The sequence below is a fragment of the Melanaphis sacchari genome, unplaced genomic scaffold (genome assembly GCF_002803265.2).
Source record: "Melanaphis sacchari strain LSU unplaced genomic scaffold, SCAv2.0 Contig54_pilon_pilon, whole genome shotgun sequence".
In the NCBI taxonomy this organism is placed as follows: Eukaryota; Metazoa; Arthropoda; class Insecta; order Hemiptera; family Aphididae; genus Melanaphis; species Melanaphis sacchari.
The window spans coordinates 2,930,694-3,002,782 of NW_020271380.1; the positions used below are offsets into that span (position 1 = coordinate 2,930,694).

At 24.9% G+C, this 72,089-nt stretch overlaps 3 protein-coding genes across 3 annotated transcripts in view; all 3 read left to right on the top strand.

The window, feature by feature from the left end:
* The first annotated feature begins 17,481 nt into the window (after nt 1–17,481).
* On the top strand, nt 17,482–39,240 carry LOC112599765 (alkaline phosphatase-like). The gene is made up of 7 exons (XM_025346824.1): nt 17,482–17,622; nt 22,139–22,192; nt 25,447–25,667; nt 29,968–30,339; nt 32,783–32,975; nt 33,467–33,916; nt 38,538–39,240. The coding sequence occupies exons 1-7, from the start codon at nt 17,547–17,549 to the stop codon at nt 38,834–38,836; spliced, it is 1,665 nt and encodes a 554-aa protein (XP_025202609.1). The 5' UTR covers nt 17,482–17,546; the 3' UTR covers nt 38,837–39,240.
* A 3,604-nt stretch (nt 39,241–42,844) lies between these two features.
* Nucleotides 42,845–50,939, top strand: LOC112599766 (membrane-bound alkaline phosphatase-like). The gene is made up of 6 exons (XM_025346825.1): nt 42,845–43,028; nt 48,416–48,636; nt 48,732–49,106; nt 49,172–49,367; nt 49,935–50,387; nt 50,613–50,939. The coding sequence occupies exons 1-6, from the start codon at nt 42,956–42,958 to the stop codon at nt 50,882–50,884; spliced, it is 1,590 nt and encodes a 529-aa protein (XP_025202610.1). The 5' UTR covers nt 42,845–42,955; the 3' UTR covers nt 50,885–50,939.
* A 10,346-nt stretch (nt 50,940–61,285) lies between these two features.
* The window catches only part of LOC112599767 (membrane-bound alkaline phosphatase-like), a 12,936-nt gene continuing 2,132 nt past the window's right edge, over nt 61,286–72,089 (top strand). The window contains exons 1-6 of the mRNA XM_025346826.1: nt 61,286–61,419; nt 62,460–62,537; nt 63,525–63,745; nt 64,233–64,610; nt 65,118–65,310; nt 71,772–72,089. The exon at nt 71,772–72,089 is cut by the window's right edge and continues 114 nt beyond it. Of these exons, the coding sequence (XP_025202611.1) occupies nt 61,332–61,419; nt 62,460–62,537; nt 63,525–63,745; nt 64,233–64,610; nt 65,118–65,310; nt 71,772–72,089 (1,276 nt within the window). The 5' untranslated portion in view covers nt 61,286–61,331. The remainder of the gene's footprint in view (nt 61,420–62,459; nt 62,538–63,524; nt 63,746–64,232; nt 64,611–65,117; nt 65,311–71,771) is intronic.

A 72,089-nucleotide genomic window follows, 5' to 3' on the forward strand; every position in this document is an offset into this window, starting at 1 on the left:
TAATATTTTGTTATTAGTTTTAACGTGGTTTCAAAAAAAAAAAAAGTTTAATAACGTAATAACCCTAAAAACAGCTAAAATGTCATTCTCATTTACACATTTTAAGAAATTAAATTTATTTTTGTATATGCTCATATATACACATCGTAAGTGGGTAGGTACTAAATTAATTTAGTATTTTCTGTATTTTATATTATACTGTACTTATGATATAGATCATAAAAGTTAATTTATAGTTTACTTAAATAATAATTTTGAAAATATATTTAAAAACGCAATTTATAAAATTGTCAGAGATTCCATTGATGCATACTTAATTGTTGTTCATAGCGTACTAGAAAACAACAATTATATCATATTTGTGATAGGTAAATAAACAAAATAATGCAAGTATGCTTTCCCCATCAATTATTGTTACGCTCTATTCATATAAAAATAATTGTAGGTTATACGAATTTCGTAAATAAATTATAATTAATGCATTCAATGTTATTTTTGAAACTTTAGAGGTCAATTCTAGTTTATTCATAAGTTTAAAAATACACAATATGTGATTAATTGTCTCGAGCCTGTCAGGTTTTAATTGCATTGGATAATATTTACACGTCAACAACAGACACATATAATTATACGAGAAAATATATGAAACAATAAAATTATGTAGGTACCTATAATAAAAGGCGTTAACAGTTAGTTTAACACGGAAATGACCGGAATACTTTTTTTTTTTTTTTTGATATCATAAGCACATAGCTCTCGTATACACGAGGTACAGAAACGACCACATCTAATTAAATTCAAAAATAGAGGAGACGGGAGGAATGCATGTGGTCTACTGTGTAGAAATTACTTTGTTTATTTATATAATATAATAATAAATAGTAACCTATATACGTATACTACGTGCATAATATAAAGGTTATCGTGCTACAATATAACAAGTGGGCCTTTAGTATTTAGCTTTGATTGAAATTTGTGTATATGTGTACGTAAAACGATTTGCAAGGTTTGTTTCTCGAACGGATGGATGAGTAGCAAAAATAATAACAATAAAATTGTTTGAAATAACAAATCTCTCACGAGGAGACGTATTCCGTGAGAAACTATGGCGCAGTTCGGCCGCCGTACACTCGCACTCAGCCACCGATAACCACATTAATTAATTGCGATAGGGTATACATATACACATTTGGCAAATTAAAGGGTAGGAAAACGAGTATTCTGATTTATGGGAGCTGAGTCACCCCCACTGCCGTCAACCGATGGTCCTGCGGTCTCTACGTTTCCTCGTCCTCCTCTTCTCACCGACCGTAGTAGTGGAGCGATCCCTTTTCGAAAACCAATGTCCACGGGGCTTTTGCACATAAAAACACATGTTTCGAAAACAAACTTTCGTGAATTTAATTGAAAACGTCTGATTTAATTTATAAGCGAGCCCTACGCGCTAATTTTTACTTGTCTCGCGCCAAAAAAAAAAAAAAAAAATAATACTATTTGTCATTACGCCGTATAATTAATTTTTGTTCAACTTGCTTATTGGATTTCAATTCATTTTTACAATTTCAAAACTGTTTTAAATATTTTTTAAGGTGATATAAAGTTTTTTCTCATTACCAAAATTATTACAAGCTATGTACCAATTTTAATCCTTTGAACGTCAATAGAGAAATAATTAAAATAATCAATTTTAAGTTCTGAGTGGAGCGATACTTGTCGTGTTGATTTTAAAATTAAATGTGTGTGTGTTTTTTTTTTTACTGTCAGCACCTTTTGGGTTATTAAAAATACTTTGAATGACAATTTTGAAGGTGGTTTCTGGTAGATAGTTTAATTTAATTAGTAACAATAATTTAGTAATTTATTTTAAACATATATTATTATATTAATATGATAAATGCAATAATTTTGGAAAAAAATAAATGAATCTACTATAATACTAATAGTAAAATATGTTAATTTACTCTAATAGCAATTATTTGAAGTTATCGCATAGAATAGTGTTTTGTATACAGTGATTTATCATTGAATTTAAATTTAACACGTCTACTTTAGTAAACTATTCGATACTTATTGTACACTGTACAGCAGAGCAGTATCCACTGGCCAATTTTTTTTAAATTTCACTACTTAATTGTATTCAAAATTTTGTATGCTACTAATAATTTACAAAACATTAATTTAAAAATGATTTGGTAAATTAACTTAAATATTAATAATAAACATACATTACACACTAATAATAACTAAATTATATGAACGTATATTAAAAATGTAATCAATTCATTTCTTATTTATTAGTTTTATATTTTTAGAAATTAAATTGCTGATTTACGTTTTATTCAACTATAATGTTTCAAATACTTTTTGTTTATTTTTTCTTCATAAATATTATGATGAATTTATTTGGTTTTTGCATTTTATTTTAAAGTTATAGATATCGCGCGATTAATTTTTGATTATTTTCTTGAAGCTCATTTAGCCGAAAATAAAATATAGATGTTTAAAAATATAAAGCTTGCAAATTCTGTTTAAAGTGTAGTCCTTTGGGGCATCATTAAATTGTTAGTTTATGTAAACAAACCATGAACTTAATTGGATCTTAAGCAAGAAATTTAACTAGTTATCAGTGAACTCGATGGGCAAGTCTGTGAAAATGTGATTAGTAATTTCGTTGACAGTTACTACATGTTGAGCGAGAGAGAGGGTTATAAACACGATATTGTGTTTCACACTTAAACTTCAACTCATGAGACAATATGTATCATTTATAATATTGTATTTCTTATAAAATAAAATTGATTTATAGCAAAATTAAAAACTGGGATCTTTAATGAAATACCCTTTATTTACGACGACAAGTCATATATCTCATATCCATGTTGACTTGTCTTCTTCCTAGCACAACGCATATCTCTGATTTATGTATGTATAAGCATACCTCTCCATGATATTCGGTAGAAACTTCATAGGACGGAGAATATCATACCAAGTGGATCTCATGGATTATAAAGTATCTTAAACAAGAAAATATTTCTTAGAAATGGATGGTAAAGTATCTGGAGGGAAAACTTTCATGGAAATGTTCATAAATCAGACTTATATGTACTTCAAAACACACGGTTTAATTAAAAAATATATTTTTGTAATGTCGAAAATCATGTAATTTTATAGTTTTAGGTTTATAAAGATAATTTATTATTAATAGAAATAATTATAATTCTCGTGTTGCACAGTTAATTTTAATCAATAAGGTGTGTATCAAGAGATATAAAATATGAACAATTTCGTATAAAATATAACTGATTCAAAATCAAGTAAAAAATGTAGGAAATGTATTATGGATACGATTGGTTACGTATTTACGTATCATGCTATAGTGAATAATGTGATCAGTAATGGCTATACTATACGTCATTATATTATGTAAGTATTATGCTATTATTTACTAACACAGATATAATAATTCTGTAAATTGATGTTAAAGTTGTTGTTATCCGTTATTTGAAAATCGAAAAATAAAATCCAATTTCATAGTTAAACGATTTTTAACTGTAATAGAGAATTTAAGCAAATTAGTATAATATTATTTTAAAAGCGTGGATAAATTTGAACGACTTTCGAATTGTCTTCTATAGGCGAATCGTCTAATTTTTCGAGTACGATTTCCAATAAAATATATATTTTATAAATATACACACGGGAATTTTAAATTTTAATATATGTGATGCATAGAAAACGAAAGCAAAGATATAGTGATTTATATATTAACAGCATAATAATACTGTGTCACGAAGTAAAAAACACCATTGAAATTTAAAATAACGAGGAAAATAATATTAAAATTGTACTATAAATAAAATAATTAATAATATTTGAGCTTTACAACTACCACAATATATTTACAGGACGACATTAGAGCATCAGACTAACAGTTTTTCATAGTAAATCACTATTTATTGTTTGAGATAATATTGTAGGTAATAAGAATTACTAAAATCGTTACTACAAAAAATCTAATTTTTAATAAGTGTATTAAAACATAGAAATTATGAAAATAAAATAAAGATAAAGATATGTATAATAAATATAGATAAAGAAGTAAAAAAAATATAAGAAATAGGAGTTTTATTTGAGTTAAATTACACAAAATAGTTTAACGATGAGTAGGGTAAATAGAAAATTAATGTTTATGTTTAATCCTGTTGGCTTTAAAATGTATAATATATATTGTAATAATAGTAAATTACTGTTAGAAAGTATCGTGTAAAAAAATGGTGTAATTTTTTATTATTATCATTACTCGGACTCTAAAATGTATTGGGCGCATAACATAATACATATACATATATAGTATATAATATATATATATATATATGTATATTTATATCGGTACATTATGTCTACATATATAGTATGTATAATGTATATACTATTTGTGCGCGTGTGTGTGTAAGAGCTTTCCGGAAAACGTTATTTTTATCGTTTTTTGAATTCCAAGCATCTAGCAACAGTGGCAAAGACAAGTCGTCGTCGTCGTCAGCCTATACCCACCCCCGGATGAGACGTTGTCACGTATAAATAAACGATTACCAAAATAATGGGCCGTTACACGTTTTGTATTTAAATTCGATTCCGTCGATTACTCTTTGTTAGTTTTTTTCTATTATTTCTTTCGGCTGGGTGTACGCGCACATTCCAAGTACGATCTTCACCGCCGCGTCCTCGATGATGGCGCGGTAGTGTCGGTGTAGCAGCGGGAACTATGACAACGACCAAGTCCTTGTAGTGTATTTCTCCTTAACACCATCCACCATCGGATTTCAATAAGCACAAAAACATTTTTTAAATGTGAAAATGCGTACATAGATAAAAAAAAACACAGTTTTCGTAGACGATGACTTGGCGTTGCATCTTGTGCGGGTTGAATAATAATTGTCTAAAACGGGACGGAGAAACCGATGAAATGGTCGACAGCGAGTGATGAAGATGGGAAACAAAATTTCACAGACACCCTTTTATATAGGCAGCATGAAAATGAAAATACCGGAAATTCATACAAATTACGTCTTTCACGTTATCAATTTGGAAAACAATTTTAGGCCTTTAATAATAGTCTTAAATAAATTTGATAATCATATTTAAGTTATATATTTTAAAAAAATAACATAGGTAATTATATTCTACGTAAATGTTAATAGTATACCTATACTTAATTAATTAATGCTTAAACTCACTATCTCGCCAAAACATTTAAACTGATAGACATACTATGATATAGTCTTCAATTAAGTATTATTTAAAAATATTGATATTTTTTTTATACAATTTATATCTTGTAATAATCAAATTAAGCACATTTCAAATTATGGTTATAATACCTACGTAAATAAATTGCTGCATATTCTTAAATATACAACATTCGAAATATAATTTTTATCATCAGTATAAAACTATAAAATAAATAACTTATTTTTCTAAGAGCATACTTTATTTGGCAAATAGAATATATTCACTGTGAATTAATTTTTTAATAAAATGTCCAATTGATATTATTTAAACTCTATAACACTATTCATATAATATTTAACTCTTGAAAATAATTGTAGTTTTCATAATGATTATATAAACCACAATTTCATTTACTTAAAGTTATTTTAAAGTAGTTATCTATAAGATAATTAAGTAAATTTATAAGTTATTTAGATTTTTAATCTAAATTTAAAATAATTTTATGAATAGATGATTACGTGGAGATTTTACAAATAAGTAGTGTAATTTAATAATTTAAAAATATTCATTACTTTTAAAGAATAATTTAGTTGTTATAAACTAATATTATAATTTAATTTTTAATAAAATAACTAATAAAATATAATTTATTTCATGATTGATAAATTTTTTTAGCAGTTATTAGTTGAAGTGTTTTATTATTATTTTTATTTTAAAAACTGGGATTATACAAAAATTATTTCTACGAATCATTAATATTATATTATGTACGTGTATAATACATAAAATCTATTATATTACTCGTATTAAAAATCGTTAATAATTATTTTCAATTCTCTGTGTTACTTCTTTTTCATGGTTATTTGATATTAAAATAATTGTTATTAGAATACAATAAGTAAATGTAATAAATAAGTTATAAAAATTATATCAATAAAAGTATAATATTGTGTGCAAATCCATAAACCACTCATGGAAATTTAATCATAATAAGATATGATAACTATTGAAACATTTCTATTTTTTCAAACTAAAATATAACATTTCATTGTTTTTGTTACATTTTCAGTAGTTATTTATATATAATTTTAGAGTTAACTAATTAGTAATTTTAACGAAAAGCAAAATGCCACGTGAAGATGTTTTCGAGTTAAATTATTTATATTTTATTAATGATTATTATATACAAATATATTATACGTGTTGAGTTTGGCCGTCTCAGCCACTCAAACTACGAGTGCAGTTCTGTTTCACGAGCGAGAGTTTTGATGAATGCTTATGTGTACACAGGAAATTAAGATGAAATGAGTTGTGCATAATTAGTAAAGTGCTTGAAGAATAGACGAAATTGAGAGCGTGGGTGGTGGTTCAATGAGCAGACTCACCTTTTCTTTGGATCTATGTAATAAGCGGTAGAGACGTTTATGAATGGTGTGTATGGTTTCCAACGAACTGCAAAGGAAAATGGTAAAGCCGAATACGGGAAATCGGACGGCAACTACAGTTCGGTTGAATGGTTAGTGGGGGGGGGGATGGGACCATGTAAGTGCTCGTTATATTCCCATGGGAGTTGTATAGAACCTCGATCTTGAGCGGTTTTCTTATATATATATATATATATATGTATACATAAATAAAAAAGGGAGAAAAAAGAACAAGATAAAAAAAAAAAAATAGGATACAAAGTTGATAGACATTGGTTGACTTTTACTTTTCAATACATGATTCTTTTCGCCTCTCATCACCCCACCATCTCTGTGATACAGGAGGTAGTAAAGTGTGTCTATGGATGAGTTCGCAAATGTTTACTCATAAAACAAAAGCATGTGTTTTCCCCCGCGATTGTGTCGATAGTGGTATACAATGGTGGTGGTGGTGAACTCTTTTCTTTTTTTTTTTTTTTTTGAGAAATGATTTCTGAAATCGAGATGGAAAAAATGCTCGGGGGACATTTTGACGGGATCAGAGGCTATCCAGACGATGATCGGGAAAAGTTGTACGTTTCGGTGGGCGAGAGGAAAATTGTTCTCGACAACAAAAACACCCCCTCGACCGCTTTATTTGGGCGGCTCAATGTGACAGTCTCCAGGGACTATTTTTTTTTATGTGTCTTCATGTGGATTGCTCATGCCTTATTCTGAGAATACAAAAATTAATCTTGTTACATTATGATTGCTCTTGTCGTTGAGTTTTATAAGCCAGTCTGAAGTCATTACATAAAGTATGATCATTTACAACTGGCTAAAAGTGTTGAATATTTATAGCCGTAAATTATATAGTTTAAATGTTTAATAGGTTCTATGTTTATAAAATTCAATAGTGAATCTACACACATTAACCATTTTCAACCATCATCACCGAGTTTTATGAGCGTCTATAGTTTTAGATTTAATGTAAATTGATGAATGTATTAATTTTTCATTGATTTCTGTGGGTATGAATTAAAACAATGAAAAGGTAAATAAAACATATGGAAATGAAATATGATATTTTATGTAATATTTATTTTAAATTGTTTGAAAAACAAAGTGATTTTTGTTAACTGGAAACGTTTAGCAATTCAATACTATTTAAAATTTTTATTAGCTATAGAATTTTAAGTTTTACTGATAATTTATTTTAGTTATTATTTTTGTATAGACAATAAAAAATTAAGTGTTTATTGTGACTGTTTGTCGTGCCAAAATATTATAATTCATTTTTAATATTAATATTAATATAATTTTAAATTTCATAATTATATAATAAAATGTTATTTAAAGTATTCTGAACATAGATAAATACTTTATAAATCGTTATAAATTATAAATCTTCAACCACATTTAAGGATTAATTATTATTAATAAATTATTTAAGTGTAAAATACTTTGAATATTCAGTTTTATGAATATTTAGGAATAAAATCCGGATAATATTAGAAAATTGTGTTAAACTTAAGTTACCTACATTATAATAGGATCATTAGAAACGGTTTATTAAGCTTACACATTAGAGATTACTTTAATGGGATAATGTTTATTGTTGAATATGTATAAGTTTATTATATACGTTTCTAAATTATATTATTTTTAATCATAAATTTCAATTTTATTCTAATCACAGAATATACACCACGTGTCAAGAGTATTTATTAGTGTTAGGTAGTTAGATTAGTATACTTAACAGCTAGTATGGCATAAGCAAATAAAGTTATGTGATCAATAACAAAGTTACACTATGTGGTTTAATTGAAGATATTATTGAATATACCGTGTAGTGCGTTCTGTTTTCGAGACACTCTGAGATTGTACATTCAGAGAGCATTACTGTTAATGAGTTGTATCTAGGTAGAAATTTAATTAGTTTTGGATCATTATATGTTATGTCCACGACTATTCTCTGATCTCATCAGCAGTTTTCAAATTCCGTAAAGGATTTCTTCAACAAGTAAAAACAAGAAACTTTCAACAGTATGCACTAACTCTCCCTTCTCTCTGGGTACCAGAACTTCTCTTTACCCACATACTTACTAGTTGTAATTTTCCATAGCAGTATGAAGGAAAACCTATCAACATTCTTTTGATTCTGTAAACTATTGACCTTGTTGCAAGTTTTTCACGTGCTTTTCGTTAAAATAACACACGTACTATTTACATTTTTAGTTTCAGGATGTTTAATTTATTTTGAAATTTCAAATGGAGTTTTAATTAAAAATGTATTTTAGGATGCTTAACTTTGAATCTATTTTAATGCATTAGAGTTATGTATGTAATTTGATTTAAATATTATCAGTAACTTACATTATGCAAGTATAAGAGTATTGCATAAAATACATAAATAAGTGCACGAGTAGTGTACTCAAAACCAATAACAGTTAATTTTATCAGTAATATTGAATTTAACAATAACTACATCGAAATTATACTTAAATAATTATTGTATATTATAATATTATGTAAGCATTATTAGATAAAATCATACTACATGTTTTTACTGTATAATGTATAGTGATAATTCATTTTAAAGATTTATGATTTAATATATATATATATATATATATATATATATATATATATATATCGAAGAAAACTTGTGGAAAAACTGAGTTTATATTGGTTGGTTATTTTGAGAAAAATTACTATGTTCTAAAAACCGCGTTAGCGTAAATCATACTTAATACGTTTAAAATAAGGGATCCATAGGACCTCAAGCATTGGGCGTGCTTTTAAAAATCTGCCTGTGGGTGATATTAATAAAAATATGCTTTCACCACAGTAATCTAGTCATGGAGTTTTCGGGGTTAAAAACTAAACGTATTTTGGAATGAAAAAGATAGTCTGAAATACAGAAAAAAAAAATAAGAAAATCTTTCCGTAAAATTCTTTTTGAATATTTTTTTCTGCATATCTGATATTTTTTTACGAATACATGCACTCACTTGTATTCTTATAAACATATATATAGTATATAATATTTATATATTATGTAAAAAACTACAACATAAAAACAAATAATTTATTCTTGAAAAAGAAAACTATGGATGATGAGGCTGGTGTCTAGGCTTTTAAACAAAAGAATTGGCAAGGATGCGGTCTAAAGGTTTTAAACAAAAATGCAAATAAAACCGTATTCATATACTGTAGTTTTAATATATTTGAAAGGTTTGTTAAAGATTAATATTATGCTAATGGATGTGTCATTATTAAATGGGGATGTTATTAACCACTCACCAATACTGATGCGGTGTATATTTTCTATATAATTATTATTGATTTGCACAATAATAATTGAATATATAGTTGGATACCTCTTTGTGTTGATTCTTTTTAACAATTCCAATATTGAAATAAATACGTTGTTAATAAATGTAAGATATTTTTTTTTTTTTAAACGACTATAGCACGCAAAACATTGTATATTATACTATGTTAAAATAAACATTTTATTGATAATTTCCAACTAGCTTAAGTAAAATAAAAATAAATAATGTACCGCATAATTAAAAACAGTTTAACAATTATTAATTATATTAAATAATTTATAATAATTTATTAGATGTTCATAAATCGAATACAATTTTGAAAAAAAAAATAAATTGATGACTGAATTTAGATGATTTTGTAGATATTTTTATGTTTTGTATACGTGTAATGTGAAAAATAAACCTATTGATTTCACGATACGATTATTATTTTATTATTAATTTTTTGCAATAGTTATTTAAAACCAAGAAGTATTCTGAAAATTTTAATTAATCTCAATTATTAATTGAAATAAAATTGAAATTGTAACTTGGAAAATGTAATTTTTGGATTTTCTTGGTACAAAGTTTTTTATATGTAAGAAAAAAAAACTAACACTATCACTTTATATTTGCATGAATATTACCAAGCCCAATTTTAAATATATAACCATTCATGATTTTATTTATATCAAAGATATAGGTATAATATTATTGATGTATTTTATAATGACGTAATCAGCTATTGTCAACTGTTAAAGTTAATTATTTTTGAAAATCACAAGTATAATATTATGTATAATTTATATCACTTATATTAAAATATTACTTAAAAAGTGAATATTGTTTAATTTTTAAAAGTATAAAAGAATGCTATATAATTTGAGGTAAGGTAAAATATTTAATTTTTATATAACTAATGAAAATTTCATAATAATTAAATTAAATTTTTTACTTTTGAAAATAACAAATGATACAAAATAATCCAATAAGACGCATAATAAACAAATGTCATAGAATGACAGCATTATAGGGAAAGTTATAATAAAAAAATAATTAGTGGTAACAATACTTATAACAAGTAATGTTGTATTATAAGGAAGTATACTTCACTTGAATTGAATTAAAAGAAGACTAAAGAAACTAAGACGTATTTGAATATAATTTGTCGATTTCTATCAATGCCATGGTTTTCATGTTTATCGTTAATTAAACCTAGTTACTTCGTCGTTGTTTTATTAAATCAGGCGTCCAATTTAGCAGAGTGGTTTCATCGTTTTGAATATCAATAATAATTTATGACTAATATTTAGTTGCAAGTCATTTAAATGCAAACGATATTTTACGATTACACTAAATAGGTTTTTGTTCATTAAAATGGTTTGTTATCGTCAAACGAAAAAGTACACAACATAGGTAAAACGGTCACTAAGGTAATTGTTAATAAATTATAAAATATCTATATAATATATACACGTTAGCTTTAGATTTATAAAATTTGTTTATTTAAATTATTTTAGTCTAACAATTATAATTAAAACTTAATAAATTTACATTTGTACGTAATATGTATAAAAAATTAAAGCATGTAATGAGATTTTATTTTATAGTAAAAATTCACTGATTTTATAAATTAATTTGTCATATTATATTTAATCATTTTAATTATTTTGTCAAGTAATTATTGATTGTTCTTAATATACTTTTAGTTTAAACTTATCTAAGTCAACAAAATATACAATGTAATAACATATTAAGAACTAATAATAATTCATTAAATTATAATATACGTAATTTAATTTATTTCCATGTTTAAAAAAAAAAAAAAAAAAAAAAAAAAATGAAGTATTATATAGCAACATTAAGTATGGAACATATTAAGTAAAATTTAATATAATATATTGACTTAACTAGATAGATTAGAATAAATAAGATTTATAAAAAAAACCAACTGATGTCGGGTTGCATAAAACATAAATAATTGATTTGATTAATGAAGTTGTATTAATTATGTTAGTCTTAAAATTTGATTCCTTAAAAAATAAATTATTTGTTTGAGTATCTAATAATATTACTGTAAATGTAAAATAAAAAAATATGTTATATCATTATATTTAAGCAAACAATTATGTTAAATATTAAAAAATGAAAAATACTTATAACTAAAATAAAACTTTAAATAATATAAACTGTTCTAGACTAATAAACCGTGTATTTTAAATATTAAATAAATAATTATAAAAAAAAATTCTTATACGATAAAAATATAAATATTTTATTAAAAAAACTTATAGTTTTAATTGTGTATTCTTTATTATTAGATTTAGATTTAGATTCTGTTTATAGAATTCACAATAACTTAACGTAATTCAAATCAAAGTGTACGTGATTTATTTGCATTATATGCAGTAGATTAATATTCAATGCAATAAGACAAAATTAAATTGAATGCTTTGTATATCTCAAAGAGAATAGTAAATTGTACCAACATTTGAAAGTTTGTTGTAAGTTTATAATAATAGTTGGACATTAAAATTTAATTGGCTTGACTTGAAACAAAATGAACCTATAAAAATTACCTAAATTATTTGTTTACTTCCTTGTACCTTGTATATACATTTATCACATTTATTGGCGTATCCATCCAGCCATTGTAGTTTACCTACTTCTAAAGTTCTAAATCGTATAATAGGTAGTAGCACCACAAATTTAAAACTCACGTCGTATAACTTTTTATTTTTGCGATTTTCGAAAATTGTAAGATGTTTGCTTTATTTTATTTTATTTTTTTTCACAAAAAAAAAAAAAAAATTTCTTAATCAATAAAGAACTTTGTAGGGTTATTAAATTTTAACTAAAATATATATCATAATGTTTTATTATTCGTTACGTGTATATCCACGTAGTTAATATAATACATTCATAATTGTTACCTACTATAAAAAAATGGACATGCTTTATGTATAATTTACTAAGAAGACCTTGAAATTACTTGAAGTTAGTATAGTTCATAGTATACCTAAATAACATATAGCATTTATATATATATTATATACATAGAATTATGTATAAATAATGTTTTAAATAAAAAAGTTATTAAATTTAATGATTTGGCACATCGTTTATTTGTTGTTTATAGTATTAAAATATAGATAGGCACGGATACAATTTTAGAATACAAAGTTATTAAATTCAATGATTTGGCACATAATTCATTTTGTGATTATCTATGATATAAAATACTGTTCCATTGTTAGGTAAAATATAAACTAGATTTAAACATTTTGATTTAATTAAAATCTATTAAATATTAATAATAAATTTGACATAATATACAAACTTACAATCTTATAAGCTAAAAAAAAAATGAAGTAATTTTCATAAATTTTAAAGTAAGTAGTTTATCATGAAATAAGAATATTAAATCTTTGAAATTAAAAAAATAATGGATTAAGAAATTTAATTCTTATTCGATACATTAACCGAATTTGATAACAGTCAGATAATCATTATTATATTATTATCTTAGTGAGATTTGCTCTTTATTTTTTTTAAACGAGGTTACATTCTATATCCTCGATTAAAAAAATGTTTATAAAGTTAAATAATTTGTTAATATTTACTTTAACATAATCAGTAAGGTTATAAAAGTAGGAGATTTATAATTTTTATAAGTTGATTCACTAAGAATAATTTTTCTTATTGTTTTATTTTTTTAAATCTGATTTTTAAATTTCAAACACTTAAAGAAAGACCATATTTTTAGATACTTAGGCATATATTGTTATTTTACATTATTTCAGAGCTATTAATAACTTAAAATGATGTATAAAATTAATCAACAATTTGACCTCTATATAAATTACAAATGCTCACTACCTTATAAAAAATATCTATGGCCCATAGTACTTAATGTTGTCAAAATTTGAAGGAACTGCGTCAAAACGCATATAAAACAAATTTAATTTTCCCAATTCAAAATATTAAGAACTCTTGAAAATGCATTCAAGTGGTGTTAGAATCGAAAATTTTCATATAGAATAAACTCTCTACTGTTACGATTTACAAAAATAATCAATCAATCAATATTTTTGACTTCCCGAAATATTTTATGTTTTTTCAATCATTGTAAATTATTATAAATTATTATTTTTGTGTAACGTCAAAAATACTATATCATAATTAAATTGAGTTTAGATGACAATATCAGAATAACTTTACATAAAAATAAAAATATGCTATATGTCATTATATTCTATATTATATATTCTATTCAAATTAGATCTCCTCTTTTTATTGAAAATTATTAGGCAGATGATTTATTTTAAAAATGTTGATTCATTTCAATTGAACGGTAATTGTCTTTGTATACTAAGAACTACATTACACGGTAATAAATTTGGGAAATAGGGGAATTTGATGTTTTGATAAGTATAATAATTTAATACTAATCGTGTTTGATAAATTAACAATAGGTAGTATTAGATATTGAATATTAAAAATATATTATGACTTAAAAACTTCTCGTTTAAATTTCAATTTGGATACATTGATATTTTCAAAAATAAAATCATCAGATTAGCAGTTTATAGTAAAAATTGGTGGTTCTGTTTTCAAAAATTAGAATTTAACTAAACTCATTATTGAACAATAAAAAAGTTAGGAGGTATGTTTTGTAAGTAAAGTATCATTCTGTATAATATTATATTAAAATATAGCTCTGTTATATACATTTTTTACTTACGAGATATTATGATTTAAGTTGGTGTATATGTTATCTGGAACGAGATTAATCCAAAGTCACTGTTAATAGAAAAATCTTGCACGATGCATATTCATAGGTTAAGTAAAACCGAATAAGCATATTATTATGTTTATAATAATTATTATCCTGTTTAGGGTGAACGGTTAAAGTGACTCAATTCAAAACATAAACTATTTACGGAAATGGCGTTTCTACATGTTTGTTTATCGGCGGTACTGCGGTAGGAACAAACGTATTTCGATCGAGACACATTTACCAATTTATCCGGTCGGAGCATCTGTGGGTAAATTATTAACTGTTGAACATCCAGCGTAAATCCTCAAGTAAGCTAACCGCTCCGACCCCACGATATGTTCTCGGTCGCAACATGGCTTCCCGTAGCGTAAATCCCACTAAGTAAGTCTTAATAACTGACCTCAGGAATTTCCCCTTTCCAATGGCTAAAACCCAAACTAAAACGTCAATTTTTTGTTTTATTTTTGAATATTTAAAAAAATTTCATGCTTAAATAATATAACACATTTTAATTATAACCAGATTAATAATTATAGAACATACAAATTACGGTTTATTGAATTTATTCACAAAAGCATATAAGAAATTTTATCAAATAAATATTTCATTATTGATTTTAAGTGATATTTTTAAATTATTAATGAGATCGCGTAGAAACTTTAAACAGCTTAATTTAAAGAGTATCTGTTAATTTTATTAAGTTAGAATATTAGTATGAACTTATACATTAAATTACGCTACACTACTTATCCTTGTATAATCGAATATAAATATTACTAAAGCAAAAATTTTATTAATAGTTAATAATTGTAAAGTTTTTGTTAAGTGTTAATCGTTCATTTAATAAAAAATTGGTTTCAGTTGTTAAACCAGTTAATTTTTCACAACCAAACTTGTGTAGGGCATATATTTATAAAATTATAGAAATTATTCAGGTATTATATTTTTCAATTTGATCACATATTGTACAAATGTTGAAATGTGTATTAAATTTATCTATGAATTTTATTTTATAATTTGTATTTTAAAACTTGAAATAAATATGAAAAAGATAAAAATATAGAATTTAATCATTTTTAAAATATTTAATTATTTTTAATAATTTTGTATTTTAATATATTTCACATATTTTTGTATATTCTTATTCAAATTTATTTTTCAACTGGACTAAACTTTGGAAGTTTGTTTAAAACTCTAAACTTTGGTTTTTGATATTAAAATACTTTTACTTAAATATTTTAAACGTACCATTAGTTTAATGATAAATTATTTATATTATGTCCGATTAAAAATGAATTCATACGATTTAAAATAATTTAAGAATTTTTATTACTATATTTCAGATTAATTAACTAAAATTAAAATTTTTGATAAACTTATTGAAATCAGAGTATTTAGTTTGTTTTTACTAAAATCTTTTTTTGAGATTGCCGGGCTTCACTGAGACAAACTAATTTAGAGGTCCAAAATGGATAAAATATAAATTAATAGTTAAGAAAATATATGAAACAACTATGATAATTAGTACTTTGTACTAGTTAATTAATTATAAGTTTATGATTTTAAAACAATGATAATTGATTGTCATATTTACATGAATATAAATTTAAAATATAATAGGATTTACAATTGACTTTTAGAGCTTTATAACGGTTGTTGGTATTCGAATACAATTTAATCACATACGATTATATATCAGATAATTTTTTTTATTAAATACCACAGGGCTGTAAAATTATTTCATAATTTGATTTCATATTAATAACCTACACTCAATATTCTTTGACCACTACTCAATAATGAAATTAAAGCAGGGATAACTATATTCTGTGGGCAGCATAAAAAAATGCGTGGACATATTCAATACGTGGTTAGACATTTAGAATTTTTTACCGATAGGAATACTGATTCATAAAATTTCAATGAATAATGGAAAATTATAAAATTTTTGTAAAATATGATGAAGTAAATTGTTCCAATTGAAATGGTCTCCACTAATATTCAAAAAATAAAAAATAGGGAATAGATTTTTTTATATTCAATAAGAATTTTTTTAAACTTGGTATTAAATAATTTTTAAAAATTTAATAATATAAGATCGAATTTTACGAGTAATAGGCGTTTGTTTTTTTTTTAATTTCGTCCGAAACCAAGTTAATATTTATGAATGAATTTGTATTGTATAATATTTTTTATAACATAACATTGGTGAACCACACAGTATTTTTAATTTACCTATCGAATTAAAATTAGAAAGTAGGTTATTATTCACAAATTTATTTTAAAGTTATGATGTTATGAATTTAAGTTAAAATTAATATTTCCTAATACTTATTAGTATTGCCTTATATATATATATGTTGTTAATGACTTCTATTATGTTATTTTGGTTGTTGGTGTTTGTTAGATTAAGTAATATTAACAACGTTAAATATCTTGATTGGTTTCATATTATTTTTATTTTGAATAATTTTTTTTTTTTTTTTGCTATCAATTTTTATTATCTAATAATTACTTTTATAAACGCAGATTCTGCATTATATATAAGTATTAATAGATTTATTACTATCAGTATATTTTTTATCAGTACAAAATGTGTTTGTGTACTCTATGTACTTGTATATTAAATTGTATTTAAGCATATTTATTGATTTTTTTTTTTTTTTTTATAATGATAGCAGTATTTGAATGAAATAAAAACCGGTTTGTTAACTGTTACTATAAAATATAAAACCACTGTCGTAGTAGGTATACTAGGTATAGGCTATGTAAGCATATTAGTATTCATCGGTCGGCGGTCCCGTACTCTGTTTCACAATGCTCCACACCAGCTCGCTGTATGTGACATGGATAACGTTTGTGTGCTGTTTGTTCTTCGTCATAACATACAACAGTAAGTTATGATTATTGTATTTTCCTACGTTTTCTACAACTATTAAAAATCCAACAGAGGTTTTTTTCCATCAAGTAACGATTATATTAACCAGCTAACATAGTACTAACAACTGGGGATTACAAAAACTTTATAACGACTGATTTGAACTTACTTACTACAAACTTTTATATGTATGATAAGAATTAAAGTTTTAACTACTCTCGAAGGACATTTTTAAAACTATAAGAAATTGACCACATTTTAAATAAATTAATGCTTTTAACATAGGTTTCACTTTTTATCGTTCTACTAATAGGTGCGAAATATACGTGCACATTTTGACATTAGATTGTTAAAATGTTATCAGATTATTTATACATTTTTGTAAATTGTCTTATAATAATAGATATTTCAAGAATTTTTCATTTAAATTTAAAATTTGTATTTAATACAAATAATTTACAAGCTAATAGTATATTTTTTTGAATATTGAATTGTATGTATATAGATTTTTTAGGCTTGTTAAATGTTGTTATGGTCATTAATACCATTATTATTATTAAGAATATAAATAAAATAATAAAAATAAGCGATTAATATTTTGTGTTTTAACATTTATAATGTTAAGCAAAAATTAAAAAATAAACTTAACAAACCGAGACGTCTTTTTAAATTTTTTTTTTTTTTATTGAACATAAAGATTAGATTTGGTTATATAATTAATTATAATTAAGAGTTATATATTTTGAGTAGTTCTAAATGTTATTACTGTATTCATTTAAAATTGATGTTTAAAACAGAATATTAATTATTTAAAAGATATAACCAATATTAGTAATGTTGTGTTATTTAATATAATTTATAAAATCTGGAAAAGATAGGAAGATCAAATGTTGAGTGACCATTTTACTTTGCCAACATCATAGGAAATATATGTTATGTAATTGCTATCCATTTAAAAGCAAAGGTGAACCATTAGTCGTTAAATTAATTATGTTATTTTTAGAGTAATCAAAACTAAATTTGCTGACATTAATCTCTTGATATTAAATTACACTATTATAAGTTTTTAGTAATTTTGTTTTACATGTTTTAAATTTCAATTATTTAAAAATTCTAAAAATTATCTCTTTATTTCTTTAATCCATTATTCAGTCAAGATATCTGACCATTAAATGTGTTATGTTAAAATGTTAATATTTTTTAATGCTTGAAAAAAATATTCACAAAAAAACATTGTTGATTTAATTCGAATACACCTACCTATTAAAATATACTTAGTAGTTAACGTTAGTTTTTAAATATTTATGAGAAGGTGATATCTTTTTACAAAGGTGCCAAAACAAACACATTAAGTTGTTGGATGATTTTTTTTTTAAGGTTTTGCTCGTAATGCAATCAACTTGATCGTTACAAAGGTAAAGGCACTATAAATCGAATTATGCACTATATCCGTAGTTTTTTTTTATTATTAAACTCTAACGTGAGTCGACTACATGTATCACATATTCTTTATAGCATCTTCTAAGTTTTCGGAACTTCGTATAAAAAGGGGAAAAAATAATGAAATTATTATGTCCTTTGAATATCATTCGTCTGCGGGTAAAAATACGACCGTAAATAACATACTTAATACTCTAGGGAAATCATATGATGGTTTAAAACTTTGTCAAAAATTAATACTTACTGTTTTATTTTTGATTTTTCTTACTTAAAAAAAAAAAAAATTATATTATATAGAAAGGTATTTTATATTAATAAACTATACTTATAATATACCAAAATTAAATATTTTTTTAAGTATAGGTATATTTCTTTATTGCTTTATGGGTATCGTATAGGTGCAAATTAATTATTATGCCTGTGATGGAAGTTTTTCTAAATTTCAAAAAAAGTATGAAAATAAATTGTTTCTATTAAAGAAAAAGTATTATAAGTTATAACATACAATATATTATACGTACTATATAAACAGAAATACATTTAAAATCATATTTAGTGAATTATATGCAATAAATGCAATAAAAAAATTGTTGAATTTGTCTTAAAGTCAAGTTTCTCTACTATATGTGTCCGTATAGTAGACATTAAATGGTTTACTTTAATAAATGTGATCAATTTGAATTCAATGATATATATTTATATATAATTGTATACGGAAAACAACTCTGAGAAAAGACGATTTATCAGCTTAGGATATTTTATGTTATATTTATTTTATTGATCGCATAACTATACTTAATATTTAAGAAATAAATTATATCAAATTATTCATTATTTTATATTATATATTATTATTTGTTATCATTATCAACGATGGTAACTTTTATAATAATAAGGTTATGAATGACGTAAATATGTTTGTGATATAAATAGTTTAAAATATCTTTATATTTAAAAACTAATAATATGCTTAATGCAAAGTTTCAAGTTCTTGTGGTAACTAATAGTTTTTGAATGATTTTAAATGATGAACTACGAAATAATTTAAAAATGTTCGTGTATCTTACTAATTTTGTCAAGATTATTACTTAATACGTTTAAAAAAAGTCTTGTTAATGTATTTTAATATTTTTTTAACTATAATCAAAAAAATGAATGTGAAGTTTTGTACACAATTTTCAAGTTTTTTGACCGAACTTAAAAACAGTTATTAAAAATTTTAAAATGAATGAAAATTTAAAGTTTTTACTGTTTTTTTTTTTACTTTTGAGCTATATAAAATAAAATTAGATCAATTTTAACAAACCCTGGTTTAATATAAACATTTTAATTTTTTTTTAAATTGTTATCAATAATTTTACAAGTACTTAACAATTTTTATTTTTGACTTATCAAAATACCAACTATATTTAAATTTTTTTACCAAAAACCATTCTTAAAGTTGGAAATTAAAATATTTTTACTACCTACTCCTAAAGGTAGTAACGAATTCAAAAATTAAAAACTACACATTATTGTAAAACTGATATTTTCACTTTTTTGCTCAGAGTATAAATTGTTTTATTGTAATAAAAAATCAAGAATAATTAATACATAGGTGACTTTTTTATGGAAATCTATATACTTGAAAATATAGCGTATTACTTATTATTGGGATAGTTAAAAACATGACCAGGAGGATTAGTCTTGTAATGTATACACGGTAGGACTAAATTTTAGCGGGCTAAGAAAAAAGCTCGCGGTGGCTCGGGTACAGATAAATTATTATTATTATGTATATTATATTCATTTGTCTCATTAGAGACGACGCGCGTGATGCGTTGTGTGCCAACAGTCTCGAAATCTAGAGATTTCCGACTTCCTACGAATGTGGTTTATGTACCGGGTCCATGCGCATTCTTTGAAATTCATTTAACAAATCGATTGAATAGTGATTAATAACCTGATTAAAAATTAAATAATACATTTCACATACCTAAGTGATTACTGACTAAACCAATAATAACTATATAATATTTTATCAAAATTGTAAGTCATAATACAGTCATTAGTCTAGTTGTTGTAATAATATAGTGCCATATTACTATAATGTGTTCATCAAAAATACAGTTTAGTGGAAAAGGACTATATTCAGTTAAAACTCTCAAAGGATTGTATTTTAGTTTTACACGACTCTACCTAATCCACGCATTTGCATGCGATGTGGTGATCTTCAAATTCATCAGAGTAAAGCACATCCAACGTGCACTTTAATATGAAATACTTTGCATACTAATTATTACTACTCTAACCTTTTATCTTCATTGGGAATCACTATATAAATCATATTATAGTTAAAAGTCCACAGCTACTAATCTAACCCATTAAAAATTTGTTGACAACGTTTTATAGAATATTCCTAATTTTATATCACGCTGATCGCTATAATAAGTGAGGCCATCTATGCCACGTTGTATCAACCAAGTGAATTGACGATAATTATGTGTTGTACAAGAGATGTTTATTCAATATAGTTATAAACATATTATACAGTATAATATGAGAGAATATGATACAACGAATGCCTTGACGAGGGAACACGCGTGAGGTGTAAATATTGTTAATTCTGTCAGCGGTGTGGCGACGGTGGTGGCTCATTTGTAGAAATTTTCTAAATTGAAACGAATGACTTACTCAAGAATGAAGTAATTTCTACAGATTAAGTGAAAGAAAACGATGATAGGTAGTATATAGTGTAAAAAGGGCAAACGGTGTGTCGGCACGAGGGGAAAAAACGTGGTCTAAATGTCACGCAATAAATCGTACTGGGTTTTTCGGTAAACTCGCACACCGGCATGTCTTGAAAAAAAAAAATAAAAATAAAAAATAAATACACACAAAGAAACCGAAAAGTTTAGATGATAATAAACTGCCGTTGGTGAAAACTTTAACCGCTGCCACCGACCGCAAAAATCCAGTCACTTGGTAGTTTCTCGCATAACACATCTTCAAACCACCATAATAATATATTATGCGTTCCGTTGTATTTTGTGTCGCAATGACTGTTTTATTTAATTACTCATATTATTACATTTCTGTTATTCGTTTTCAGGTCGTAATGTATGCTGCTCGCATGCCGCCAACGCAAAAGTTTACACGGAACAAGGTAAATCAATTATTATTATAGTTGTTTACGACAACGCTCGAATCGCATTATCCATTCATTTTTAATTAATATTGTGATTTATGTTTGCATTGAATGTGTTTGACGGTTCTTTTATGTATGTATATATATATATTTGTTTTATCTTTGGTTTTTATAAAATGCGAACTATTCAGATGTCTATAACTCACAATGATGATCGGATAAATATTTTTAGTTAATTCCACTTATTGTTGAATTATATGTGAATAAATGTTATATATTTTATTTATTTATTTATTATTTTGATTATAAATTAAGTGCAGGTGTATAATTTAATACTCAAACAATTATTTTTTCAATTACTACTATAAATACTTTCACAGTATATTTCATGAATCTGCTTGAAAATAATTGTACAACATTATCTTAAACAATTAAATATTAAAAGCTTATAGGGTATAAAAATAATAAAAAAAGTTTCAATTTTAGATTTTAAGTAAAATAATTTTGTACAATGTTATTGGTTTTTTTTTTTTGTCTATCGTTATCTTTCGAAACAGTAAAAATACTCTAATTTTTAGTTCAGAAAGTAAATTATGGTAAAAAATCAGATATATTTAGGTACTTTTTTTGTATATAATAACATTTCATAGATACAATATAATTTTCAAAAAAGTCTGGTAAATTTTGATATAAACTCTAGCTACTATACAGCAGACTAAGTTCTTCGATTTTTATTATCAATTTATTTTATATTACCTAGTAATAAACACTCTGTATAAAAAATTAGATCATCTAGTCAAATATTTCAATTTTAAATTACGGTTCTTCGAAAAATTGTGATAAAATTGTTTACCAAGAAGTTTTTTTTTCATAATAAATGATTAATTTAGAATTTTATGAATGTATAAATATATATTTCATGATATATTTTTCAGTAGTTTCCATTTTTTTAGACCTATATAATATGAATAATAAAAATAATAATATATATTTATGCTGGTAGCAGTATTATATCGCTAAAAAATCCAATGTTAGAAGATTATAAATGTTTTTATAGGTCATTTACTCATTTAGTATAATTTTATTATGTAATAATTGAATTATGAACTAATTATTACAGCTAAGAAGTAAATCATTAATTTATACTTATGAACATGTTTATTTAATAAATTATTACATACACAAACACATATGATCGTCATATTACAAAGATACAAATAAATTATTTTATATTACTATGCATTTATCCACTTATAGTAATTTTTTTTCGACACACATATTTTTGGGCTGGGTAAATTTTGATTTTTCGACCTTAACCGATTTTAAGTAACACTAAGTATCACTACTTATTATGCAAGGTAATTTATCTATTATTACTTTAAAGTTTACATTTACTATCATAATACTTCATAATAAATAAGGAGGGTATATTATATTTTTAGCCTAACTTAGAATTTTTGGTGCCTAATCTAATTTAAGATACCTAAATTTTAAAATAATGGTGAAAAACTCATAATAAAATATATATTTAAATATATATATATATGAGTCATCAATTTTCATGAAAGAGTCATGAAATTAAAAATATTGAGTAGTTTTTTTCTTAAAATGATGGTAGTGCATTATTTTTCCCTTTCTTTACAACATACCAAATTTTTGTTTAGATATATAAACCTCGCATTGATAGTTTTAATAATAGGGTAAATTAACTTATTCTAAAACTTTAAGTTGATAATATTACTTGTGTATTGGCTTTTTACGATATTGTAATTTACATGCAAGTTACGAGTATATAGAATATTACAATTTAATCATATTTTACTCTAAAATTGAAATGTTATGAAAATTTAAATTTGATAAAGAGTCGATTTACTCTAATCTTTAGGATCAAATTAACTTTGAAAGCTTACATTTTTAATCACATATTCCGAGACAAAAAATGTTGATTCAAATTTTAATTTTATTCTTTAAATGCTATAATAATTTGATATATTAGTTTGTATGCAGTTGAAATTATGACTTATTTAATTTGTATTCCCCCCACCAAAAAAAAAAAAACCCGCAAAATGGCTTCATTTTGTATAAAAATTTACATAGCTATAGAAATTAATAATTATTATTTATGTTTAAAGTTTCAACGATTATTACTTTTTAAATATATTAAAATTACAAAAATGAATTAATTTAATTTTTACCATACAATTCAGTTTAAAAACTGCTCAACAAATAAATCGATCAAAGTTTTATTTAAAAACTAAAAACATTTTTACTTTGAAACTATAAAATTTATAATAATAATATGTAACAATTACAGTAAACATTTCTTTTATGCGAAAACATCTGTAAGGTCCTCTTTCCAGAAAACTTACAGCTGTAGTAATTTCGTGTAAATAAACAAAAACACATTACCGTACTGAACGCAAGTTTTTAACAGCTAATCTCAGAAATTACTAGGCCGATTTCAATAAAAGTTATATCAATATGTTTCATAATATACATATGATATTCTTTGCTTCTTTTCAATCGTTTTATGCTGAAATAAGATTGATCACACATTAATTTCATTTTGGTTTTCGAAAATCTAATCTTTATTTATTTTTTTTAATATAGACGTAACTTGTTTCACATGAAAAACATTTAAATGTTTCAAAATAAACAAAATAATCATTAGTACTACCTATGAATTTTTTCGAATTTTTATTTAAAAACAATTATAGTATGTATATACATAATATGTATGTGTGCGTTTATTTATTATCCACCCTATTTCATGTAAAATGTTGAATAATAATAAGAAGTAGCTTATTTGGAATTCGTTTCTAATTTTGATTTGTATGTAATTCTGAAATTAGTTGCCTAACTTTATACATTTCCTATTTTTTTTTTTTTATCCTTATAAATAATTAAAAATATAGTTTATAGTACAATAAAGTTCTGTACCTCATCTTATTTTAGTTTAAGTTTTTTTCAGTTATTACTATCAATTTTCTCAATAAAGTAGACCTTGCTTACTGAATTTCATTTTTAAAATCATTTTAAATATTTCTGGCACAAATGCATTATAATATATTGTTCTCGACTTTCAACACAATCGAATCATCTGAAAGAAATTCATTCACGTTCACTATTATACAACCAGCACTTATTAAAATCGGACTTGAGTCTTGAGTGAATTGTTATTTCACGGAATATACATGTATTATGTATATTATATTCACATATACAAAGGCAGGAATAAAATAATTACAGCTTGGATTTTTTTTTTCATGTAGATAAACAGTACTGGATCGAAAATGGTAAGACGAAGGTGGCCGAAAAATTCAAGTATGTGAATAAAAAAGGCGTCGCCAAAAATATAATCATGTTTCTGGGTGATGGTATGTCAGTGACGACGTTGGTGGCTTCGCGTATCTATAAAGGTCAAATGGAAAAACGTTCCGGCGAGAATGAATACTTGAGTTTCGAGAAATTCCCATTTGTCGGCATGTCAAAGGTAATATTTGAATAAACTAAATAAATAAGAAAAAATTTTCAAGACACTTGTCTTACAATATCTTCACTCAAATTTGAAATATATTGAATTTTTAAAATAATTATATTTATGTTATTGGTGTGATATGTGTTGTTGTTTAAATAATTAATGTTAAGATAGTTTTACATTTTTTTTAAAACTATAAAATTGATTTTAATTATGTTATTATGAAGTTAACTAATATTGTGTTCACTTGCGAGTTTAGGTTAAAGCAATATAGCAATTTTTTTATTTAAGTTAACAATATACAATTAGTTTTAAATGGCTACAGAGGTTTTTTTTTGAAAATACTGTTAATTATTTAATCACTTAGTCGTTTTTTAACGTTTTAGATTAATTCATGAATTAATACTATTTTCATGACTTATAATATATACATATAACATTATATTTATAAACCTATATACAAATATGTTTAAAATAAATTTTAATTGAGCTAATGTTTTATACAGTAATGCTATACTTAAAAATATTTTAATTCATTAGATTTACAATAATAACTCTATTTAAAGTCAATTATTTTAATAAGTTTAATAAAAATATATAATATAAAATAACACAGAGTTTAAAAGTAATTGTAAGTTTTTTAACACAAACTACCTAAATATTTTTGTTTATCGTATGATACATCAAAATTATTCAGAATTACTTAATTTTCAACAAAACATAAAAGGCGTAATGATAATCAAAATGTAACCAATTTTAAGAAAAATATTTATTTTTTTAAGATAATTATTTATTAATAATATAGTTTAAAAAATTATATATTTTTATCGTGACTAAAAATTATTATTATTCAACATTTAGTTTTAAGTATTATTTTAATAGTAATTGAATTTAAATTTTTGATCAATACTTTATCTGACGATTTTGTCAGTGTTGATGACAAGGGTAATGGTGTTAATTATTAGAGTCCTAAGAAAAATGTGGTCAAAGTGCAAAGGTATAATGCATAATTAAATGTGCGGTGACTGGGATGACAGCTGTCAAAAACAGTGCGATATGAGAAAGGAGAATCCTAAATAAATAATAAACAATACAGTTAATTATTAAAATTTCAGTTAACGGTAATAAAAACGTAAAAAATCAAAATAAAATGTGTGTAATATTATTTTATATTGATTGTAATTATAATAATTTCTGGTAAATATTTTAAATAAAATTAATGTAAGTTTTCATTATATTTGTTGTTAATATAAGAAATGTAAACAAAATTACCAAACTTTGAAATAATTTAAATAAACATGAATTATAGTTTTTTTTAGTAAAACATTAAACGTTTGATACGTGATAAGTGATAGTAAAATGTCAAAAATGTTGGTTGCCAATATTATCATAAATTTAGAAATATATATATTTGTAATTGTTATAACTTGTAAATTAAATTATGTGTTGTTTAAATTATAGTACAAACAAGATAATAAATACAAATAAATAAAATATAAAATATGTACTTTCGTTTTCTTAGGTATAAAATGTATCTATTGAATGTTAAAATTGAATATATTTCTATGTGATATATTATATTAGTCAGAATGATATGATAAGTGGCAAATATAGTTAAAACAGAATAAATCTGTTCATACATCCTTCACTTTAAGACATAATTTCAGTCCAGATATTGCATTAAATAATTTATTATTCTTTTACTTTATTTGGTTAATTATTTAGTTTGTATTTATTAATTTGTATTTAGTAATTATTTTTTTCTTTGCCTTGATAGCTTTGGTAAGAAATAAATCTGAAATAAAAATACTTAGACAAAAATATCAACATTTAGTATTTTAATAAATAATCTAATTTTGCTTTTGAATCCTAAATTAACCCTACAATGCATGGTGTTGCCTGTGGGCAACAATGTGTATAATAGCCTCTAATATCTAAAATACTTCTTGTAAAATGTTTATAAATACTTTTAAAAGTACTTAAGATGGTATATATTCATTTTATGGTGATTATAATAGTATGGAAATAACTAATTATATTTATTTTAAGCTTTTTTCAATATTGTTTTATCGTTATCGGCATTATCAATTTTTTCACTGATGTATGCATTTTCACAGTACAATAAATCAGTGATATTTTATATAATACTTTTGGGAAAAATTTTTTTGTGTTTCCTACACTGTAATAAGTCAGTTAGTATAGAATAATTGACATTTTGTCGATTCGTAGTATTGTACTAACTAAGTTTTTACTTTGTTGCCTGTGAGCAACATTATGCATTCCCGTTATGTTATCATGTGATAATATAAACAAATGATTACTAATAGACAACCACTTGCGTTTTACTGTCTATCGCTGTTCTACGACTTGTTGTACATTTTGCTGACATTTTGAGTTTTTGACTGTTTTTATTGTACTTTTATATAACATATAAAAGGCATACAACATAAAAATTCATTATTATTTTATTTTATAATTAAAAATAAATATTTATCATAAAAGATATTATTTTAGTTTTTTGTGACTTATATTAGTTGTTTTGTTACTTATATTAGTTATTTTGTATTATTTTGTTATGTATTGGCAGGTCAGTCAATTACATTTTTGTTCTAAGTTTATACCAAAAAGGTTATTAATTTTTTATTATTTTTATTTCTATATATTTTTTTGTTACATATTGATACTACATTGATTACTACTTTATGTTAAATTAAAAAAAAATTATACTTTGTTTTGTAATTGGCAAGTTAGACAATTATTTTATTATATTTATAGTTAATCAATAAACAATAAAACTTTTCAAGATATACATTTTTAAATTTATTGATAATTAATTATGTTGTACCCGTAAATGCATAGTGTTGCTCACAGGCAACAAACTAAAAAATTCGTTTTTTAGGGACTTAAAATACCAAAAAAATTTATTAAGTATTTTTCCCTTAATAAGGAGTAATATAACAACCCAAAAAAACATTAAAAAAAAAAAAAAAAAAAATCATGCATTGTAGGGTTAAGTTTTACCAATACATAGTTTCTTATTTATAATTTATACTCTTTCACCATACGTACTTTCTACGCTTATATATATATAACAGTATTTATATACATTTTCTTCTTAAAATATAAATAAAATAAAAAATTGGCTTACTATACGTTTTTTTATACAGTCAAACATGTTAAGTGTAAAAAACCTTAATTAAACAAACACTATAATATTTTAGTAAATTAATTTTTATTAATACATAATGGTACTTATAATATTAATATAGACGAGTTTTTACACAGTTAAAATTCAAAATATTGAATTTTATACTTATTGAACTAAAAATCATGGTTTATATGTTCGTATAAAAAAACTATAATTTTATTGGTTATTTTAAAAGATGAAAAGTACTGAATTTTTAGGAACATTTATGATACACGCAATTCTAATATTTTGTAACATACATATTTATTTTTTCCTCTTTATATTTTTTGTTGTGACTAATACTAATTTTTGATTTTTAAATGTTTAAATGTCAATTTATATTTTATATTATATTTTTGTTAAATATTGAACTAATTTTTTAATTTTTTTTTTATTAATAAGTGTTTTAAGTTTACACGGACGGATTAAAAAAGTAAAAAACCACACATTGAACGGTTTAGCTTTTATCACTTCACTAATGTTATTTAAACTTCAAATACTTACAAATAAATTTATATTTGCTTAATATAGTTTGCTACATACGTGTTTGAATATTGGATTATTTGTCAACCAAATTATTCATACATGAGTAGAGATGTGCAAGATAGGGTTAATGTTAAAATCATATACACACAATAGCGATGCTCACGTATTCTTATTTCTTATTCAACTAAAGCGATCTAACGATACGCACAGACGTTACTGAGAAATAAATCGAAGCGTACGTTTGTCATTCCAAGACAATCTCAAAAGTAGTAAAACAATGGCTTTACTGCACCAATACATTTTTAATATTTTTACAACGTTAATTTGACGAATGAATTTTAATTGTATGTAAGAAAAAGTCATGGTAAATGGTTGATATAACAAAATCACCAAAATGATTGTGAAAAAAAAATAAACAAATTAAATTAGGTATTTATTTTTTTTTAATTTTGTTCTTTCATGATACTTTTATACATCTGTAGAAACATGTTCGCTGGTACAAAATTATTTCTCTAGACTCTAACGACATTTTGTTTGTACTTTTATATCAGATATCGGCTATTAACATGACAACGGGATGGCGTAATGAATGCATTTTTGGGCAGTTCTTTAAATTCACATACGTGTTACTTATTGTTGTAGACCTACTGCGTGGACAAACAAGTATCCGACTCGGCATGCACGGCCACCGCTTACTTGTCAGGTGTGAAAGCCAACTATGAAACGATCGGGTTGTCGGCCTCAGTGAAGCTGAACGACTGTCCCGGGTCTAAAGCGCCCGGAAACCAGACACAGTCTATAGCCGAATGGTCGATGGCTAAGGGTAAAGCCATCGGATTGGTGACTACTACCCGTGTAACGCACGCATCCCCGGCCGGGCTATATGCACACACGGCGAACCGAGACTGGGAGTCGGATGTCGAATTGGCAAAGGCGGCGAAACTGACAGATGTGACGCAGTGCGAGGACATAGCCAAACAGCTAATAACCAAAAGCCCCGGGATTGACATAAAGGCAAGTATGAGTATTGCATTGTTTTTTTATTTTTCAAAAAACTTTGTGCACGTCAACACATTTTTCGATTTTTTTTTTTTTAAACTCGTGACTAACTTTGGAAATTTTTTTTGTGACCCATGTCAGACTTGATTAGTGAGAACTGAGAAGGTGCCGCTAAATAATTCTCCTATTTTATTTTATACATTGAAGGTATATTATTTTATTATATAGTACATAGGTACTAGACAAGTTTACTTTGAAATCGTATAAATAAAAAGGGGTAATGAAGATAATTGCTTTGCTATAAAATATAAGTATTGAGTATACCTTGTCATTAAGTAAATTACTTTTAGGTATGTGTGAAATATGTAAAGGTAAGGTAAAGTTTAATATGTAAGTTAATGAAGATATTTAATTCAAGTTTAGTTAAGTTAAAAGAGCACAAGATCGATAAGTTAGAAATTAATCGTTAACAAGTTATAAATTTAACTCGATAAGTTAATATTTAATATAGAAAAAAATACTAACGTAACTCAGTTAATTTATTTATTTTTTTAATTAGTATGTAAATCACATAAAGAATGACTACCTATGTACTTTTAATTTACTAAATTATAAAAAATAATTTAATTTAATTTTTATCAATATGCACATTGTACAGTGTAAATACCCTTTTACGTTACATGATATATTATTTATTAATTTAAACTATACTTATCTCAAATTAATAATTTAAAAAATATTATTTTTTTATATAATATAGCAATTGAAGGTCATAAAACATTAATACAATACAATTTATAATTTATAATTTTACTAAACAAATTTCTAATATCAACTACAAAAAGCTAAGTTATTTCAATTGTTAATTAAACTCCTTAGGTTCATAAGTTTATAAGGAAATAAACTAACTAGTTAATGCTCATTTTTGTAAATATTAAAGTAATAATATAAATCATAAAAACAATTATGAGCAAGGATGATTTGTAAGCCTGTATTATTATAAGTTTATTTCATGTTATGTTTTTTGTCATTACTATTTATGTAATTTGTTTTAATTTTTGTTGAATAAAAACAAAATAATTAAAATTGGTATTTATTCTTTGTTTGTTTTATTATCTAATTTTATACAAATCTAAACTTTGTTTGTCTATAAAAAAAAATATGCTGGTATATATTTTAGATTTTTTGGTCAAATAATAAACAAATTAAACCTTATGTTAAATTTAATTTTTCCCAAAACGTTTTTATTGATATTCATCAAAAAAAAAATAAAAATTTTAAAGTCTAGATATAGCTTAAAAATATTAAAAACATATAGAAAATGCTATTATAAATATTTGGTGAGTATTTTTAGTATTTAAGATATTCGTTTTTGAATTATAACAATATATATGTATTTATACTGACCAATTGCGTAAAAATTTCCATTTTTCCTAATGTTTGTTTGTTTTTCTATTTTTATTAAGGAAAGTATTGGGTATTTTAACTTTTAATCTGTACTAATTAATTTTTTTTTTTACTACCTATAAAAGATATTGAAGTTAAAAATCTAATCATTTTTATTGTCCTAAAAGAAAAAAAAAACATCATTTAAATTCAATACATTTGTCGTTCCTCTCAGAATCTAAAATATCATATATTTTATTTTAATTTTTTTTTTTTCATACTTAACTTAGCGATTATTGAAATTAAATTCACACTTTTTGTTCTCCATCACCCATTTGTTAAAGACTACTGCGTGATGTTTCTACTGACCGATAACTGTGGTAATACGATAACCACTTAACAGCTTTGTCACGGATAAATGGATAATAAATTCGGGTCAGTCCTTGATACAGTCGTCACTCTTAGATTTATACGTGTTGTTCTGTAATATTTTTCAGAATGAAAACCTCACGTTTTCATCTGTTAATTATTGATTAAAGCCTTTTTTTATCTTTTGTTCAAGCATTAAATCTATATGACTAATTCAAGATTTATTTAAACAATAAAATTTTAAATTGATCTTGTTAAGTTATCTTACTGTGTATAGTCATACTTTATTGTATTGTACGAATTTTATCATTTTATTAATTTATACTATTTTGATGCTAGGTATACGTATTTATCCAAATTATTATACTCCGTGAATTTTGATTGTATAAAATAATATCTTGATTGTTGAAATAATATTATATGACTTAATAGAATATCGTATATGATTAAAAGCTTAGGTATATTATATTTTAATAATACGATATATTTTTTTTAAAGATAAGAAATAATTCAAATATTATGAATAGTATTTGTTTCTTAATTAATTAATTTTTTTATGCAAGATATATCGACATTAATTATATTTAAATATTCATAGTAAAAACATTAAATATTATTATGATTTGGTTATAATATAAAATGATTCTTGAAACAATAAATAATTCAATAAAACGTTAAATATGAATAAATTATTTATTTTTAGGTGATACTGGGTGGAGGTCGTAACATGTTTTTCCTTAATGATACAGTTCATAATGGATCAAGAATTGATATGGATCTCGTACAATTTTGGAAGAAAGATAAGGAAAAACGTTTTGGAAACGGTAAATCGGCATACGTTGAAAACAGAGAACAACTATTAAGTGTTGACCCTTCTAAAACCGATTATTTATTGGGTAAGCAAATACGAATAACATTTCTTGTTTATTATATTGTATGAATATAATATATTAAATATTTTATGAGTAGTTAATCCAAAACAAATGTAAAACAGCATAAAAAAAGTATTTTGTCAAAACATTTTTTTAGCCATTTCAATTTCCTTTTTTTTTTTTATCTTTTGATGTCTTTTTCTTTTTTTTTAGATGTGGAGAGAAAGTGAATAATTTTTCTTCAATTTAAGTTCATCAAATAAAAAAAAAATCAATTATGTAAAAACATATACTTTTAAACGACCTTATGAAGCCTCTTGAAAAAATAAGTTTATAACGTTTATAAATTATAAGTTTTAAAAATATTAATATTTTTTTACTCTGGTTAGGGTTTTTTAAACAGTTTAGTCTAAAATTATAAAATCTAATTAGATAAATAATCATACAGATGTTGTTTTATGGCAATATTTAGGCATTTAGCATAATATATTTATAATGCATGTCTTACGTTTCAGGACTTTTCGAGAAACGTCATATGAAATATCGTTTGAAAGCGGACGCTAATATACAACCTACTTTGACCGAAATGACTAAAAAAGCCATAGATATTTTGAAGAAAGAAAAAAACGGATTTTTCCTGTTTGTTGAGGGTGGACTTATCGATGCTGCGCATCACGAAACAATTGCCAGGTTAGCTTTGGATGAAACTGTTGAGTTCTCCAAAGCCGTTCAACAAGCTGTCGACATGACCAGCGAAGACGACACACTAATCGTCGTTACTTCTGATCATTCACATACCATGACAATGGCAGGTTATCCGGACAGGGGCAACGATATTTTGAGTTTTTCGGGGTTACTTGGGCTTGATAATTTGCCATTTACTACACTCAGCTATGCCAATGGTCCAGAAAATCTACAGCCCGATGTGAATTGCGCCCGCCGGGATTTATCCAAGGCTGATACAAGTAATTTCCATATTTTAATAGTTATTCGTACTAGGTTGGAACGTTTTCGGAAATATCATAAATTGTCACCGTGTTCAATAAAATATTAAAATGATTATCGTATATTATTTTCGTTTCCGAAAAAATAAAGTCACCTAAAACCATTGTGAATAAAAATGAACCTAAATAATATTGTGAAAATATTTTGTTATTCTATACATAAATATTGCATGAAAACACTCAATCGACAACAAATCGTTGATGCATTTTTCATCAATGTATATTCATTATATTGAGGATAAAGCACTAAGACATTTCCAAAATATATTTTATAAAGCTAATGGTGTTTTTTATAGGTAGTCAAAATAAACGATAGAATTGAATTGTACTTCTATTTTTGAAAGTATTCACTATACTACAAATGGCTTTACTATAGATACGATTACGAACTTTGTAGCTTTTTAGAATTACAATAGGGTAATTTTTTAGTGATTTATGTTTTATTTTAAGAACGATATTTGATTTTACATGCAATACGAACGCTGGGTATAGTTATTTTAATTTACTATACAAATTAATTAATTAATTTAAGTACGAGTAGTAATAATGAATTCATTATTAAAAAAATTTAAGACGTGTGCTTAAAATACATTGTACATTTTATATTACGACGCACTTTTTAAACATTTTAACTAATTACATTGATAATAATCTATTATTGCATCAGTTATAAAAAAAAAAAAAAAAAAAAAAATGTAATTGTTTCTTTTAAATGAATTACGTTAATAGTAATTTAATTTATATTCGAAGAAATTCACACAGCATAATTATAAGCAACAGTTTCTTCCATACTCATGTTCTCTAAGGTTATATTCGTATATGTAAAATTTAATATTATAATAAGAGCAACATTCATTTTTTGAAGAAATTAAATCGTTTGACAAGTGATTTTATATTTTAGTAAGTAAATAAATAAGTATATATTATAAATAATAGTGAGTGCCCAATCGAAAACAAACTATTTACAAGTATCATTAACTAACGCTATTACTATTATAGTAGCTTTAATCCATTAAGCGAAAACAACATTTATCATTGGATTATAATATCATACGACATACGTATTAGGTATCTACAGATCTTAAATTGAAAGTAATACTATTTTATGGTTTTAAACCGGATTAAGAGCGTTTTATCATTTAATTTAAAATATCAAGTATCATTTAAATTTTTTAATTTATATTTCGTAAATGTAAAATAACATCTACAGAGTGGTTTATGTATCCAATTTATTTTGTGAATTATTGTATATTTTTGTAAATTATGTTATGTTTTCTTGATAATTTTTCTTTCTTTTTTTTTGAAACTAAGTTTGGATATTGCTTAAATTTTTTAAATAACTTAAAAATCAGTTGATAAAATGTTTATAGGTTTTATTGTTCTTAAATTATATACTAAATATTAGAAATAATGATTTGACTAATAACCATAGAAAGTTATTTGAGTTATTTGAGACATCGCAAACCTATTTTACTTAATGTCTGGACTTTTTTTGGAGCATATATTTAAAAAGATGCATTCAAAAGTGACTTTATTATTGTTCTTATTATAGGTACGTTGTTGACTCGTTTGTATATTAATAAAAAGTAATTAAAGTATTTTGTTCGATGTGTAGGTATATGATATGTTTCTCTCTGATATATAATATATATATATATATAATATTATGACTTTCAATTTATATGAAGTTTTCCATGCAAGTTTATATTTTTTTAATCAGTATTTTTGATAAAATTTTAACTATGATTTTATATCGGTATAATATGGAATATTGTTTTAGAATGTAACGATTTTGATTTTTAAAATATTTATAAGTAATATAAATTAAAAATAATAAATTATAAAGACCTATTATAAAGTCAGTTATAAATAATTTTTGTAAACGCAAATACATTTTTAATACGTATTATGTGTTAATTATATCATTTTGTGGCCTATTTTATTGTTCGTAAAGAGAAAATTATAAAATGGACGTGATAATGATAAATTTAATGTGTAAAATAATAATTTAAATTGGAAATTATTAGTACCTGATTATACTCGTAAGAACAACTCTAAATCGTTGTTATTATAGTAAGATTTTTAATCTTATACATTGATTTAAAAAATATGACCTTTTGTATACTTTAACTTGTAGAAATTATCAATATCGTTTTTTATGTTATGTTTGTAGTTGTAGTACTAAATGCAATATTGCTCAATATAAATTAATATATTTTTTTATTATCTTTTTCTCTTCTTTAGATCGCAATATTGTGAAATAATGTTATATATTGTTCAAACACAGGAATACAGTATCACTATAATGATACATAGGTATTTTTTAACGTTATAATGACATAATTAGTTCTTAGATACAAATATAGAGTGTTTCAAAAAGAACGCTGATTTAAAACTGTTATATAGATCAAATTTATTTATGTAAAAATAACATTTTCTTCAGAAGAGATTGGAGGTTTAAACATGAAAAATAATATTGGACATATAGCCTCACTCTATTAGCTCCACATGCGATCACTGGGTTTAAGAAATTATTCATTACCTGATCACATATTGCCCCATAAAATAAGTGGCGACCAAATCTACCCACATCAATTTTGCGATTAGTTACCGTATGATTTTTTATCATAAAGATACAGTAAGTCATGAGTTTATCAGAATTTGATAAACTTTTTTGAATTTTATCGCAATTTGTTGGATCATAGTGAAGAAATTATTCTCTACGAACTTGATGGAGCAATATATGTTCAGGGAATAAATAATTTCATGAACCAAGTGATCGCATGTAGAGCTACTAGGGAAAGGCCATATGCTCGATATTATTTTTCACGTTTAAGACATTTTATAGTAATAAAGTTTTAATTAGTTGATCGATAAAAACAATACGCGAAAATATTATGACGTGAATCATACAGCAAAAATGACATTTTGTTATTTTTATAATATCTTAAATAGCTCAATGCCTAGTAAAACTATAAGATACGAACTAGTCATATTATTAAAATTAGTAATATATAAATACTCGAACTAAACCAAATATCTAGTAGATGAAATCAAAATTTAAACATGTATTTGAGGAACGATTTAAATAATATTTTGAATGACAAAAATTAATTTCGAAGTTAAATAAAATTTTGTTATAAGTTGAAATGACTTAATAGATTTGTCAAAACTAAAAATAATTCAATTCAACTGTCAGGGTTTGTAAAATAACTAATAAAAATCTATCATTACTAAATCGGAAATAACACGTGCAAAAAATTTGATTTTTTTTTTTTAAATAATATTTTTTTTTTACAGTAGTTAAGTGACGGATGGGAGGGAAAAATCAAAATTCGTTTTACCTATATATATATATATATAGGTATATATATATATATACTCGTAAACGTGCACTCTTCACTTGGATTTTCGAAATTAAGGCTTATCGTGGCGTTAAGTCAGAGGAAAATCACAGTTCTGTTTTTGATCGGTAAAAAATATATTGTTGCTAAAATATATTTATTATTATAAATTCAGAATTAAATAAAATTATTAAACAATTGATTTTCAAAATTTAAATATCCAAATTTATTACAAAAAAATTTTTTTTTAATTTTAAAATAAAACCATTAAAAAAATCCATATTCGAAGTCTTTAAGATCAGCAATTTAAAAGTATAAAGATTTCAGATACTCATTATTAAAAGTTATCTTAATGAGCATAAAAAAACAAAGTTACCTATAAAGGTATTTTTATCTATCGTATAAGTTTAAATAAATCAATTAATAGTTTGTGCGGATATCTCAGATTATAAAAATACACCGATTTTATATACCACTACTACATCATACATACTCTCATTATACATAATATATATTATATTACAAAAATGTTTTTTTAAGAACGTATTAAACATTTATATAGAAGTGATACTGATTGACAACGTCATGCCATAAACATTAGTCGTAATAATCTCTGGTTTTTTATTCCAAAAACGATATATCTCTTATCCCTTATTTAAAAAAAAAAAAAAAAAACTATACTCGTATAGACTACCATTTCCTTCCATTATTAAAAAATAAATAGTACCCTCTTATTATTTTTAATAGGTACTCATAATTTCCTAGCCAAGTGTTCAATATGATGTAATAACAAGCATATAAGTTATAATAATTAAAAACTATAATAACTTTAAATCAAAATATAAAATACAAATTTTTATCAAATTTTTAATTACTTATATATTATAATAATGGAAGTAATAATTTTAATTTAAAAAAAAAAAATAGTAAATAATTGTATAATATTTAGAAGAAAATAGACACGATTCTAGTTCAAATAAAAAAGTGATGGAAAATGGTAAATACCTTTCTTTTTTTGGAGGAAAACAATATATAGTCTCGTACCTTTGGTAATCTACAGCAGTTGGTTTTGGTATCGCAATTTTTATTTATTATTAATAATAATATTAAAAACTGAAAAATTAAGATAATAATCCTTTTTAAATTCAATTTATTAGTTTTAAAAGACCATATGATTTAATATCATGATAATATGCAGCTCTAGTTATATAAAGTATTATTGTATTTTCTATTTTTAGATGATCTGTCGTTTACGTATCCAAAGCTGGTGCCATTACGAATCGAAACCCACGGAGGTGACGACGTGATGGTATTCGCTCGAGGTCCCTGGGCCCATCTGTTCTCTGGCAATTATGAACAGAACCTAATACCTCTGACAATGGGATTTGCGGCTGGCGTGGGACCGGCTTCCAATCTGGAGGGTAGTCCAGCCGCGTTCACATCTACTGGACTTAGCACCGTTGCTACCTCGTCACCACTTGCTATATTCACTAGTACCCTACTAACGACAACCGTTTTCTGGCGTGTTTTTTTATAGTCCACACTTGAAACAACTATTTTTCAATTAAAATTTTAATTTTTAATTTTTTTTTTTTCATATGTTTAACATAATAAATATTTTAAATACCTCTATTTACTATGTGATGGTGAAATTACAATTTTTACTTTTAATTTGTATCAAAAAAAACCTTGAGAGTTTTACCATCAGCTTATTTTCAACATTATTTTTTTAAAGTTTTATTCGATTTTTATGTTATATTAATTAATCGTCATTCCACTCATTTATTTATTAATTTTTTTACTATCTCAAATTTATTTTTTGTTTTGCCATAGTAAATACAGACATTTTATTGATCTTTGACCGTGCCTAAATATTCAGTGTGCGCGATAACTTTAACAAGCTTTGTGTGTGGAATATTATATAGTACAATAATATTATTATATTTGATTTATCTTAATTAACTATACGTCCTCTGTACCCTGCTATAGTTTGCTAAGAACCAACGTTGTCAGGAAGTGATAGTCAATACCTGTAAATATGAGACCTTATGTGTTTATTTAACTACCTTTTTATAAAAATGTTGCAATATTTGTTGTTAAACTACATGCTATATTTTTCTTACAAAGTTGGTCCCATTTGACCTTAAATTCTATTATCAATCCATTTATTTGTAGTTCTGTGGTTTGAGTCGGTACTAAACAAACATAAGGTCTATTATATCTTTCGGAAAAAACATGTCAAATCATAACGAGTTAATAATTTAAACAATTAAAATACGAATATAACATTATACTCGTATTATAATATTAAACAAAAGTATCCAGAGTCAACATTAATTAAATTGTCTCTATCTATTCTGTTTCTAATATTATATTATCTCAATTCATCGCACAATTAAATTCTATCATTAGTCCGTTAGTTTCCCTCTTATCGACTCTTATTCTTAAGTCTTAATATGCTTATATCACTAAAGGTTTACCTCTCCAACATTATATCTAGAAGTACATCAACCCACAACCATATTTTGTGTATACTATTACAACTATACTCAGCAGTATTTTATTACTATTTATTGATATATAATTTATTACATAATTATAACCATTAAACAATACGTATAATATCTATTATTGTTACTATATATAGAATATTAAAACATATGGTCTAGAATATTAAAACTATTGTCATAATTCTAAATTTTATTAAAACAAAAATGAAATAACATATAATTAGGTATTTCCTGTTTAAATATGAATAAATTGAAAAAAAAAGTCAAATAATAATTAGGCGGTTGTTAACGCGGTATTGCAATAATCACGCAATAACGTGGTTGGTGGTTACGTGTGAATTGTCATTATTACGTTTTATCGTATGTCTCATTAGAAAACCGACCACGATATTGTGTGTGTGTGTAATAATTAAAAATATTTTATGCATATGGTCTAAACAACATATTATTTTCATTTTGTGTCTAATCTTCCTCTTAGTTAAGTATATATTTTTCTTTTTATCAAAAATGTTTCTACGATAAACCGTTGTCGTCAATATTATTGCGATAGGCCTATTGAAATTTTCTTTTTAATTAATTTTTTAACAATCACATCCCTTTTCCGTGATCGTTTCTCTACCGACCTATCGGTACTATGTGATCTAATAAGCAAAAACGCGACGCGAAATGTCACAGCAACGGAAATTAGATACGATGCGCGATCGTTGGAAGTGGTAAATGCGGAATACAATATTAAATAGGTAAGTATTATCTATTTATTTATCGTGTTCTGTATTATATTCTGCAAATTACTTTTTTCGATTTCCTTTACCATGATTTCATTGTTGTTCCCTTGATATTATATAAAATAACGTGTGTTCTTTTCAGCTATAACTTGCAGAGCCGTTCTAAAGTTATAATGAAAGAATTAAATTCACGAAATTTCTCAATTTAATGTTCTTTTCTCATTAAATATATTTTTAAGTTAAATAGTATACGTTTATAGATTATTTTATGGGGTAGAAGACGCAATACTCGCATAGTTTCATCAAAATATCAATAGACATATTATATGTTCTAAGTACAACGAAAAACATATTGCTTATACTATTTAAATTTATGTATACGAGTTTTTTTTTATATATTTGTGTTGGTGTTTTGTAAAAATGTTTGTAAAGCAATATTACAACTATTATTTTTATTATTTATTCCAGTGTTCATTTGTACTTTTTAATTTCCAATTTTCAATTTATAAATCATAAATGGAATGATCGGATGAATCCGTAAATATTGTGTGTACTTCATTATACGTCGAACGGTATATACAATTTCTATTGGACTCTAAGTGTTTATATACCATTTTCGATCATATTATTATTTAAATATTGTTTTATAAATGTGCTTTCAATCGTTAAATGTGTGACTCAGATATTTAAGATTATAATATAAAGTGATTCTTGTTATACTAGAAAACACTAATATTTGTGAAAATATTTCTTTTAAACAATTTTAATTTATTACAAAAGTAATATTTTTGGAAAAAAAATAACTATTTTTTTTTTATTATAATTTATTTATTTATTTTTTTAATCTTACGGATAAAATTTTACACTTCAATTTTTATATTTCAAATCAAGATGTTATTTGAATGATTTATTATAAAGTCTAATTTATAACAAGTAGTTTAATAGTTATAAATATTTAAAGTTTAAACGGCGGTACAGTAGTAATGAACCAACATTTTAATCAAGTTATTCCTTGTTAGTCAACAGGTACCCTTTGCAACTTCATTCCACCCGTCTAAACTTTAAATACTTATAACTTATAAACTTATTTGTCCAAGATGTTGTATGTATCGAATAACTCCAAAAAATATTCAACTTTAGAATAAGGAATTGAATATGTATTTTATCAATAAAAATGTGTAACTATTAAAAAACGATAATTATAAAAAATATTACAACACGTTTTTTTAGTGACTTAAAACTATGTTAAATCACATTTTTGAAGAAGTGAGTATTTTACGTTAAATTCAAAATATTTTACCTGGTATAATACATCTAAATATGAAAATAACATAAGTAGATTTTAAAATATTTTTCATATAGCTAATTGAAATTTTGCTTTGCAATATATTATAGGCAATAGACACAGAGTGTTGCCTTAAAATTAGCGAGGATTGTATGAATCAAATTTAATGTTGTATTTAAATTCAGTTAAATATTAAAATGATGCAAATATAATACAAAAAAACATTTGGTAAAATCTTAAGATATTTATTTTTACAGATAAGAAAAATACTCTCACAATGACTGATAGAATATAGTTATTCTGTAAGTACAGTATAAATATCTTAATGATATTAAAGAGACTACGCAATTTATTGTATTACCAATAAGTTATACAAAGTGATACATAAAAACTTAAAAAATTCAGCCGATACTTAAGATTTCGTGTGTTTTGAGCGTATTAGCCGATAACGTTTATTTAAGTTTAATTTATGGTCGACTTTTGACAGTGTCAATCTAAAGGAAAGGTAAAAATAAAATCGTAGTAAATACAACAAACGCTTAATTTTCTATAGTATGTAGAAAACATGTATAATTGTATTATGATGATTAAGAATGTAGACTTTAAAAGTTTATTTTTTTTTTAACATCAGTGGTGAAAGGATGGATTTGGTTTAAGCACCATGAATTTGGTTCTCAATATTTAAAATATTATTACCAATGTTGATTTAGGTTCAAGTACCTTCCCCGCTAAACGTTTTACGACATAGATACCAATACAATATGATATACGGCCCTGTATTATAACAGCGATTAAAAAATAGATGCGAATATCTTATCCGCATTACGTGAATCAATAATAATTTAAACTCAAAATTTACCACTTATACACCAAAGTATAGTATGTACTTAACATATTTATAAAATTGTATGATAATTACACTTTGAAGGCTCGCCGAGATAAAATAATTTACAAACATAAAAGATTTTATTACCACGCAGCCATGTATTTAAGTACGCTAGTACACTCATCGGTGATACATTCCGACGAAAACGGTTCTACCTCCAACATCATCTTTGTCTCCGTCTTCGGAGCTGAGTGTTGTCAATCACTTAAATCTATATAAGTTTGGCGACACGTCTGTCAACCCACCAATCATGTGGACATTTGTAGTGTATGTTTTGGCTTTTGCGTTACAGGTGTCTGCAGTCAGCTCCGCTCAGGAATCAGGTACGTTTGTAGTCGTTTATTTGATTTTGTTCACGGCAAGTTTATAACATATATAAAATTTTATAATATAATGGTTCTTGTAGGTATTATAGTTTATCGCTATTGTGCAATGGTTTTATTTTTACCAGTTTTTGTCATCAATAATAAAAACACAAGTACTATGGAGTTAGTTTTAAACCGTTTCCTTTGGTAGACTAATATATTATAACATTCTTATTTATTCATTTTTACATTGTGTATGTAAATATATAAATATAGTATTAAACACTATGGTATATTAATTTGTTTGACAAATAAGATAAAGCGTTTCTGTAATTATCTTTATATTTTTAAAATGTATTATACAATTGTACAACGCTTTGGAATATAGTATATTATTTAGGTATTTAAATAAATAGACAAATACCTTAATTTTTAGTAAAATAGTTCGTAAATATGTTATATTACATATTTGACTTCCCTACATCAATTGTATTCAAAAAAAAAAAAAAAAAATTAGTTCAAATATTTATATCAAATTCAATTACTGAGCGACATTTTATGTATTTATTGGTTCAAGGATACTACAATACGTACCTATACAATATTATATATAATAAGTATTTGTGTATGATAATATATTAGTTTATGTTAATTATAAAGGAAATATTGTAATACTTAAAAAATAAAACAAGAATAAGATACTCATTCATAAATAGATTAATAATGTATTATGTTAGGCAACCACTTTATAAGTAAAACTAATTCGTAATAATTTTAATACTTGATTTTTAGTGAAACTGAAGCTATAGTTTTAGAATTTACTAGTATACATAACTTTTTTGGGTAAAAACAAAGTGTTTTTGAGTTATACTATTTGCTTTATTGTAAATAAGTAGACACTATAATGAATAGTATCATTTAGCTTAAAAGCGTTGATGATGGACCAAATGTTTAAGATAGTAGATTGGATAAATGTTATTTTCTTTGTCATAGTTATTTTTATTAGATCACATATTTCAATATCAGTTGGTATGAGAAGGAGTATTTATTTTAAATGGTCAAATTTTAACGTATATTAAGTTAATCGACTAAAATAATATATATATTAATTATAATTAAATTTTCAATATTAAATAATATTAATTTATATTTTTCTTCTTGATATATTTATATATCAAAAATGATTTGCATATATGTATACGATATATTTCATACAAAAAATTGTTTAAAAGACTAATTTCATCATTATAACAACATATTATGCGTTTGTCAAGACAAGAAAATGAAATCCTACTTCGTTAAAAGATTCGTTAACATATTTTTTCTTTTAAGAAAAAATATACTGAATTATAATTAATAGCTAATGCTAACACTTGTTATATTTCTACATGTCATTATGACAGGTGTTTGTTTATTGTTTTAAATTTTATTTTCCCATAAATAATTTTAAAAATATTTACAATGCTAAAAACTTATAATAGTGTATGCAATTGCGTATACCAGTATTATTATTGTAATTAGTCCTTTGAAATAATTTGAGTAAAATAATAATAAAAATGTATTTTAATAATACGAACTATGAATACTTATTTTACCTATCTACATGACATTATATTTGCTAAAAACGAATTTCTATTAAAATTATTCTTGAAAATTCAATACAAAAATTTTTAATCATTATTTTTTGAAATCAGTAAATTTAAAATTATAATATTCGTTATATTTTATACACCTTAATCCATAAAAAACGTTTTAATTTACATTTTTATTTATAATTTACAGTAATTATATACATAAGTTATACAAATCATTGATGGTTACGATTGTTTATTTTACAATAAACGATTGTTAAAATAAGAACTCTTAATATAAAATAATGTTTATATTACAAATATCTTACATTTACATTTTTAAATAAAAATCTACTATAATACACAATTATTGTTTATTAATTTATCGTGTCAAAATAATAAAATAGTAAAGATATTAGATAAACCATTAAAGTATTTTAAATTAAAGATAATATTTAATATTATAAATTAGTGCATAGGTATTGGAATATATCTATTAATTTAGTTGAATAATAATTAAATACAAAGACTGTGTGTACATGAGCTCAACTAAAAGTTATATCATTAATTTAAGATTATTGAACTCTATTTACGAATATGAGTTATATGAATAATTTTACTTGTATGTGAATCATTTATAATATACTATACGTGTATTTTTATCATAGAACATCTATTATACGTTTACAGAACGTAAGTAGGTAATCGTTTTTCAATGTTCTTGAATTTTCTATAGTGCACCTCACATTGTGATTTGTAATTAATTGTGTTACTTCGAGGCCTCATTATTACGTATAGTGAATTCACTGCTGTGATTAAAATATAATAAAGCAATATTAGTATTATTAACGATATATAAAAAAAAAAAAAACAAAACAAAAAAACAAAAGAAATAATTTTACTGTTAGATATTTATCATTTATTCTTTTAGATTATAAGCAGAACTATGAATGTATTGGTTTTATAATGATATGTGTTTTTTTAAATTTATATACACGTTTTGTAATAGAAAAAATGATTTGATTTTTAACTTCAATATATTTTCTGATTAGAAAGTTAATTAAGTTGGACTATTAGAAGGTTAAAATTAAAAATTTTCAGTTTTTTTCAAAAGTATTAGTAAAAAATAATGAGATTTTAATGCAAGGTTCATTATAAATACTTATAGTAGTACATATTGGAACTAAAAATCTACAAAATGCATAATTTTAATTTTTTCATTGAAATTATTATTAAGTTATTATTCAAAAATATTTTTCGTTGGAATTTGTAACATGTATGCATTAATAAATTTTATGCTATTACTGATTTATATTATGAACTAATTCATAACGTTTTACAGTAATTCAATATTATAATATAATTGACTGAACAGTCAATAATATATGATTTACATAAATATACAATACACTATATAGCAATTAAATATCAACGATAAAACAAATTTAATATTTTTGAAAATAATAAAAAAGAAATATTAAAATAACATACTATAACTAAAAGCTTTATAAATATATCATAATATTTATACTTATTAATAAAACCTGAATTACTGTATATTCTCAAAATTGTTTTTATTATACTCAGTAATAAGATGTATATTCGACACTTATTGAACAGTAAAGGATATTATAATTATATAATTACTTCGTTTCAAGTATTATTAATTAAAAATTAATTAGGTATCTAATTTTTTGTTATTAATATTTCGTAGGTATATACTTAATGGAAATTATAAACTATTATCTGTTATCTTTCATAATAACGAAGTAACATTTTATTTTGAGCTCATTAATGGCTCTATGCTTGTATAAGCACATACGAATTTTACATATTATTAACAATTTATAAATCAGAAATAATGAAAGATACGATCATATATATATATATATATATATATATATATATATTTAATTTTAGTAATAAATAAATAATTTATTTTAATTTTAAATAGCATGTGTATGGTAATATGATAACATCAAAAATTGATGAATTTCAGTAGGTCACATATTGAAATTGTTTCTAATATTTAAAATAGTAAAATATTGACTATGGGAAAAATTGAAAAAACTTATGAAAATTGAACTAAAAAGTATGGTAAAATTGTATTGTTCATAAAAATTTATAGGTCAGGCTAGTTCATTATATTTTTCAGATTCTAAATGCTACGATAAATGTATTTATATTATTACAATGATGTTATTTTTTATTGTGTCTGAAGATATTTTTTCTCGTAGTAGAAATGCACCGATAACTAATTTATGAAAGATTTCTAATGATAAATTTGTTCTAATTTGTACTTTGGAAAAAACAAATTACAAAAAAAAAAAATGAAAACATTTACGTAAAAAAAATTTTTTGAATAAATTGATTTTTTTTTCCATTGTAATTTTAAACAAATAGCTTAGAGTGTTCTGAAGTATTTAATAAATGATTATACATGTAAATAAGAATACTTAGCATTTTTTTTTTTAAATATTTATGAATATTTTATAAATTTTAATTTTTTTATTAGTTTTTATTAGATTTAATAGGTATGATAAAATCTTTATTTGTCATTAAACATTTGAAATTTAATTTTTAGGTATTTCAAAAGTTTTCTTCTAATAGAAATTAAAAAAAATATTTCAAAAATATATGATCACATTTTTTTTTAAGAAAAAGAATTCATAATTTTGAAAATTGTAAAAATTTTTAATTTTTAATTTTTTTCTTTAAAGTTTGGAAATATGTTACATGGTTTTTAAACTTTTTCCTTACATAATACAAAAAAAAAAGTTTAATGTTAAGTATCGTAATTTCTTTTTCAAGTTTTGATCAAATTTAAAATTTTGAAGAAATTTTTCTTGATTAAAAATTATTTTATAAATATATAAGTTGATAGACTGTTTTTAAGTATAATTGTTTTTTCCATATACAAGTGTTGTATCATTAAATTATTATAAGTTATAACACATTCATTAGAGTGATTTACTCAATGATAAGGTAAACTTTGCATTTACTATAAGTATTTACAGTTAAACCGTTATAATCTTCTTCTATTTTTATTGTTAATGGTATTATTTTTCATATTTAAAAATTTCCATCAGGTTTTTAGAAAAGTATTTTAATTGATTTGATTAGTTAAATTGTTAAACTCAATCAATATTGATTTAAATGATTATTTTAAAAATTATACATTTCTTTTTCAAATATGATTTTAATAATAAAATTATAACTTTTTTCTGTTATTTATTTGTGATAAACGCAAAAAGAATAGATAATTAAAAAGATAAAAATATTTATAATTAATTCACGGTAAGAGAAATTAAAAATCCATCTTAAACTATTATTCTATTACAATAATATTGTATTAAATTTATATATTAAAAAGTATGCTAAAATAAGAATATTATAATTTAGTAATAGGTATTTACGTAAATTAACAATGATATGCGTTTTAGTATAAACGTTTTTGAGTGATTCAAATTTTCGAGTATGGTGGAATATTTTAAATTTATTTTTAATTTTTGGGCTTATATTTTTTATAAAAAAAAAAATGAGGCAATTAAATTAAAATATTCAATTTCAGTTACAACATGAAGTTATTTTTTAACACTTTATATATAATATACATTTTAATTTATTCTAATACCGAGGTATACGTAACACAGTGCTATTATTATGTGTGATATTCTATAAACAAAGCAATATTAAATTAATACTATTTGAGGCTAGGAAAAAAACATCATTATATGGTCTCATTACACTCGAGAAAAATAATACCACAACATTTATTAATTACAAATACACTTCTTTTATGCTAATATTGAAACAATTAATTGTTTTTATTAGATTCCGAATATTGGATTGAAAATGGAAAACGAATGTTGGAAGAAAGGTCAAAATTAAAATTGCGAACAAATAAGGCGAAGAACGTGATAATATTTTTGGGAGATGGTATGTCATTGACCACATTGACGGCTGCTCGGATATACAAAGGTCAGTTGCAAAACACGTCTGGCGAAAGTGAAAACCTAAGTTTCGAACGGTTTCCGTTCACCGGAATATCGAAGGTAAAAATGTGATTACGAATCAACTGCTATTAAATTATAAGTCGTTTTAGAACCTTTTTTTACATTTACCAAATTTATTTTATTCATATGAATAGACATATTGCGTTGACAGTCAAGTGGCCGATTCAGCATGCTCTGCTACAGCATATTTATGTGGCGTCAAGACCAACAAAGCCACGATTGGAGTAACATCTAAAGTACTCTTAGGAGACTGTCCGGCGTCGGTGCCCGAAGAGCACCGCGTGACTTCTATAATGCAATGGGCGCAATGGGCTGGAAAAGCGACCGGAATTGTGACCACGACTCGGGTTACTCACGCGTCTCCAGCAGGTGGTTATGCACAAACCGCACATCGAGACTGGGAATCTGACGACGATATGATAAAATTATCTAGTGGAACAACCAATATCACACAGTGTGAAGACATAGCAAGGCAATTGATAACAAAAGAACCTGGTAGAAATTTCAAGGTTTGTTAATCGACTGCTTAAACTTTTAGTAGAAAATATGATATTTATTTTTTATTTCTGTGTAGGTTATCATGGGTGGTGGTCGAGATTATTTTACGAAACGGGGAATATCAAATTCAACGGGCAAACGCCATGACGAAGACTTGGTACTCAAATGGAAGAATGACAAGAAAACTCGGTTTGGTGATAAGATCGCCAAATATATAACGACCAGAGAGGAACTAATGAAAACGGATATGTCTCAAACTGATTTTGTATTAGGTAAGAGCAAATATTATTTACTACGATAATAGGCTGTATGTTACTTATATAAAGCTCACATAAAAATAAAGAATTGATATATTTCACTACTTAACCATTAATAATATTCTGCCTTATAAAATAATAAGTTAAATGTTGTAAGAGTAATAAATAAAATAGTTTATTGTAATTACTTGTATTAAAGCCAAAGTTAAAGTTTTTTTTTAAATTTATTTTATGTTGATTCGAGATAGGATGTGTGCACTCGTTACTCAGCTCTTCACTGTTATCACTTTCTAACCCAACTGTAAATTAAAAAATTTACGCTCAGTATCTTCATTTTGTTTTGTTAGATTTTATATTATTATAAAGTAGTCTATTATTGAATTTAGAATTAGTAGTACTATCTATTCTGCAAATACGTGTAACTACAGTTAAGCAGTTAATTATGACGAGTACAAGTCTAGTTATCCGATGTTATCCATCAAGAACAAAAATACTTTACAGCTTAGTATTTGATAAGACTTTAATTGTATTTTACTCGAATCTTATTAATTATTATGTTCACCTATTATTCATCTTATTCAGGTCTTTTTCACCGGAGCCACATGGACTATAGATTAAAATCCAATTTCGATACACAACCCACGTTGCAGGAAATGACCAGGAACGCTATTCAGCTGCTTCAGAAAGAACCAAATGGCTACGTTCTTTTCGTAGAAGGTGGCCTTATTGACAAAGCACATCATGAGACGTGGGCGAAAATCGCGCTTGATGAAACGTTAGAATTTTCCAAAGCTGTGGCGAACGCTATGGCGTTGACAAGTGAAGATGACACATTGATTGTGGTGACTTCAGACCATGCGCATACCATGTCAATGGCTGGTTATCCTAAACGTAATCAAAATATTCTCGGCTTAACAAATGAATTGGCCATGGATAATATGACTTACACAACCTTGAGCTACGCCAATGGTCCAAAAAAATCATTTACAAATGACAGCACGTGTCATAGAGTCAATGTGACTAACGAAGATTTAAGTAAATATACTGAAAAAATATTATTGAGGCTTTTTTATTTATGATTTTATCATATATTCTTATGAAATTTATTAATATTATATTTTTTCGTGTTAAAATTTTTATGATAAATGATGTGATAAAAATGAAACAATATTCCTAATTTATAATAGAGATATTTTAACAACTTGATCACCAATATATTTTGTGCAATATACTAATTCGAGTCGATTTTTTTTTCTTTAGAAAAAATTGACTATACATATCCAAGTCTGGTCGATTTATCTAGTGAGACTCATGGAGGAGATGATGTCATGGTATTTGCGAGGGGTCCTATGTCACATTTGTTCATTGGAAACTACGAGCAAAATCAAATTGCTCTTGGTATGGCAATGGCTGCTGGTATTTCTACGAATCCACCAACGTCTAACTCTAGTAGCGGTGTCGTTGCATCATTTAATCTTCCTGAAAAAACTGTTTTTGTAGTATTGTTGTTGAGTCTCATTAGAATTTTATAGTTTAGTTTATAAATCTCAAGAAAATTATATGACGATAAACTGATTTTTATTTGTAAGTTATAAATATTATTTATGTTAAATTTATATTAATATATACACTGTTAAATCTAAGCGAAAGTTTTAAATATATTTATTTTTGTTGGTTTAAAATTTCTATTAAATTTTAATAGTAACCTCAGTCCTAGTAGTATAATTCTATATAGTTTAACGATATTAGGTTTCGTTAAATAAAAAAAAATTAAAAAAAGATTATAATATAAAAATAATTTCCGATAATTTTATACCCAGTTATATAGAATACTACTTAACATTGAAAAGTTTATGTTTGTTTATTTCCGGTTGATATTGGCTAACTAATTTATTTTCCGTAATCAATATCGATCCTCAGTATAAACAACAAATATCCGACTTTCGTGAAACAAAACGAAATTCACGTGTGAGTTGATAGTTTCTATTATGTCAACAATGCAGTAAGAATATTTTTTGGAGCTTATTGTATATTATTATATTATAATATTTTTGTAAAATTTAGTGCAAATTAATTCAGTAGTTTTCAAATGTATAAGTGCTAACAAACGTATATGTATACACATACAATATACATACAGATAAACTAGCTTTATTAGCCGAATTTGTTTAGGTTAAAATTAAACTATTTTTCTATCAGATTGATGTTTGTATTTACATTAAAAATAAATGAGCAAAACATTATTTAAAAATCACAAAATTAATCGTTGTAATTTTATTGTATTCATAAATATTTGATTTTAATATTTGTTTTTAAATCATTTTTAATTTTTATACTATATTTCTTCTATTACTACTAATAATAATATAATCTTAATACTATTGTATTCATTTAAAAAATAAACAACAAAATATTCAATTTTCGTTAGCCAAAACTAAATTCACATGAGGACAACCCTATATCGACTAATAGAAGTTGAAAAAATAAACTATAAATACTGTCTGAGTTTCAAAAAAGTTAATGATATATTTTTTATTGTAAAAGGTTCAGTATTTTTTGTGCCTATAGAGAACAAAAAAAAAAAAAAAAACAACATTCATTTTTATATAGAATTAGTTATAGATATATGTGTGGTGTGTAATATTTTGATGATTGATATGAATTGAATGTTGTGTTAGTATTATATAATATGTTATAAGTACATTCGAATGTAGTAACGCTTGTTGGTTTAAGTACTAAGTTGTATTTTATAAATGTGAACAACCACCGCCGGGAGTAGGTACTTAATTTACGCAATGTAACAGGTATTCAGCGGAAACAGTTACTTCCGACCACTGATCAATGATGAATAGTTAATTTCTTGTTGAATATCTTATCACCCTATCGTGAATTATTCATTAAAATGTTTTATATCTCTTGGTAAAGTTCATAAGTGAGTTATTTTAAATATGTTTAATGGATAAATAATTTGATTTTTAATAGTAAAAATTTTAATCTGTATTAAAATTAATAGTTTTAATTAATTTCTTATTTAGAGTAAAAATTTTTTTTATTTTTTATATATAAGCTTGGTTACCCCTATTTATTTTTAATGATACAGTTATTTAAAATCAGATTTTTGAAATTTTTAAATGTACCCATTTAGAGACCAAATTTTTAAATTCTCGAAATTTTGAACACAGTAAAAATAACATATTATGTTTAAAAAACATAATTATTACAATGGAGTAATAATAAGATTTTAAATATATTTTATATTTTTGTAATGGTTATAATATTTTGTTTTTTAGATGACAACCTTAATTTATACAGAAATTCATTTAGCGGGTAAATTTCCTAAGAATTTTGAGGTATTAAAATCGAAATTCATACGAGTAATTCTTGAGTTATTTAACTTTCTGTATTAAGGATAGTTAAAAATGAATACAAACTTATTGTAAAATTTCTGTTAGTCTGTACAACACTACAACCGTTTGCTACTTTTTTTTTTTAAATAGACGTTCTTGTGACTTATGACTTTAGACGTATTCTTTTTTAACACCTACTATTCACTTACCTTATAAACTACCAAAATTTGGTTTTCCACTAAACTTTTCTGCTCGGGAAAAATATTTTTCTTGGATTATTCTTTTCTAAAATTTCCCCTGATCGAGATAATTTTACTTTGATTATTAGCTTATAGATAGGGCCCTAATAAATATTCTCACGTAAGTAGTCTCTGTTCGTGACAGCATAATTTTCATACTATATTGTAAATGTGTGTGTGTACATATTATTAAATTTTGTATGCAACGCACACCCAGCCAGCACATAAATACATCTTTTAACCACCCATAAACGAACAAACTAAAATTTCGGATGACAGTTACACAGCTCTCAAAATCCAAATCGAATATATTTTTCTTGAAGAACTCACGTCGTTTTGAAATGGTAGTATATAAGAATAATACAATCATATATTTTAGTATAAAGCTATTAGATTTTAATGCAAATTGATTGAAAATAAAATAAAATTTTTAAATCGAATAACTGCCCTTCTACCTTCTTTTATAGTATTATTCACCATCACATTAATCACAGTTTTAAAAACGCCATAAAAAAGTTCGTCAGTCACAATGTGTCATGATATATGTCAGAAAAGATAACATTACATTTTGAGTAGATCTATCGTTGAATAATAATCCATATACAAGGATAAGGACGCCACTTGTACTTTATAACTACGTTGACAATTTATTTCTGAAATAAAAATCTTCAACATTCATCACGAACAATTAATGGTGCAAATTAAAAATACACAATTAACATAAGTAACGAATGAAACAACAATAAGCAATTTGCGGTACTTCATCGTAATAAAATTAAATAACTCATAAACAATAAAATTTATGGTACCTACATCGATATTATGATTTATGATGAAGTTTGTTAGAAAGAATAATTGTGATTATTATATCATCAATAATTTTAAATCTAATATTTCAATGTGCAGTTTAGTTCAATATATTACTTTTTTTTTTTTTATAGTAAAATGTATTTTTTTCTATCGAATGATTTTAAGCTGTTATACTACATTACTATTATATATATATATATTTTACATGATGAATTATAATTTATTTTTATAGTTATTTAATAAATATAAAATTACGTATAAGTATAATTTTGAATTATTTTAAATTTAAATTTTCACAAAATTCGTAAAATTCATAAATATTTGCAATTATCTTGTAGTTAAAAGTTCATAACGTTTTAAATTATATTAGTTTAGAAAAAAAATATTTTAATAAAAAGTTTCTCATATGTTATTAGCATAAAAAATTAAAAATTTCATTTAGTATTTTTTTTATAAGCATTTTAAGTTTTAATAATAATAATTTATGATTATCTACATATACATATCCAAATATTTTTATAAGAATAAAGCTCACACGTAAAAATAATAATAATTATAAAAAATATATAGAAAAAAGTGGACACTCAATTTTTGGACTAAAAAATTAAAATTATACGATAAGTAAGAATAATTATTAGGCGTATTGAAAAGTTTACTACTTTTTATATAGATTGCGGAGGGATTATCTGGCTTAAACGCGCACACCCATTCACTTTTGACGTTAAAAACGTGATTATCGACGCTGTTCTGGATTTACATTTTAACACTCATTACTTTTGCAAGTATCGATAATATATTAGTATTATACTAATTCCGTTAGTTGTGATTGTAACAGTAATTAAAAATTATATACATTAAGCCGTATTATTCAGATTATTATTTTAATAAAATAAAATGTTAAATCATTATAATAAACTTTAAACTAAAATTTAGTACATGTACGTCAAACCATGTATACGTACTTTAATTTATGACTATTGTATTTAAAATGTATGTAGAGATAAAATAATTTACAAATAAAAACTATCTTAATACTATGCCATTGAGTATTTAAGTACAACAATTTAATATTAAGTAAGACATTGAGACGAAAAAGATTGCCTCTATTAGTTTTTTTATTTATTACAGCTTTGGAGCCAAATGTCTACTATATAGTAGGTATATAAGTTTGGTGACATATCCATCGATTAGTCAATAATGTAGACATCTCTCGTAAGCTACTTGATCTAAAAAATACAGGTGTCTGAAGGCACTATCGCTCAGGAATCAGATACACTTGTAGTTTTTTTTTATTGATTTAATATTATTTGGTTAACGTATGTTGACTACATTGTATGACCTACACAATACTTAACTCTATAGATTTACGTGTATGTTAAGTTGGATGTAGTGAAACCAAATATTTTATGTATAATATACAGTTCCCTATTGTGAATACCTAGCTTTTATTTTATTTAGTTCATCTCTAACAGAATCACGTGGACTATGGATTAAAATCTGATTTTGAGACGCAGTCTAATTTGCAAGAAATAACCAGAAACGTTATTCAGTTGTTTCAGAAAAAAACTGAACAGTTACGTTCTTCTCAACGACAAAGTAAATCACGAGACGTGAGTAACGCGCTTGGTAAAACGATAGTAGAATTTTCCAAAGCCGCGGTGAAGACAAGTGAAGATGACATATTAATTGTGGTGATTTCAGACCATGCACATCCCATGTTAATGACTGGTTATCCTAAACGTAATCAGAACAAACTCAATTATCATAGATAATATGATGTACTCTGAGTTACGTCAATGGCCTAAAAAAAATTTTAACCATTGAAGATATAATTGATTTAAGTAAATATAGTAAAACAATACAACATTTTTTTATTAAATTATCATACATAATTTAATTATAAATTATGTATTTTTTTTAACCATATTATTTTGTGTTGAAAATAATAGTTTTGTTATAATTTTTTATGGATATATAACAATTTGATTACCAACATTTGTGCAATTTTCTAATTTGATTTATTTTTTTGTAATAAAATGGTCTTTGTATACCTAAGTCTGGTCGATCAATCCACTGATACTTATTGAATCGATGATTTAATAATATTTTCGATAAGTTCAATGTCTTATTTATTTATCGAAAACTACGAACAAAATCACATCACTCTAGGTATACTTATAGCCGCTGGTGTTTCCACAGTTCTTTCAATTACTGGCTTCAACACCAGTAAAATTGTTTGATTGTAATTATTTGCTGGACAAAAGATTCTTACTGTGAGTACATTGATAAGTCTTGTGTACATTTCAAAAAGTTTACTGAAATATATATAACGTATTGTTTTTATCTATTAGTGAACGCATATAATATATATATATACATATTTATTTGCAATGTTATATTATTATAAAATATAAATATAAAAATATTTATACTATATTTAAATTCACTGCATACAGTTATATAAAAATATATACATAAGAAGTTATGCACTATAATGACTTTAATAACTTCCATTTTTCCGACTCTTTAATTAATTTTTTTTTCAAACTTCAAGAAACAAAGTGGTAGACCCTTGGGTCACAATAACAGAGCTGCCTTGCATACTATATTATAATTTATATTTATAAATACATATATTTAAGAAATAGTTGACTTTATTTAACAATTATTAGTTTAGTTTTTATTTTTAAATTAAAAAACATAATACTATTTTTTTTAAATCACTATAAAATTATTTAAATAAAATTCAACACAGATGTTATCGTGTTCTGTGTTCGGATAAATTAACTTGTATTAATTTCATGGTTATATATTGAAAAAATGATTAACATATGCATTGAAATAAAATATGAATTGTATAGAAAATTTAATTTATCACATTTTCTCTATTAAATATAACATTTGGATCGTTAAACAAGACAGTTTAACAGTTTAACACAGGTAGGGTACATTTAATATTTATTTATTATTATATAATATGTACATATTATATCTTAGTTATAAACTTATTGCAGAGTAAATTATATATCTATGAAATATTTTCTAAAATTATAGGTTTTTTTATAAAAATAAAATTTGAAATTGAGACACTAGGCGACGTCAATCTTAAAATTTTAAAAACATGGCAAAAAACTGGACTATTGTTTTTCCTATAAATAAACATAGAAAAATCAAGCAATTCATCAAAAAAGGCTTAGTCCTCTAAATCTTTAAAGAAGAGATGAAGTTATCTTAACTTGAGTTAAAATAGGTTACACGAACCTCACCCACTTCTTCCTCACCTTAAAAGAATCTGCCCCAGTATGCGATACATACAAGGATAACTACATCATTATCAGATACTCAAAACACGCCAAATCACGGGAAATCTTCACTGACTAAACTTCTCTCTGATTAGCTCTCAACGAAGAAAACAGTAAATTAATCTATACATTTTTTCCACACACATCATACATTTAAGCAATAACTTGTAAACTACTGTAAATATTTCAATTGTAATTTTCTTAACCTTTTTTAACTCTGTGTTACAAATTTAGTCTAATAACGCATATGCCTTTACTTTAAATAAATAATAAAAAACAAATTTGAAATAAGTTAATTGAAAAAAATATAATTGTAATAAATTCGTTTTTTAATTTTTTTTTTCCATGGTACTAATTGTGGATTTGCGAAAGATTTACAATTCGTAGGTATTAAACTGTTGCGTCTCCAAGGTACGTATAATATAATAATGTGGGTAGGTAATTCGTTCTTCGATAAGATTTGTAATCATCTGATATATTATATTATTATATTATTACGAATGCTTATAGTAATATTTGTAGTAATTCGATCTAAACGTCGCCAAATAATAATAATAATAATAATAATAATATTACAATTTAATGACGTTAGACCAAGCACTGTTAATACTGCACATTATTATTATTATAAACAGTATTATGTTTTACGGTTCGTGGGCACACCGATGAAAAAGACAAAAACATTATTATTGTTTTTTTTTTTTTTTTTTTTTTAATATGCAACGTACATCGGAGCATTTAAATTATCGTTGGTAATGGTAAACGACGACGGCAAACCGGGAGTCCCCCGTGCCTAGCGTGACGAGTCGTAATATATTATTATATCTGTTTGTGTCGAGTACGGTTTTCGGTAATTCGAGACCGTACATGTACGGGAATTGTGAATAAAATAATGAATACGTATACTATTTATGATGAACCTTCAAGGAGTGAGGGGGCGGAGGAACATTGTCACGCAATGATTTATGTAAAAACGACGGCGACGGTGTTTTAAGGACTTAGGGTAAAACGTTTAAACGTTATTAAAAAAAAAAAAAAAAACTGTATGATTACGGATTGCGTTCTGTCGTTGGATTAAACGTCTCGAACGATGTTTTATTTTCGAGTAAAAATATTTATTTTGTATATGCGTAAAATGTCTTTGTGACGATAACGATGACAATTTTTAAACGTATTATTACTATACTAGTTTTAAGTATTATTATTACTACACACGCGTTTATCATTTGATTGTGCATTTTGTAGAAATGTGACTTTGACCTCTATTTGTCTTTACCGATGGAGATTGTAGACGCGTTAAACAATCAAGTTTACCCATCAAATTACTTATTACCTAGTATTCAAAAGCGTTTATAGAATATCATATAACTCACAGGCATTTTCTGTATAATATACTAGTTGAATGGAAGAGGTTAAAGTGAATCTATGGTCGTAGTCACAATTGGCGATTAAAGATTGTGAGTGTAAATAAAAACATTATATATGTATATATATATATATATATATTTATAAGTATCTATGCAACATATTAATATAATATTAAAACCGTCTTGGTTTTTTGAATTTATTGTGTTGGATCATTGCGTGATAAATAGGTAAACAATCTTAAATATGGATATTAAAGTGGTTTTACAAAAAAACATCGGATTAAAGTATTTAACGCGACTATAACAATGTTTTTTGAAGTGGTTTTACACAAGATTCAACAGAAGCGCGCATGATAATGATATCAGTTTGATAAAAATATTGTATTATACAAAATGACAATATAAACAGTATCCAATGAATTGATTACGTAGTTGCACAAGTGTAGAATTTGAAAATAAATTACTAGTATGTTGATTAACACAATTATCAAGATTTAATAGGGAAATCAAAAAATATATATAATTGCAGTCAAATAAAATATTAATTAAGATAAATGTTAGATTTAACATGAATATTTTCTTTCCTAGTCAAAAATATTATTTATTTATTGGTTCAAGTATATAGACAATAAGTCTTATCACAATGTCCTTCCAAGTATTGACAAATACACAATAAAAAATGAAATATTATAGTCAATGAAAATACACTACTAATATAATGTAATTACAGATATTAAATAAAACCTAATTATTTTCTACGAGTGTTTTAAGATTAATTAAAATAATTAAAATCAAATGTATTATTAAAAGATTATCATGACAGCTAATAACTTAGTTTTTATTGGATGTTTTTACAATATTAAGAAATTGACACCCTCTTCTTTATTTGCTAAAAGTAAAAGTTTATAAAAAAGGTACTGATAAATTATTAATTTGAATACTAACCATTTTCTGACTAAAAACATTGTTATATTTATTTTATTTGTAAACATCAAATATGAAATAAATTATAATTGAAAATCATTATATTACAAAATACATTAAAACATTAATTTTACGTATAAAAATGTAATTTATAATCATCTTCAATTATTTAATATTTAAATTTATTAAACTTATACATATATATATATATATATATACATATAAAATTGTATCTTAAAATATTTATTCAGGTATCTCATATTTGGAGGAGAATAGTATATTATTATTGAATAAAAGTTATACTTTTTGTATTTATAAAAAATATTTATTTATAATTATTGGTGTTTTTATAGTACAGACAATACAAGTGCATGCAGTAATATTTATCAAAAATCATAAAAATTTTTTTTAACAAATAATAAAATTTGTATCAAATTAAAAAAAAATTATCACTTAGAGAACGTCGTTGTCATTGAATTTTTCTGTCTTATTAACAGATTACATAACAAATTTTCGTTTAGAATAATCTATTTTCCCAGATATTCTAGATTTTAAACGGTGCGATGGATGTAAAAATAATGCAATGATGTGTGTTTTTTTATTTTTACAGATATTTTTTAAAGGTTAAATCATGATTTGATCTTTAATTTCTAGAGGAATCTCGTTGAATCTAGTGAGTAGTTGGAAATTATATATTTTTAATACTAAAAAATATATTTGTTCTATTTTTAAACACAGGGGAAAATTAATATAAAAAATACGGAAGAATGAGAATATATTTTACACAACATCGGTTATTGATAAAATTTATCTTGTTGTGATTAAAAAAAAAAAAACTATAATTATAAAATATTAAAATACTTGAAATGTGAAATTAAAAATGTATGTTTATTATCCTAAAAACTTAAAAAATTATGTAAAAATAAATCTTTTTTGATACTACGATTGTAGATCTTTAAGTAAATCATCACATAAAATTAATTTTGAGTGTAAAATTTAATTTTTTATGGTGTGGTCTATAGGTGAAATTAATGTTAATTAGTTATACTAACATGTACGTTTAAAAAATGATAACTCTTTAATTATAATTGATTTTTGTAAATGTTTAATATTAAATAAAATTTTTAGGACATTTGATAAACACAAGTCATTATAATTCGAACAAAATTATCTCTAATTATTTATACAAGCTACGAGATTTATAATAAATGCGTGTGGTAACGGAAAGCGATATTATTAAGTAATCATAAATGTAAGATAACTTGAGATGTGGTAACGCGGAGTCCACTCGAGTAAGTAAGCTTTGAAAAAATTCATAAACTCATTTCCTCCGTCCTTCCCCAAAAAAAAAAAACCTAAATACATCGTTTACGACAATGTGTATGCCTTGATCATTAATATAATTATATAACGTCTGTTACTTTTGTTACACTCGAGATAATACAAACCATATACAATATAAATATTACATACCTAGGTACTGAAGGAATATAAGATCGAACGAATACATTCGCGTTTGAGTGTAACTTTACGTCAATAGCACTCGAATCAAGACAATGTGATTAAACAAACAATTGTGTGAGTATTTTAGCATTCGATTTCAATCTCTTAGGCTTTCCACGAACAAATTATATGCTGTTTACGTTATAGAAATGAACAACAGTTGATATAGAAAAAATAGCAGTCTTCTAAAAAGACGCTAGATAAACTATACATTATAATATAGACTATTATAAAGGTCTTGTGTGGTGTCGTTAAATTGGTAAAATTGTACATGAAAAATGCATACTAAGTTAATCGAAATATTTATTGAAGATAACAATGTCATGCCACATTATAATCCTCTTATATCACACACTCGATTTCATAACGTTTTGCAAGTGCATAGGGAAAGAACTGATAAGTTTTTACCATGATTTAACATCGAGTATAAAATACTGGTTCGCTCATCATAAAAACATAACTCGTGTTTTTGTATCAAACGTGTGTAATGCAACCATATAGTATTCCGTGCGCTTTTGCGCTGTCGATCGCGATCGCATTGCTTTTGGGAGTTACCACGAACGGTATCGAAATAAGTAAGTACGGGTTATGTGGCACGATATATTACTGAAAAAATAATGACTATGACGTGTCAAATATTTTTATTAGGTATCAAAAAAGGCAAGTTATAGAAAGTAATTAACTCAAGCTAAGTTTTTAAATGAACAAAAGATTGTTAAGATAGAAGTTAAAAGTTAACATAATATAATATTATAATACATTTGAAACCATCAAGTTTAAAGTTAATAATAATAATAATAAAAAAATAGTTAATCTACTTTTTTAGTTATACTTAAACAGTGTTTTTTTTTCTAATTTCTAAAATTATAATATACAATTGATTGACATTTTATCTTGTTAACCTTCATTTTTTCCACTATTAAATGCAATTTAATTTATTATAGGTATCAGAAATGCTTCATAATATTTGGCTTGTTTATATTTATATAATTGTATTTTTAAGTTATTTAAATTTTTTTTTTTCAATTAATTGTAGAATTTAGTTTGTGATTGTACATTTTTGTCAATAATATGTACTTTATGAATATCTATAAATAATATTATTATTTTATCAAGGAATACAACATACATTTAATTATTATTACTATAATCATTTATCATAGTATTTGATAATTTTTATTGAAGACTATCCATAATAATTTGTAAATGTAAAAAATTGATAAAATCAATTTCAAAAATATTTGGAATTTTAACTTAATGGATTATTTTTAGTTTAACTGAAAAGTCTGTTATTTCAATAGTAGTTTACTAAATTAATTAAATTCTTAAGTTAATTTAAAAAATAAATAATTAATTAAGTTATTTTTTTTTTTTTTTTTAATTAGCGCTTTGACTAGTAGGATAGACGATATAAATATATAATATGTGTACAGCGAAACGTGTATTATAATTTATAGTGAAATTTCTTTCTCTTTCATACGGTGTATGACGTTTAAAGAAGATCAAAAAGCAAATAAAATTGCTTTACTTTTTATTCGCTGTTAAAAATTATGTTTGTTGCACATATATGTTTTGCACAATAATATTATAATTAGCGTTTGTCGATTGATTACAGGGCATACTGACAACAGTGCAAAAAACATCGATGCTAGAAAACAAGTGAGCAAAAATAACGTTAGTCCCGGTGAAAATGGTAAGTGAAAAAAACGTATCGGGTATAAGTCATTTTGCCGATTTTACAATTTCCCCGTTTATATAATATTTTGCGTTTTTAGGGTAGAACTCAAAATTTGTAAATAAAACCAGATTCAATTCGAGTTATTCACTATTTATAAATTATATTATAGATTTAATAGATAGATGATTAATAGGTGTAGAGGGTGAGGTCTTAGAGAGGTTTAAATTCCTAGAATAATAATTCCAAAGCACCCAAAAAAAGATCTACGTTTTGTTCGTTTAATAATAATCGTGGAAAAGATTAATTTGTCATAAATTATCGTCTATAAATTGGATTCTATTTTTAGATATTTTTGGACCAGTAAACCAGTAACTAGTTTTTATCTTTGACAGTTTGACCCAATCGCCTATAAAAACAACTTATTTTACTAAAGGTATTTTTCGATAAAAATTAAAAAAAGTTAATCACATTTTTGATTAATTAAGTTAAAGAAATATTATGTTTTATTGTTTTGACTGTAATTTATATACCAATGTTTAATTTTTATGATCAATAGTATTAACAATTTTAAAACATCACTGCAAGAGGTTGAGGTTATTAAGACAATTTATTAGCCTATTTAAATGTGAAGTTAGGTTAAAAATGTAAGTCCCCTTTACTACATATTTCACTAAACTGTCGCCTTTGTAGTATTCTAAAAATGTATGGTTTTCGTGTTTATTTTCAATGCCAAAAAATTGAACTTTAAATTTACCTGCAAAGTTTATTTAGTTTAGATACTTTCTGTTTTTCAAAAAAAAAAACTTATTATTTCGAATTTTAAAAGCGTTTATAGCGTTTATGATTGCCATTTAAAAATGTTCGATGACTAGTTTTTAAGTTAAATACAATCTTCGATATTCGAAACAAGGCGCGATAATGCGTTCTTTTTTTTTTTATATACTTATAAAGTTTATTATAGTATAAATTATACTATTTTTTAATTATTATTTGTCTAATAAGACAAACAGTTTTGGAACAATGTCGGAAACGATCTTCTGCGGAATAAATTAAATTTGGAACGGAAGTATGGCCAAGCCAAGAACGTGATTTTTTTCATCGGTGACGGCATGTCTATAGCCACGTTGACCTCAGCCAGAATTTACATGGGACAGCAGGAAAACAACACAGGTGAAAATGAGATGTTATCGTTTGAGAAGTTCCCGTATACTGGTCTTTCGAAAGTGAGTTTACGTCCTAGTCGACTAGGACGTTAAGTTATATTGTTTTATTTTTTTTGATAACAAAAGCATTATTTTAAGGTGTAGGACCTTCGATTAGAATAACCACACAGTACTTATTTACCTAAATTAGAATTGAATTTTTACAATTTTAGTCGTATATTGTTATCGAATAAATGATGAGGGAAAATATATACATTACCATACCTACGATTTAAATATAGACAATATTATTGCGAAATATAGACAAATCATACATTATTATGCTTTTTTGATCAAAAAAATGTAAATATTTCGTTTTAATTTTAAATTTTCACATATGGTTACGTTTTAATTTTAATTCATACTACGTTATTGTTTTCAACCGAAACTTTAATGTCGTATTCCGAACAACCAAAACCATTAAGTCCAGGAACTTTCCAATAACCTTGGAGGATATATTTTATGATATTATTCGTAATTGATTTTTTACCCATTTGTCCTGATGCAGACCTACTGCGTGGACAGCCAAGTTGCCGACTCAGCTTGCTCGGCCTCAGCGTACCTGACGGGCGTGAAGGGTAACATCGAGACCATCGGCGTGTCCGGCGCCGTGTCTAACCGGGACTGCCTGGCAAGCAACGATCCCGCAAATCAAGCGGTGTCCAGTATGATGTGGGCGCAAAAGGCGGGCAAGAGGACAGGCGTGGTGAGCAACATGAGAGTGACGCACGCCACGCCGGCCGGCGCTTACGCAAACATAGCGCAACGCGATTGGGAGTGCGACCATGACATAATCACTGACACATTGGCCGAAAAGTTGTGCGCCACCGAATCACTCGACATCGCCCGTCAGCTGATCGAGAAGGAAACGGGCAGAAACCTGAACGTGAGTGACTGGTTAGGATTCGGTTCACGGGCGGTTCTCCGATCGGCTTATAGTCATGACCGCCACATCATTCACAGTAGTTTTTAACACGATTTTCTGTGTAAATGATAATATCGCGCTACCGTCTCCTTGAAATTGTCGATAATTGATCGAATCGCTACACCGCGTAGCGTATATTCAAATACAATAATAACCCGGAGTGAAGAATTTCCAAGTCGATTTCAAAGCGTGCACTCACACGAAAATTGTGAAAAATATTTCATTCAATTTCACATGACATATATAATTCAGAGATTATAAGATCGATATTAGAGAACATTAATCTTTTATTTACATTTAAAGACATTTAAAGCAATCGTACTCCACGTATAAACAATGCACACGATTTAATCCGATTTAGATTTCACTTGAAAACATCGTGTTCTCATGTGTATAGGTAGTCATAACATAGCTTATGTAGAAACGATTAGCTAAGATATTATTACGAGTATGTCGTGATTTTTGCAGGTAATAATGGGGGGTGGAAGACAAAAATTTTTACCCAACACTAATAAAGATCAAAAAGGACAGAGACGAGATGGCAAAGATTTAATTAAAGAATGGTTGGAGATAAATCGCACTTATGGCGCAAGTAGTGCCTATATTGCCGATCGATCACAATTAAAGTCTCTGAATACCAGCGAAACGGATTATCTTCTTGGTAAATATTTTATTGGTTTTAAGTTACTTACAATTATTTAATATTCTGTACCTAAAATATCATCTAAGACGTACTCCAATAATTTATTATACAACATTAAATAATGTGTAAGTACTAAGTCATAAGTGTAATTATGACTATCTATAAATACATCAATTAAAATAATATACTAACAATATTATTATAAACGCTAATGCCATCATTTTATATCTTAATACTTTAGTATGAATAAAAAGGTTTTTTTTTTAAAGATTTGGACGAATAATGATTTATTGAGCGAAGTGACTAATAATTGTTTATAAAACTTTCATGGTAACTTTATGGGAAACCCAAAAGAAAATGTAGAATATTTTTTAAGTGTAGAATATATTTTTCAAAACACTTTGTCTTGTGTTTATTAAATATTTCTTTATTGTTGCATACTTGTATATTACTGTGGCTTCAATGAACGTAAAAACGATATATTTTTTTTTTTTTTAAATAAATTTGAGAACTTATATTTTAAGTCGGAGTGTGGTTTTTTAACATCTTAATTTTAGTATTTTAATTATAAATGAATATTTAAAAAATTTAAAATTTTGTATATTTAAACTGTTAAAAAAAATAAATAAATATTTAATGAATTCTCACTCCAACATTTACAACTATTTCTAAAATTTATTTTATGGAAAAAAAGTACGTTTTTCGATTATTGAGATGATCAGCATAGACTTGAAATACATTATGTTGATAAGTTCAATAATGTTACACTGGATGTTAAAGAATAGATATAATCTATTATGATTTTCCAAGTATAAAAAATTCTGATCTATCATGATGTTAATAAAATCAAAAGTATTAAATCAAATACATATTGTACAATACATACATAATCTTATTCTTCACTAAGTCAATTTTAATTGTAATTTTGTATTACATGTAATAAAAACTATACATCTGAATGCTAATATGAATTTTAATGCAATAACACTTTAATTTAAAAATGTTATAAAAATGTTATTTAAATACAAATTGAGAGATATGATTTTTTGATTTGTAGCCTTGAATAAATGTAAAATCTAATTAATTGTAAGTGATTAATAACTAATATATTTAAATGCTTATAGGATATGAATATAATACTATATACTAATTAAAAATAATATAGGTTCATGTTTACCTGTTATTTCAATTGGTTTATTTATAAAAAGTTCTCTGTTTAATTGTATTTTGAAACCTTGAGTATTATTATTACTTAATAATCAAAACATAAATACCAAACTTCCATGCGTAAATTTAACAACTACAAGTATTATTTTATTTTTATTATTTTTTTTTTGTAAGTATCAATACTTTTTTGTTTTAAAAAAAAATTGTTATACTATTAATTTTTTTTGATGATTATATTTTAACGAAAGCAATCATTTAAGTAAATTAAATTAATTACTAAGAAATTACACTTTACGATATTGATGTGTTAATATTAAATTAATATTAATGAATTAGAAAAAAAATACAGTATTTCAAATTTTTTTTTTCAATTCCACAAGATTGGTGATTTTTGATTTATATCTATTTTTAATTTATTTTTAAAATTTATATATTATTTATATATATTGACAATAATTCGTGTGTACGTTTATTGGACATGACGTAAAATAACTAAATGTAAAACATATATAAGTGGATCTAGAAATAAAAACAGTGATGGGCTAGAAACAAAATATTCATCTATATAAGTTGTATAAACAAGGTCGGATTTTGTGAGATGATATCAACCCCGAGCCTATATAAAATATTGAAATACCTGCTATTTTACAAAAATATAATTTTCTTTGCTAGAAAAAAATATTATTTTTGTTTTAATCGAATACTACTTTTTAAATTTCTACTTTTTCATAATAATAATACAGTAATATCCGTACGATAGCTAAATAAACAAACAATTTGAAATGTAAACAATAATTTACACATAATCCAATGAATAACCACTTATTTTTTTTTCTAACATAAATAGATAGCAATATTTCTATTAAATTTGTCACCGGTTTTAAAATTTATTTTTACGGTTATTACACATGCTCTTAATAATTAATTGCTTGCATCGCATTTATTTGAACATCGAAATATATACGGATGATTATCTAAATGTTATAATTTATAACACTGAACATGGAATTTCTAGTACATAAATTAACTTTATCCAATACACTGTTTTAGTTTGAAATATTTAGGGAATTTAGCTAATAAAAATAGTGTTATTTATATTTGATAAAATTATTCATTTAGATTCAATATACGTAAGTATAATTAAATACGTATTTCTATTTTGGATTTAAAAAAAACCATGTCAGTTATTTTAACATTATAAACAAAAACTTGCAACATTTTTTTTAAACTTTGAATTTTATTTTTGTATAGCAACTTAAAAAAAAAAATTAAAATGAAACGTCATGTATAGTAGTTGTTAAACAACAGCTAACAGATAATATGGTTCCAAGGATCTTCATATGGTTAAATTCGTCCACAAATGAGCAAATTATGGCTACAAATTAGTAGAATTATGTCTAGGTAGCTTTAAAAAGAGATAAACTTTAAACGTATTGTTGGTATACTGTTAGAGACCATTAATATTTATTCCTCCCTTTTGTAAATTACCTAGATTTAATGAAAAAAAACATTGATATAGTAAAACGATTTTCAGTATTTGATTGGAATAAGTGAATGTATCCCCATAGCCACACCATTGCTCTCCTAGATCACATAATTATTCACAAATATTTAAAAATTAAAATTTTGGATTCATTTTTAAATAGATATTAAAATATTATAACCCAATGAGATTGCTCGATTATGTTACGTTTTATATTATGTTTTTTTTAAATGATTTATTATCGTTATTTCTGATTCCGTACAGACAGTTACTACACCATATATAAATAGGCAGCATTACTAACAATGAGAATACTAAACATATTTACAACTGTGTGTCTTAAACTCGTGACTTTAAATGGTCGATTACTTTATACGTACAAATATACATTATATTATTATAAATGATTCCGTGTACGCATGAAAACAAAATGCAATTTGAATTTCACGTAAACGCACGATTTTATTAAATGTATTATTATAATTTTTGTCTTACAGTTTTCGATTTTTTTTGGAAAGCATCTGCATGTAATTTACGATTTTTTATACATTTCTTATAAGTTATAGCTTACTCAATAATAAAACTTGCGAATTGATAATCAATAGTTGAATACGAAAATATCAATTATTTGAACTATTTTACGAAATATACTTAAAATATTATCTCTATAAATATGTTGTTTGTTTAAGAATCCCAAAAACAACATTTTCATTTTAAATTTTAGTGTAACGGGAAATATGTTATTTTTACGGTATTGCATTTCTTCTACATTTGTGTTCATTATTTCAAGTAGGAGGTGGAATTTGATTATCTCATTATACTTGTCTGCGCAGTTGTTTCCGGCAAAAAATTTCATTTAAGTATTGCACTTATTTTAGAAAGATCATTTTTTGATTTTCGAATTAGGTAAAAATCATCAAAAATCACTAGATTCACGACGCTTCTGTTTTTCATAAAAAATCAATATTGAAATTTTTTTTTTTACGTTTTATTTATGAGTGATTTTTGACAAAATTTGAGTATAGTTATTTTCACTTGTCGTCTCCTCGCATCTAGAACGAGAGTTCGCATTATTTCAACAGCAGCTTCTTCAAGGAAGAGATCTTTGCTAGTATTTTGAAAAAGATCATTTATTCATTTTTAAAACTTCTTGCAAACTACAGAAATTTTTTTTCTTTTGATAAAAATATTAATCGCTATTATGATAATAACTAATTCAAAAACAAATTTTACAAATTTATAAATAAATTAAAATAAATTATTAAAATATTAATTAGTGCAACATTGTAAGTATAATGATTATTATTGCACTGGTAATAGTATTAGTTTATTAGCAATTAGATATTATTCTAAAATCGATGGACGAAACTTTTCTGCTTTTTTGGAAAAGATATTGCATAATTTCATCCACAAAAATACGTAATTTTATTTTTTTCATATTTAAGAGTGTACAGTTTATTATGTATTACAACGGGTCGTACAACATTAGTAAATGGGCTTACTTGTAGGTACCACTTCTCTAGTAGTTTTAAAATTGTCATTAACAACAGGTGTATTCACTTCCGACTGTCGCTGACTCCGCCGTCAATCTGACTAGTAGTGGCTACTCGTTCGGACGAGTTAATACTGAAGTATGTGCGCACACACATGATACATCACACACGCATATATGCTAATGTAATATACGTATTTACACATAGAGGACTGACTACAAAGCGGTTTATTACACTTAAAACTACTGTATATATATATATATATATATATATAGGTACACGGGGGAAATGTGATGGCTTTTATATAGACCTGCTAGAGACGTGTTTATTATTTTATCGTTCCGGCGGACCGTCGTTTGGCTCTGCCACTCCGGACATGCATAATAATATAGTAATAATAACGACTAAAATATAATAATATTATTATGACGTTTATTATTTTTGTTTGTTTACGGTCGATTTGATGTGACGGAATTAAAATATAATATATTATAATGACGATATAACAATAGCGAACGAGGGTCCCCCAATAACGGCTGTCGAGTCAGTTGAGTGGGTCGTAAAACCGGATAGGTGTTGACGGGGCATGGGGTACCACGGACACTATAATAATAATATGAAGTGGTGGTTTACGGGAATAAGTGTGTACGATGAGGACAAAAAAACGTATAACAATTATTATTGTACTGTAGAATAATATTTAACGTCGGTCGCGAAAAAGCTCGTGGGTTAGGTTAGCTGGATTCGGGTTGTTCCGGCGCCGGTATCTGGTATCATGGGTTGCATAATACGTATTATAGTAGGTACGAGAGGTAGCGAGGATGGAATACGTATACTACCATGGCGGTAGTCCAAATCGGAAATGAGAGTTCCACCGTTGCATCTTTGTGTATAGATTTTAAAGTAGAATTTTTTGTTGTTTATCGTTACGGAACAGTAGAAAAGTATTTTTCGAGAAATTCGTTTGTTTCACCATAAACGAATGAAATATTTTAAACCAAAAATATTACGTATTCACGTTAAATATCAACGTCACAATTTATCGTAATTTAAATATAAAACAAATATTTTAACTAACATACGTGTACTCTACCAATACTATCAATTTTATACTTCAAGTTCGTAAGTAAATAAAAACAAATTTTATAATAGGTACCTGGTTAATTCTTGAAATAATAGTACACATATAAAAGTTTTAATGTTATTACGTCTCCAACGGGTTGAATATTATGATATATTATCCAGTGTATATGATAATCGCAAACTCGTAAAAATTAATGGGTAGCGTGTATAATAGAAATCTACGTAATTTAAATAAATTAGTATAATGTTATTTTCTTGAAAATTTTGATGACACTGTATATTAGTGCGATATTTAAAAGTCATAAGTTTATTTATTTTATAATTGCTTTGTGTCACGAAACGTTACACAATACAAAATAATAAAAACAATTATCCGTGATGCGTAATAAGCATCGATAAAATAAAATGCAAATATTTTTACATGGAGTATGATTTAATTTATTTTATTCAAAAAATGTATTGATTTTTATAGAAACGTAAACTAAACTAAAAAAAAAAAAAAAAAACAAACAAATAATATATAATCAATAGTAATAATCTTGAGAAAAAAAACAATTATAATGTTATTGTTGTAAATCGTTTTATTTTTTATATTTCACAGTTGATTTATTTTAATTATTTTCCCGAGATAATAAGAAATGTAGCTATTCAATATTGTTTTTTATAATTACATTTATAAATTACATGTAAACCTATGTTTGATTTATACGAATTATAAATAGAATACCCGGAGATAATTAATCCCGGAGAGTTGCTCTGTTGTATTGTAAGTTTCAAGTTAACTTGGTCATCGAGTACTTATTCACTATAATGGATATATTAAATTTGAATTCTATGATAAATCATTGCGTACAAAAAAAACGATTCTAAGCAAAAACGGTCTGTAAGGTTATATTTCACATGGTATAACATCATTCATATTTTTATTGCTACTAATAGTTTACTTTTCTAAAAGTTAAGTGGTATTTTAATTAGATTTTTCCGAAAACAAACTACATATTATTATGTTATATGTGGTAATTCACCAAACATACTCATTTCTTCTATTTTCTTTAATAATTAATTAAAGTCCTTAAACAGTTATTTAAAAAATTATGAAAATCATAATTTGAATAAATTAATAAATTTAGTGTTTTAGAGAAATTATGAAGTGAGCGTGTAAAAGCATTAAAAACTAAAAATTTTATATCGACAAAATTATTTTAGCTCTGTTTTTTTTTTTAAATACGGTCACGAACTTTACATGTTGGCAGGTCTGTTTGCAACTAGCCACATGTCTTACAATCTTTTGGCCGACAAGCTTGTGGAACCTACACTTGTAGAAATGACGGAAGCAGCCATCAAGGTGTTGTCCAAGGGCAATGCTGGTTATTATTTGTTTGTCGAGGGTGGACTCATCGACTGGGCGCATCACAGCAACTTAGCGCATTTGGCGATCGACGAAACGGTCATGTTGTCGAAAGCTGTGGCGCGAGCTAGAGAGTTGACGTCTTCAGATGACACGCTGATCGTGGTCACGTCTGATCACTCACATACTATGACTATAAATGGTTACCCATATCGTGGTAGCA

Coding starts and splice junctions, on each gene's coding strand:
- LOC112599765 (XM_025346824.1), top strand. CDS start 17,547: ATGCTCCACACCAGCTCGCTGTATGTGACATGGATAACGTTTGTGTGC. Junction 22,193..25,446: donor AAAAGTTTACACGGAACAAG/GTAAATCAATTA, acceptor TTTTTCATGTAG/ATAAACAGTACTGGATCGAA. Junction 33,917..38,537: donor TTTATCCAAGGCTGATACAA/GTAATTTCCATA, acceptor TTCTATTTTTAG/ATGATCTGTCGTTTACGTAT.
- LOC112599766 (XM_025346825.1), top strand. CDS start 42,956: ATGTGGACATTTGTAGTGTATGTTTTGGCTTTTGCGTTACAGGTGTCT. Junction 49,107..49,171: donor AACCTGGTAGAAATTTCAAG/GTTTGTTAATCG, acceptor ATTTCTGTGTAG/GTTATCATGGGTGGTGGTCG. Junction 50,388..50,612: donor TGTGACTAACGAAGATTTAA/GTAAATATACTG, acceptor TTTTTTCTTTAG/AAAAAATTGACTATACATAT.